At 38.8% G+C, this 72,089-nt stretch overlaps 1 protein-coding gene across 1 annotated transcript; it reads right to left on the reverse strand.

Moving 5' to 3' along the window:
• Positions 1-2,331: 2,331 nt before the first annotated feature.
• On the reverse strand, positions 2,332-51,720 carry Itgb1 (integrin subunit beta 1). Its single transcript, XM_052167208.1, has 16 exons — positions 51,635-51,720; positions 30,040-30,106; positions 28,232-28,317; positions 24,247-24,469; positions 21,671-21,841; positions 20,878-21,116; positions 18,694-18,849; positions 17,660-17,755; positions 17,276-17,365; positions 15,344-15,484; positions 14,994-15,193; positions 13,155-13,393; positions 12,716-12,938; positions 11,250-11,482; positions 9,497-9,663; positions 2,332-3,508 (listed from the first exon to the last, which is right to left on the reverse strand). The coding sequence occupies exons 2-16, from the start codon at positions 30,104-30,106 to the stop codon at positions 3,443-3,445; spliced, it is 2,397 nt and encodes a 798-aa protein (XP_052023168.1). The 5' UTR covers positions 51,635-51,720; the 3' UTR covers positions 2,332-3,442.
• Between the last annotated feature and the right edge of the window lie 20,369 nt (positions 51,721-72,089).

Raw genomic sequence — 72,089 nt, forward strand, 5'->3', positions numbered from 1 at the left:
TAAAGGCAGATACTGAGTCTTTAAGGGATATGGCAAAACGTCCAATAAATATTAAAAATGAATTGGCCAAGAGTTCTTTTTATTAAGGATTAAGACTATTAGGTTAAAAATGTATGAGGCCTTGGGCCTGTAATCTTAGAATTTGGGAGATTGAGGCTGAAGCATGAGGTCACCTACTGAATTACTTAAGACCTAATTCCAAAGAAAAAACCAACATCATCAACAATAACAAAAGTGGGGAGGGGGAGGAAGAAAGGAGAGGCAAAGAAGGAAGAGGAAATAAGGGAAAAGTGTTATTTTCAACTCAAGTTTCCATGAAGGGCATGCTGTGATATCAGACAAGTGAATATGTTTGTAGAGGCAGTGTAGCTCAAGCACATCCACAAAATAGAATCCCCCATAGGTGCTTTTAAAAACCTAGGTTCACTGTCCCCATTCCCAGAACAGTTAAACCAGATTCTTTGTATGTGATGTTAATATGTACTATGAAGCCACCTTGTCATAAGAACACTCTAAGAACTCAACCAAGCACACAAGCAAACAGCTGCTCCCCTTTGCTTTAATCCAGGTTCTGGAACTACTGGCAGATGGTGCTTAAATGGTCCTCTTCTCCAGCCACCTTTTTTCAGAATGATTATGAAAGAATTCCCTTCCATTAACACTCCTGTAGAATTTTGAGGAAGTGTGTCCTCCAATATGGAACAGATGAACTGGGCTCTCAACAGATAGCTACAGTGAGTGAAATTTTAGATGTTTAATTTTAATGTAAGTTTACTTAATAACCATAAGCACCTTATGGTGCTCACAATGGAAACCACAGTTCAATAATCAGAAATAGCTAAATAATTGGTTACATCATTGCAGAAGCAACTTCCCTACTAATTTGGAGAACAATTCTCAAATGTCTTCTTGTTTTGATCAACGAGAACTGGGGCAGCAGATACAGCTGGAATTTTTCATTGGGAATTATGGGATATAAACTTTGAAAAGATATAGTTGAGGTATTAACCAACAAATAAGGGACACTGTTCCTAGAGTTCAGAGAGCTTCATTATCCATAAGGCAGCTTGGAGTCTGTTTTGCCACTGAGAAAGAACAGTGACTTTAAAATCAAAGATATTTTGATAATAAAATGTAATTAGGTAATTAATATAAAATCTGTTTCAATTACCAAAGCTGTAGAAAATTGAAAGTTGTTAGAAGTGCCTATGTGTGTGTTAGGGTTGACAGTGACAATTGATGGTTTATTTTCAGAATTCCTCGTCACTCTTTGGAACAGCTTGAACCATAAGATCACTCTGTTGTTGCTGATGTTCCAGCTTTCTTTGACTAGATAAGATGCTTCCAGTACCTTCTGGTGTGGTGTAAAGGCAATTAAATGACATTTGTGCTATGTGTGTTTGAAATGAGTAGTTCTTTATGTGTAATTTGATCCTATAGGAAAAAAAACCCTACACTTTCAAGCAGGGACACTTAGAAAATAAAAATAAGTTGCTTTAATGTTTTTAATATTAAAATCATAAATTCAGGCTGAAGAGATACTTCATTCCGTAAAGTGTTTACCTTATAAGCATGAGGACCTCACTTTGATCCCTAGTACCCAAGGGAAATAAAATGAATGATTGTAAGCCTAGCACTAGAAAGGTGTAAAAACAATCTCTGAAGGTCACTAGCCAGCCACTCTGGTAAGTTCTAGGCCAATAAGAAACAACTTTGTGGAGTTGGTTCTCACTTTCCACCCAAGGTTGAGCACATGTAGGCATATCCACATGCGAACATGAAACACACACAAACCTATAGATAACTTTTAAAAGAGAAAACACAGAAGGCTGGTGAGATAAAGGTACTTGCACAAACCTGGAGACCTAAGTTCAATTTTCAGAATCCATATAAAAGTAGAAGAGAGAACCAACTCCACAAAGTTGTTTCTTGACCTCCAGGTACCTGTCATGTGAACACCAACAAAAACAAGTACAGATTGATTTCACCCTTCACAGTAAGAGATTTTACCCACTAAGCCATCTTGCCAACCCAAGTTCTTTTAAACCTTATACAAGAGTTTTCTAAAAATCAAACGAAAGTTAAAATTTCCTTAGTTCTTCCTAAGAATGAAAATACTACCCCTCTCTTAAATATTAGCTCTCCAGCATCTAGTAGTCTATAAAAAATTCTGCTAATGTAAGAATAAAACACCTACTAACTGAAATCTGTTCTACTCCCCACATGTCTAAAATAAATCATTTTAGCTTAAGTGGTTTGAGAGACATGTCTCCACCATATCTTTAACAAATAAAAATTAATGTATAAAAATACAGAGCCAAAACAAATCACTTAATGTATTTAGGCCTTTTTATTTTAATAAATAACTTCAGTTAATAGCACTGTCAAAATTAAAAGGCACTTAAAACAAGATTGTGACTAGTTTGAGACAGAGCAAGCACAGTAGGGAAGGCACGTGCAGAAGGTGCACAGTGGTTGAATTGCTGCTGAGGGGCCCTGCCCAGGCCCTGTAGTCCTGCAAGCAGCAGGACAGCTTACAGTATTTGTGAAAAAGGTAAATGTACAGCCAAGGAAAAGGTAATAATTAAAAGTCTTACCCCCAAATTGCAAACAGACACATTAAAAGATTAGAGAAGGTGATAAAGGAGCACCAGGAATTAAAGAAAAAAAAAAAAGTAAAATGAGCTCAACCCCAAAGTTCCCCACTCAGCAATGCTACTAAAATTATGGCCTTTATGTGAATAGTGCTAAGTCAGGGACTTCTTAGCAGAGAAGTTCCCAATACTTTTATCCAAGGTTGGATTTATAAGAAAAGGTGTTAGAGTTACCGGATCAAGTAACTCACAATGGCACTCAGGTTTTAAAGCTAAGTTTTCCTTCCCACCTCTCAGAATTTTTCCAATGGATTTGTAAATTAACTGTGTCAAATTTATTTTAATTGGAAACTGTCAATACACTTGTCTTCTGCATACATCATTGGGAATTGCCAGTGGGCAACCAGCAGGCTGAACAAAGCCCAGAGCCACTAGCAGGACTGTTCTTTGATTCTGTATAACTAGCCCTGGACACTCTGTAAAGTTGAGAATCAGTCATGGTTCAGATGCTGTGATGCTGCTATTTCAGCTCTGCCCTGTGTTCGCACTAGCAGGGTCATTCAATCTAGTAAGAGCTTGATTCCAATGGTCCAGGAGGAAGGGTTAAAAAGGCACACTGTGACCTCAGCTGACAAGGATAAAGATCCTTTCTCAAGTCTTCTGTCAAGTCCCTGGCATGGATTATAACATTATTTTCAAAATAATAAAAAATTAAAAATTATACATATTGTACATTTTCCAAACTTGCATGTGAATAAACCCCTGGCCACAGAGCCCCAAAGCTACCCTACTGTGACTAAGATGCTGCTGCTGTGAGCTTGGTGTTGCAAAATCCGCCTGAGTAGGATTCATTTTCCCTCATACTTCGGATTGACCACAGTTGTCACGGCACTCTTGTAAATAGGATTTTCACCCTAAAACAAACACAAATTACCAGTTACTCTAAAATCACATTGTTCCAAAACAAGATTAAAAGCTGCAGTTGTCTTAAGAAGTCTCTTCCAATGTCCAGTGTCAAATAGTGTTTAGAAGGCAAAGATTAAATCTGACACAGTGGTGAGGATAGCCCTGAACCAGGGGTCTCAGACTATTGTGCTCTGACTCCAGTCCATCATCCCTGGAGAGCTGCCTTACAAAAGGCTTCCACACAGAACCTGTACAGCTGACATCAGAGCCTCTGAAGATCTAGTACCAACTTATGGAAACAATAAAAACCTAACTTATATACTCTAATGCTTAGAAGTGCTTATTATAGAGTGGCTGGCTTCCATCCAGGGAAGGAGATGTGCTCCTGAAACCTTCTCAGTTCTATAGCCATATCTGATTTCTGGATATGTTTGCCGGTGTCACCCAAGGCACTGTGCCCATCAAGTCACAATCCAAAAATATGCTTACAGTGTTAACTAATATCCATACTTCATGAAACTGCTATTTTTCAATAGCCTAAGGGTAATATTGATCACAGTTCTACTCTTGAGTGAGAACTGCTGCAAACTCAGCAAGTGACTCAAAACAACAAACATTTCTCAGGACTGAAAAATATACTATGATACTTTAGGGAGAACAATAGCAATCATAACAGCAGCAATAATTATATAATCATAAATTTGCCCTTGAAGAGAGTACAGTATAAAGATATGAAATAAGGTGAGTTCAAATTAAAATTAGATACATAATATGAAGAGGGATTAACATGAGAAGTTTAAGAATACTTCCATAGGAAAACTGACTATAAAGAAATTACTAAAAAACAAATACAAAACCACATTATAGAACAAAGAATACCATATCAAGGTAGAATTTGAAATTGAAAATAAGTTCTGAGGTGCTGGGAATGAAGCAGAGATAAGAGGAAGGCAGTGTGGGCTCAGCCCTGAGGCCAAGGTCAGCATCTTCCAACATGGCAGCAGCTTTGTAAATACCAATCAGAACAAGTCCACACACCTGATCACTCACTTCCACTCCTCAAACATAACTTTTCTGTGCACAGAGGGTCTGTGGTGGAATGATGGTTAGTTTCTGTCATCTTAACACAAACTAAGGTCTCCTTGGAAGAGAGAATCTTAATTAAGGAATTGCCTCCAACAATACTGGCCTGTGGGCCTTTTCTTGATTGCTAATTAGTTAGGAGAGACCAGCCCGCAGTGTGGTACCAACCCTGGTCAGGTAGGCCTGGGCTGTATACAAAAGGTAGCTGAACATGCCAGGGAAAGTATGTTGTTACACAGCAGTAAGAACTTCTTTGGAGGTCTCTGCTTCAGTTCCTGTCTCCAAGTGCCTGCTCCATGTTCCTGTTTAGGCTTCCTCTGATGATGGGCTGTACCAGTAAACCAAATAAACCCTTTCATTTCTTCAAGTTGCTTTTAAGTCATGGTGTTTATCAAACAACATAATGCAAACTTAAATCTCAACATAAAATCATGTGGGGAACCAGCCTCTGGCATATCTTGATTACGTTAATTAAGGCAGGATGCCCACTGTGGGTAGAATCATTTCTTGAGCTTGAATACTATATAAAAGGAGAAAGTGAACTGAACCCCAGAATCTGTGAGTTTGGTTTGACCAGGTGCTCCAAGCTCCAACTGCTGTTGACTTCTCCACTATGGCAGACTGTACCCTCTAGTTATGAACTTGAGTAAATCTTTTCTCATTAGACTAATGGAAAACATAAGTAATACAAGATCCATCAATAAATATCCTATTATATTGACAACAAAACTGCTCAGAATCTCAAGATCTAAGCTCGCTGGCTGGGCTTACAGCATTCTTCCTTCAGGTAAGAGGTTTCCAACTTCCTGGGTGTGATGCTAGTACTGCCTGTGTTTTCAAATATATTAGGCTACTAAACTACTAATGCATTTAACAAAATCTAGTATTTACTGCTTAAGAATTATAAGGGGACAAAACATAAAACAAAATATAAAAGGGGAGAAGTTTAATATTTATTGTCATGGAGTCTAAAGCAGAATATATATGGAAAACACTTACCTTTGGAGAAGTTTGGTTTCCATACACACTAACATTTATATTCAGTATATCAAAGTCCAATCAAATAAAAATTTAACATGCAAGTTAGAGATAAACTCACTTTAATATGCATTAGATATCAGTTTAAAGAAAGGTAAGCTAAAGTAATTCGGATTAGTTCTATCACTCAGGGCACAGCCCCTGCCCCAAGAAGCCAAAGCATATTTGCATCTAAAGTGTAGGCTATCCTTTGGAGGGAGTCCCTTTTGTCTACTATGAATAGCTGACAATGGTGGCTGTAAATTACTTAGGTATATGAGGTATGCAATGAAAACTGGGAGGTTTGTAATTCAGAGCAGAGAAGGACAAACCTGATAATTTTGTCAGTGTCCCAACATGGCAGTCTCATATGCTCACATAATTAGTGTCTACTAATGGAGTAATTAATTGGTGAGCAGCCTTGGTCCCATGTTTTTATATGATTTTTTTCTGATAGTTTTATCCTCATTTTTATTGTTCATTTCTACTATAATATTCATTAAGATAACATCTTGGAATAATCTATAGCCAAAAATTTTCTTAGATTTCAATAATACATAAATACATTTTAAAAAATCCTTGCTTTTTAATTGAATGAAATGCTTATTCTAGCTGAAGAAGGTGTATGATAGCCAAAAATTAAATCAAGAATACAAACATTAAGAATTAAATAGTAACTATTGATTAATATTTCTCAAAGTATCATTAAATGTACAGGAAGGGCCAATAATTTACCTCAGGAAAAGAAGTGAAAATTCTGTGAGAACTAACTATATGAAATTGTTAATACCTGATTGTGTCCACAAAGAAAATAAATAAAATCACAGTAATTTCACTAGCTAATCAGGTTTTCTATAAAAATTAAGTTCTGTAAATTATCAGGTGAGAGTGAAAGAATGCATCAAGTTTCATACACACAAGTTTAGCAAAAACTTTCTACCAACAGACTAGCCTTAAATAAAAGCTTCTTAGCAGTAAAAGAGATACATGATTTCTAGTATTGCTACTACTTCCTGTGTCCATTAAAAATATAAAACATTCCCTTATTTGGGATTTTCTGCAAGTCTTTTCTTTTAATTGACTGATTCACAGATTAAGTGATTATATATCCTGCAGCCCTTCAATTTTGCTTTCCAAGTTCAATAATAGAATAAGTAATAACAGCAGTGCTGAGTTCTGTGTAATAGGAAAGTGATTCTCCCATTATGCTTGCCCAATGGAGTAGCCATGAGCTTTTCTCCCTAGGTGTATGTACCCAGAATTATGACTCAGAATTATTTATGAGTAAGGTCATACGCTTGGGCTTGTTCCCCAATTAACTCATATAACCCATTTATTCTAACCTTAGTCCAGCTACATGGCTAGTTTTTTCTCAGTTTCATGCATCTGACTTCCTCAAAGTTCAGGGTGAATCTCCTACTCTTTCCCAGAATCCGCCCCACCCCCCCCACCCCCCACGCCCCATCCCCCACCCCCCCACCCCCAGTCTCTCTGCTGAATGTCCCACCTTCTACTTCCTGCCTCAGCTAGCAGGCAAACAGCTTTTTATTCATAGGTGATGCTTCCACACAGTGTGTAAGAGATTCTCTCTATATAACAGCATTACCCCAAATCACAACACAGTGTCAAAATGGGCAGCTCTGTAAAGTGGTTCTATCTCTTCCTGACCAGGTATCTTTTGACTAAAGAATGTAATTGCTGCCAGGCAGTGGTGGTACATGCCTTTAATCCCAGCACTTGGGAGGCAGAGGCAGGCAGATTTCTGAGTTAGAGGCCAGCGTAGTCTACAGAGTGAGTTCCAGGACAGCCAGGGCTACACAGAGAAACTCTATCTCAAAAAACCAAGATAGATAGATAGATAGATAGATAGATAGATAGATAGATAGATAGATGGAAGAAAGAAGAGAAAAGAAAAGAAAAGAAAAGAAAAGAAAAGAAAAGATTGCTAGCTGGCTAATGGGTCCAGGGCAGAGGATAAGGACATAAGTGTTGGAATCCCACAGTCTGGACTTAAATCTCATTTAACTAATTAGCTGTGTGAACTTGGTTTCTCTGCCTCAGTCTTCTCTTCTATAAAACAAGAATAAAGATAGCCACTACTATTCTCACAAATAACAAAATATAGGGTATTGAGAACCATTCCTAAACCACAGGGGGACCCTGTAGCTATTGCCAACATTGCCAACATTGTCTCTGTTGACAGAAAGTAGAGATAAAAAAACATGAATTCTCCCAGGTTCTTCTAATCCACAAGAAAATAATTTGGTGCTAAATGTAATCAGCCTTTTTTTTATGGGAGTTCTAAGAGAGGCAAAAATCTCTGAGTTCAAAGTTAGCCTAGTCCAAAACAAGATTACACAGTGAGACCTCTCAAGAAAAAAAATAAAGCAACAAAAATTTCAGTTTTAAACTTGAAAGTTAGAACTAGTAACAAACACAACAGTATTCTGCCTCTCAGTGGAATTTCCACATAATCAAGAATGAAAAAGTCTCAGAATCTTTCTAGAATGAGTAAAATGAATTGTAATTGTGAACAGTACAAACTGTACTACAGCCATTTACCCTTGGTTTTACCATTTTGATTTCACATTCAATTTCACTATTCAATTCAGAAAGTAATTTATTATGTACCATGACATCCTGGAACAGGACTACAGCCCAGCTGTCAGTTAAAAGTCTTCCCTGCTGAAGACTTATGAGGAGCCTCAGGGAGGTATCAAAGTCAGGGCTGCTCTACTTACTAAGCAGGTCTAGGATAGACTGGGGCTGCCTGAACGCAAAGCATTCTTTTCTCTCCAACACACGGGTAGCTCCTATACCTTATATTTGGTAAAGTCCTTCTAAGCACTAAGCTAACATATGAGAAAAGCCACACATAGCCATAAAAATAAAGCCAAACAAACAAAAAACAGCAGTAGTATTGAGAGACACACATGGTGCAATAAAAAGAGACAGAAATTCACATGCAAGGATAGAAACTGAAAAGAAATACGAACGGAAACTCAGAGACCAGCTTTACGTCCATAGTTTGGATTCTTGAAATTATTAATAGGACTCTTGTAAATCGGATTTTCTTGCTAAAGTGAAAGAAATAGTTTCTAGTGATTTCATCAGAAAGAAAATTGATATGTGTAGTGTATCAACAGTATAAATTAGAATTCTATTTCTATACTTCTGAAATGTCTAAATTAAAAACAAACAAACCAATAACAACAACAACAACAACAAAAAAAAAACCCTAACTGTAGTTGTGTCAAAATGTGAATCTATAAAGGGCCAACATTTATCCAACCACCTGACTATATACGGAAACCAATGATCAGCACATACCAGTCAAAGCCTGTGTTTCTACTAAGCAAGTTTTTACAGAGATACAATCTGAAGAGAGTAAAATATACTTTAAGTTCAGGCTGAGTATTTCCAAATGTGCAAACACACTTAGAACTCATCTAAGAAGGCCCGTTGTAACCCCACTGTCTAGTATTCTAGCCTTAGAAATTCTGATTTGGTTTTAATATTCCAAAAGTCATATGATGAAGAGAGTCATAATGTATGGAGGGGAAGAGGAGCTCTTTCTATAGTGTGGCCTGAGACACTGGTGATGTCATTTACGATTCTATTTTATTTTAGACAAATGTGCTGAGGAAAATATTTAAAATCTGACCTACTAAAGAACTAAAACTCAATGGCCACTATATACACAGAATATCATATCCTCCTAAATTATTAATTGAATAGGAGGCTTCTGGTTTTCAGTAAATGCAATTTGTTTGAATTTTGAACTTTGGAGGAAATAAAATATTTAAGGAGGACTTTAAAGGTCAGCCTCACCATTAATAAGTTACATTTACTTCAGGAACCAACCTACAGCTTTCAGTAGATGTTTCATAACTTACCGTGTCCCACTTGGCATTCATTTTCTCCTTTTCAAATTTAGCAAATTCCCTTCTGTCATGAATTATCATTAAAAGTTTCCAAATCAGCAACAAGGCAAGGCCAATAAGGACAATTCCAGCAACCACGCCTGCTACAATTGGTATGATGTCAGGACCAGTAGGACAGTCTACAAATGAAAAGGTTAATCATGAGCATAAAAAGACTGGTTATATACAAAGTTCACATGGCCATAAAGAGTTGGATGGGATCTTACAAAATTAATAGTGCTGAAAACTCAAGAGACTGCACTGTCCCAAAAACCTACTTAAAAGCTACTAAGTTCCAAGCTAGGTGTGGCGGCACATACCTTTAACCTCAAAACGGATCTCTATGAGTTTGAGGTCAACCTGATCTACAAAGTGAGTTCCTGCCCGGACAAGACCCTGTCTCAAACAAACAAAAGAAGCTACTAAGTTTTAACAAGGGAGCTTATAAGGCAATAGGACATATGATCAGTAGGTCATTTACTTGGGGATTATAGAATATATTTCTTTTCCTAAAGACTGAAAAATATTAAAAAAAAATCTTAACAGCATCAAAAATGATGAAATATAATTAAAAATATTCTGTTCAACAGTATAAAGTACTAAGCTATGATAATAGACAGTAGTAAGGATGATTGGCAGCCAGACATGGTAGTATAGGTTAGCATTTAAGCGGCAGAGGCAGCAAGATTGCCACAACTTTGAAGTCAGCCTAATCTAGGTTGTTAATTCCAGACTGGCCAAGTGCTACATGGCCTCAAGCAAATAAAAATGACTTGGGTAACTGGAGAAACCTGAAACCAGACCTTTTTTGGCACATGAAAAACCCTCTCTAGCTTCCCTTCCCCACATACTAAATTAATTTTTAAAAAGAAGACAGTATTTTATCAAGATGCATTTTCCTCTAATTTGATCTGTAATCTATTGCCATGTCAAACAAAGTCTCATCATTAACACTGTAAAAATAAACCAGGAAGCCATCATCTATTGCAATACTCTGGCTCACTGCACAATACCACAAAATGGTAACAATGGCCCTGTGTTCAAAAATTGCTAAGGCAGTGGAAAGACACAGAGGTACAAATGACAATATTCACAGAGCTCTTGTCTGGTGCTGCAGAACAATGCAGAGACCACAAGAGGGCTCAGTGGGAAAAGGCACTTGCTAACAAGTGTGACCATGTGTGTTTGATGCTCAGGAACCCACATGGCACGAGAGAAACAACTCCACAAAATTGTCCTCTCTTTTTAAAACAGTAAAAGTATTTGTAAATAAGTAAAAGTTGGAGCATTTCCTGTAATACTGAACAGATGTTTACCACGTGCTCTAAAAATGTGTTCATATCAAAAACCTGATATAGTGACAAAGAAGGCTACTAGGAAAACAAAGGTGAAATGTGCTTAATTTCTGGGAAATTGAACAAATTCAACATTAATAATATCTTTAAGATACCTTCTTCCAGTTCCTAAAGCTGGATCAAGCTTTTTATCTTTGTATAACCAACAATATAGCTTGGGTTACATTAACTTAAAATTTGATTACTTCCTTAGTTGTTATATAATTAGCCAAATTCTACTTTAAGCTTTGAGAAGAAAATATCCCAATATAAACCTAATATAAATAGTAAGATAAAAATACAGGCTGTTTCTGCCTCCAGAGCCCCAGCAATGACCCTAAATAGAAGCAAGGCATCATAAGAAACAATGCTAGGCATCTTCTGACTTCTACCTGGAGTCTCCACAACATGCACGATAGCTTCATTGTTGCCATTTACTGAATAGGTGAAATAGAACCAGCAGTCATCAATGTCCTTCTCCTTGCAGTGGGTCACAGGATCCACCTGCACCGGCTGGGGCAACTTCTCCCTGCTTTCTACTTTGGTGAGATTGAAGTGGGAGCACTCCTGTGCACACGTGTCTTTCTTTTCTCCTTTATTGAAGGCTCTGCACTGAACACATTCTCTAAGACAGAAATCATTACACTTAGCGTGTATTAAGATGAATTTTGCTTAGAATACTTCATGTGCTAAATTAATGGCCATACCAATCTAAGGGCAATATAAATTCAGAGGAAATAAAGAGACAATATGTTCCACATGAGATCCTGGTTTCCAGCAGCCTCAGCCACACCACTGCCACTAAGATCAGCAATACTTTGGCTAGCAAACCTAGCTAGTCAAAAAATAAAGGGGGTAGGTAATGAATTCTCCAGACCCACCTTGGACTAAGTCCATTGGTGGTGGCAAAGCACCCAGGAAGCCTCTGGCTACAGAAGCTGCCTGAAGCATGTGCCCTCCACTGGAGGAACAAGGAACTTGAGTAAAGGCCAGTGCCTCTGGGGCCTAGTAAAACCAGGCCTTATCAAGAGTTCACCCAACATCTGATTCACAAACCTTACTTCCTAGTCAGCCATGGGGAACTGCTCAGCCTCCGGTACAGACCCTGGCATCCACAGCACAGCTATGGGTGCTGCACAGATGCCAGTTAGGCCCACAGAGTGGATCCTTTTTGTAAAGACACCAGTATGTCCATGACAAACCTGTAGCATATATGCCCAGGACCAACAACTAGCACGCTGCAGACCTGGGGACATACATTAAAATCTAGTCTAAGTCCTTGGTGGGAGCCAATGTACATACATACATACATACATACATACATACATACATTCACATGCATACATATACATCTCCACAATACAAAATTATGATACAAGTAATAAAACTGGACCTATAACACATAAAATATGTAACATAAGCCCACATTAACTTAAGCAGTATTGGTGTAATAATTTACCAAGGAGAATAACTTTCCATTCTCCTGAAGCAAAAGATAAGCAACTGGACTAGAGTATATGCCTCTATGGTAGAGCTCAGAGTTCTATCTATACCACTAAACATTAAAAATAAAGGATAGTAGTGCCAATTAAATAAGGTAACAGAACAGACTTATTATACAGTGATTTCAGATTAAATACAAACAACAACAACAAAAAGCAGCACAATGCTCATGGTACACTTCATTCTTACACAATTATTAAGACTCTTTAGGACATAAGAACTGGTACATAAAAGGCAGCAAATATTCTCTGAAGTATACTCTCATCAGCACTCTCCTCTGGCTCTAGTGGTATAACATAGATACTGGGGTCAGTAAAGTGAATGTGACTATGTGAAGCACTTAGGCAGTACTTACTTATGCTCTGCACAGACACCAAGGCAGGTCTGACATGTCTCACAAGTTGGCCCTTGAAACTTGGGATCTGTGCACTTACAAGCGCCACACTCACAGATACCCCTGCCATTGCAGATCTGACCATTTGACGCTACACATGGAGTAGTGTCCAAAGAACAGTCACATGCACTGCCAGTGTAATTGGGATAGCATTCACAGACACGACACCTGCAGACACCATTTCCTGCAATGAAAAAGATCCTTTCTCAAAACAATGGTAAAATGTATCATCACAGCAATTATTCATAAGTTAAAAACAAGTCACAATATAGAAGAAAGCAGATCTAATGAAAAGCCTGCCCTGACCCCTCCCCCTTTCTGTGTGTTAACCGAAAGACTCTTCAGATATCTGATTTCATTAGAGGAACTGTGTGAGTAACTATTGCTGGTGCTTACCCACCTCCACAAATTAAGCCATTGGACCTATCACAGTTGAAGTTATCACACTCGCAGAATTTGCCAGAGTAAATTTCATTTGTATTATCTCTCTTCCTACACACACACTGTCCACAGACACATTCTCCATTGTTACTGCAGATTTCTGAACTGTTCTCTTTCCTGCAGTAAGCATCCATGTCTTCACTGTTCACTTCATCTGTACTACATTCACAGTGCCTCCCAACACGCCCCTCATTGCACCTGCAGAAAGATCCAAACACAGTCACATAAAACAAATAGTGTAACAATTTCCTCACTAGCAAAGTATAAGGTAGGGATGCTTAGTCCACGTATACAAACATGAGAGAAGTCCACTGTGTTTATACATATTTTTTGCATGCATGTTTATACACATGCAATAGCAACTCAAGTTTTTATAGAATATACAGGGACCTTGGGGGAAATTTTATCTTTAGCAAGAAACCATTCTAAGCAAAATAAAACATACTCCAACAACAAACAACAAAACTGGAAGAATAGACCAGGCTGACTTTGACCTTGGAAGTCTGTCTGCCTCTAGCTCCCAAGTGCAGGAGACTAAAGGTATGTATCGCTTTGCCAGGCTAGATTCTCAAATATATTCAATTACATTACTGTTACAGACTACCTGCCACTAAATTTGAAGCAAGGGTCTGTTAACATAAAAACTAGCAATAAATGCAATCCTAAAAGTTGAAAAATATATTGAGTACACATATTTGAACATAGTACTAGCCTTAGCTAAGAGTTAATTTCCTGCACAGGTCTAGACTTCTCAAATATCCTACATATCTTAGAGCATGTTCTTAGACACTGGATAAACTGATTTTGCATATAGCAAACAAAAAGTAGGCAGTTTTTCAAAGAAATCTTTTTTGTTAAAATGCTGTTTTACCAAAAAAAAAAAAAGTTATTGTAATGTCTCAAGTTAAATATAACATAGAAAAATACAATATTTAAATGATTACTTAAAATGGGCAATTAATGGTAAACATAGCTATCCATTTTTTTCTTTGGGCCAATAAACAAAACCACAGTGATATGAGATTGACATTTAGATTTAAAAGTTCTATTATCTTAAAGAAAAGGCTGTATTACACAACCTTAATTTTCAATATAGAAGGTAGCCAAGAAGGCTGGTGAGATGGCTGAGAGGGCAATACTTGTCACCAAACCTAACAACCTAAGTTCAATTCCTAGAACTCACATGGTAAACAGAAAACCAACTCTTGCAATTGTTCTCAGCACGAGTCTGCCAAGAAACTAGGGTACACACACACACACACACACACAGAGAGAGAGAGACAGAGAGAGACAGAGAAACAGAGAGTGAAATAAAAGTAAACTTTAAGTACTATTTTATCTTTATCCCAGAAATACAAAATTAATGCTGAATATGGTAAGCATTTTTCTTGTTAACTAAATCACAGATAAAACTGTCATTTAACACTGGGAGTAGTGGATTCTGCCTATAACCCAAGTACTGAGGCAGTAAGATCATAAATTTGGGGTCATCCAAAGTAAATCAAAATTTTAAAAGTCACCACTAACAGTTTGTACAAAACATGTTTCTATCTTTTTTTTTTCTTTTCAATGTATTTTGCTGTAGAGAACTGGAAGTGCCATTAAGAGAATAAGCCCAAAGGTTGCCCTGAGAGACTGTGGACACACTGCTTACCTAGCTAAAAGCTTAACAACAAAGAGATCCTTAAGAATAGGTGAGCGAGTGACTGGAGCAAAGGATTTGTGTCTTTATTTCATATAGGCTTCCCAGATAAAGTGACCTATACTGACTGTCCCACTGCAGCAAGGCAGCACTTACCTGCAGGCTCCACACTCAAATGTTCCATTTCCTTCATGGCACTTGGGACTGGCTGGGATGCCATGGCTTTGGCAATCGCACTTACAGATGAACTGAAGAACGACCTCTACTTCTTCAGTGAAGCCCAGAGGTTTAATTTTAATGGTTTCAGACTCCTTATTTGGACACTTATTAGCAGTTATGCTAATTTCAAATTGAACCTTAAAGGAAAAAGAATAATAAATTTAGCAATGAACATGAAAACATCTCAAATGCTAGCTAGTGCTTTTAACTGTTAAGCCATCTCTCCAGCCCCCAATTTTTTTTACGCATGCTTTTTCTTTTTCATAGAAAATGCTCACACAACATACCTCATCACCAATGGAAATGTTGGAACACTTTCGTCCATTTTCTCCTGTCCCATTCACCCCATTCTTGCAGTAGGATTTGTAATTTATTGTTACTCCATCTGGCAATTTGCTGTTTTCCAGAATGACTTCTGAAGAAAGGGACTAAAAAAGAAAAACTAACCATGAACAGAGAAGTAAAATAAAATACAACTTGAACACACTCATACAACATTGGATGAAAGGAGCTGTTATAAAAACACTATCATTTCAATGTAATGTAATCCAACTGGGTGTTAGAAAATCTAGAATAGCAAACTCGAAAAAAGGTCCAATCTTCAAAATAATGTATACAAAATGAAACCATTTGCTCTTTATTAATCAGCTAAAATGCTAATGATCTCACAACACAAAGGCCTAATTATGAGGAATCCTAAGAACACAAAATAGATGCTTGGTGCCCCCAATGTCACAACAGCTCTCCAAAACTGTCCTCTGGCTGGCCTCCTTCCTTCCAGCCAGAGACCAGAGCAACAGAGTAAACAAATTTACTTGGGATCACTATCATCTTGCTCACTTCCTAAACACCCTTCTAGAACCTGAAGAACTGGAGCTTAGCTCGATGATACAGTATTATTTAACAGCCATGAGTTCCTCAGCTTTTCTCAGCACCAACAAAAAATAAAACATGGGAGAGCTGACCAGGAAGAGTCCAGGCAGTGCTTATATAATAAAGTAGACATCTCTCAGGACAGTGAGGTAGTAAGTATAAGTTATCTCTTGTCATTCATACATGTGGTGGTTTGAATAAGCTTGGCTCATGGGAAATGGTACTATTAAGAGGTATGCCCTTGTTGGAGGAAGTATGTCATTGTGTAGGTAGGCTTTGAAATCCTATGCTCAGACTCAATCCTATACAGAAAAGACCCTCCTCTTAGTTGCCCATGAGACAGTCTCTCTTGGCTGCAGTCAGATCAAGATGCAGCACCATGTCTATCACACTGCCATGCTTCCTGCCATGATGATAATGGACTGAACCTCTGAAAGTGTAAACTAGCACCAATTAAATGTTGTCCTTTGTCTCTTCACAGCAACGGAAACTCTCACTAAAACAACACCCCTATAGGGACAGCAGTGAGGAAAACAATCTGTCAAGAGAGAGGCTAGAATGGGAGAATGAAAAACAAGTAGAATCTTGTCTTTAACCCCTCTAAATCTGTCTTGGAACCTTGAACATGTGTAGAAATCAATATGAAATTCAAAGCCAGGCATGACATAGCATACCTGGGTGATGGAGGCAAACACATCACATCACAGATCCTAGGAAATACTGAGAAGTCAAGGCAGCCTGGGCTATATGATATGATCTCAAAAACTACTACTGAAAACAGAAAAAGTGTGTCCTCTGAATCTATTTTGTGAAAAAGGAGAAAAGTAAAAACTGCCAGGCACCATTCATCAGGTAAAGCTAGCCAGATGTACACCTTTCATCCCAGTTACTTGAGAGTCATAAACAGGTAGATCTCTGTGCATTCAAAGCCACCTTGGTCTACATAGTGAATTCCAAGATTGTCAGGGCAACATAGAAAAGAAAAAAAAAATAAATAAAAATAAAAAACAAAACAAAAAAACATGGATCGATTAAGGTGACTTTTGGGGAAGATAAAGATTTAAAAAACCCTGTATATATCAAAAATGTCAGTTGTGTTCCAACCGGAAGATATATAGCCTAATGACACATAAACAAAAGCTTGGAAATTATACATATGCCTTTACCTAAATATTACTACTTTCCTTAAATTATGCTTTCAAAGACTAAAATGATATCAAGTCTTTCCTCCAGACATGGAATTTAAATTCACATTTTGCATTGCTTCTTCAGCTTGCTGAAGTATATATAAAGGGTGCTTTATTTAAGGCATGGGATGAAGCTGACAGCATTTAAAGCACACTCACATTGTAGGCATCAATGATCAGCTGGATCACATTACTAGAGTTTCCAGACAGTGTGCCCACTGCTGACTTAGGAATCAAATTCTTCAATTCCTGAAATTAAATATGTAAAACATAAATATTACATTTTCAACCAATTAAAATTCATTGAAAAGTAATAAGTATTCTGATACTTCATGTCCTAAGTATCTTTCAAAGGCAAACTTAAAATAACTATCCTAATAATGTACTAAATAATATCCTAATAATGCAACTAAAATGTACATAAATGACATTTGTCAAATTCAGTCTAATGCCTCATGGCATTTTCTTACATTCCAAATACAAAATTCAGCTACTAATGACTAAACAATAGGAAAGATACAGAGCTTTCATTCTTTTTATTACCTTGTAAACAGGCTGAAACTCTTCAGTAACTGCAAAAATCGTCTGAATATTATTTTCACTTAGTTTCTGAACAAGATGAGCAATTGAAGGATAATCCTAAGGAATCAAGTAATACAATTTAGTATATAAATACATTGTATAATCAATGATGAGGCTTTGTTTATTTTGTTTGGGTCTCACTCTATAGTCCAGGCTTATTCTCAATTGCTAAGATTACAGTATTTGAGTCAAATTTTCATAACCAGATCACTCACACAAGATTGCTTTGAAGAAAGAATATCAACTGCAAATACTTGCTAAGCTTGGTCATGTGTTTCTCTTTTACATGTTTAAGAACTTCCAAATTTTAAGGCATTTTATATTATTTATTTTTACGTTCACTGGTGTTTTGTCTGTGTGTATATCTATGTGAGAGTATCAGAGGTCCTGAAACTAGATAGTTTCAGAAAGGTGTGAGCAGCCATGTGGCTGTTGGGAATTGAACCCAGGTCCTCTGGAAGAGCTGCCAAATGCTCTTAACTACTGAACATCTCTGCAGTACCATTTTAAGAGGTTTAAATGGAAGACAATCTATACACTTTAAATGTGAGGACTGTGAAATTAAGGAATAAGAACTAAAGGCTCCTATTATCTAGCACTTAAGACTAAAAGTCACCAATACTGGATTTCTTCTACTACATGAGTGATTTGCCTATACTTGCTTTCAGTGAAAGCCAGAGTATATACTTTTAAGTCATAAGATATAGAGGGTAAACCTCGTTAAAAATTGCACATTTAGAAATATGACCAGCAAGGCTGACAAATGATGTATGCAAGAGAAGAACCAGATGGATCTCAGCATTCCCACCACTCAAACAAAAGAGCACACTGCCAGAGCTTTATAAGCAGCAATGCCACTCTCGCAGCCATCATCAGGACCCACACTTATCAAAAGAAGAAAGCTGCAATCCCTGCCCTCCTACATGCTCAGGATTACACACTAAAATCACCAAAACTCACTCACTAGTACTTACTTAGTATTACTAAGTACTTACATAGTAATGGCTCATTGTATATACATTATTTTCCAGGTGACATTGTCCATCATTGGGTAAAACAATACCACCAAGTTTCCCATCTCCAGCAAAGTGAAACCCAGCATCCGTGGAAAACACCAGCAGTCGTGTTACATTCCTCCAACCAATCAGCGACTTTAAAAGAAAAAGGTCAACTGCAGACACTGCCCATTATAACTCAACATAAATGCTTTCAGGTTCAAAAGTTGCAACTGCACTTTTAACCTAATTCTGTATCACTCTTTCATGTTGCTGTCAGTGCAGAGATGGTCCTCCAGAACTTTAGAGCTTCTTCTTGCTGGCCTCAATTCAGAGTCTGCTTTTTAGTAGGGGTACTGAGTATATGATGAATACATAAAGAGACTCAGTCTACACCTGCTATTACCCATATCCTGGCTCCTGTTCCTACCCACCCTTCTGTATACCCTGCTACCTACTGAACTTTCTTTATCCTCTCTCTTTCACACTAGGCTTTACTTTTATGAAGCAGCCTTTTATACAATCCATGCTAGCCTCAAACTTACTATGTAGTTAAGAATGGCCTTGAACTTTTAATTTCCCTGCTCCTAACTCCTAAATACTGGGATTTTAGACATGCACCACCATACCTAGTTTCATTTTCTTACTGTAGGAAAAATTGCCAAAGATCTTGCTGTACTTTAAATCCCTACATTTTAGCTCATGAAATCAGTTCATTTGTAATTTCACTAGCTTATTCAACAAATCAAATTTAATCAATGTGAAAATCCTCTTCTATTATGTAATTATATTTTCTTCTAAATTTAACAATACATATTTGTAAATTCTTTGAAGACAGAAATTAACTTTCTTAATTCAAATCATCTTTCAAAGGCAGGTTACTTGCTCTTGCCTCTAAAGTATAACAAATTCAGAAAGGCAGCATAGCCGAAAATGGGTGGGGGCTAGAGGGTCAGTTTGATCCAGCTGGTTAAAGCCAAGGCAGTCCAGAAAATGTTCTTCATACAGAGCCCAGAAGGAAAAAAAAAGGTTTTCATTAAATAAGGAAGGCTACGGCCAATAATACTGAAGTACTATTTTTTAAATTATGAACACCACAGTAGCAAGTCAAAAATAAGAACAGTGATTAGTATATGTTGAGTGTCTGTGTACTTCATACAGATCACTGAGATGGTTCTTACCACTGTCCTCTGAGCTGTCTGTTGTTAACTTTTCCAAAAGGCACAGCTCTAAAGACACCAAGTCAACTGCCTAGGAGCAAAAAAGGCAAGAAAATCCTCCCTCCACACTAAAACAATGCTTTATACTTACTCCAGACTAGCCTTATTGACCTAACAATGCTTTCTACTCTCAGCCTCATTTCTCGTTAAAAGATCATTGAGGGTATGGTATGGTGGAGCACACCTGAAATAACAGTACTCAGGAGGTAGAGGCAAAAACATCTCTAACAAGTTCAAGGATAGGCTGGGCCACACAGCAAGACTGTATCTCAAAAAAGGAAAAAAAAAAAATCAATCATAAATACCCATGTATCATAAACACTGGTCCCTAGTACAGCAGAACCAGGCTTACTATCCCTGAAAACCTTACAATTAAACCAAAAATATTGTATTACTACTTTTATTACAAATCTAAGTTGTCATATAGCTAATCAATCAGGCCTTTGAAAGTTATTTCCTTTTATTATTAAGACACAAGAGGAAGACATGTCTCAAAGGCAGTAACTAGAGCAGAAAACTGCCCTGAGGAACATGGTGTGAGACACTAATACATATGACATGTTCAGAGTTCCTGGAGACACCTCAGACAATATCAGTTACTTCTCTAGGACAGAGCCACGAAGTTTGAAAACCTTAGCCTCTCCCCAAAACCTAAACCAGGTAAAGTCTATGTTCCACTGTTTCAAATAAATAGCATTTTGGCCTTTCAAACTCCTTAGGTGTGAACTCCCTTTCAGGCTCAAACAGAGAGGCAATGATCAGAGATACCCGAGAAAGCAGCAGTGGGAACTTAAGAACTGACATCAGTGCTCCTCAGAGTTATCTTATAGTAGCTACGGTCATTTTGTTCTAACTTTTAGTAAAAATACACTTAAAATGTCATTTTGTTCTAACTTTTAGTAAAAATACACTTAAAATAAATCCCCGCAGACAATGCTAACAGTCCCCTGTAGAAATCACTTACTCCACAAACTGCAACCTGCATGATTGCGTCAAAACCACCTTCTGGAGAGTCCAAGTTTCCAGATATGCGCTGCTGACCAACAAGTTCATTGAAAAACTCTCCTCTGTCAGTAAGGCTAAGCACATTTTTGTAGCTAAATGGGCTGGTGCAGTTTTGTTCACTCGTACAAGGATTTCTTAGTTTTGCTGGGGTTGTACTAATATATGGCATCACAGTTTTCTCCACAAATGAGCCAAAGCCTAAAGAAAAGAATGCACTTGAATAGATGAGTGGGCAGAGACCAACAAACTTACATCACTTTTAAAAGGTTATTTATTTATTTGGGGGAAGGGTGCACACACATATACCACAATGCATGTCTGGAGGTCTAAGGACGAGCAGGAGCTGATTTTAGAGACTGAACTAAGTCATCACACAAAGGCAGGACCCTTAACCACTGAGCCATCTCTCACCAACTCTAAATGCACATCTTTTTCTAAAGCCCAGTACAGAGGCTGCAGAAATTGCACTGTGGACAAGAGTTCCTGTTGCATCAGCATAAGGATAAGTTCAGATCCTAGCACCCAGGTAAAAAATCAGGTGTGGTCATACACCCCAGCACCCCAGCAGCACTGTTACAGGAAAAGATAGGAAATTACAGGCCACAAGCCAAGGTAAGTGATAAACCATGTCTCACAGAAATGAGACAGAAAGTGATAAAGCAAAATACTCAACAGCATGTTCTGCACACATGCAGAAGACACACACACACACACACACACACACACACTCAAAATGTTTCCAACATTCCTACCAATGCGGAAGTCTGAAGTAATCCTCCTCATTTCATTCATCAAATCTGTCCCAAGACTCTTCACGTTCTCCAGATCATCTTTCATAGAGTAGGAGAGATCCATAAGGTAGTAGAGATCAATAGGGTAGTCTTCAGCTCTCTTGAATTTTAATGTAAACTTCTGTGGTTCTCCTAATTAAAGAGATTCAAAAATAAAATTAGATGGCCAGTAATCAAAATAAGAAAAATAATAAGTCCAATTTACATGTTCAGTAATATAGTAGTCTTAAGTGTATAATTTTTACAAAATCTAAGAATTTTGCTAGAGCCTCAATAGACACACACTTGATTTTGTTTAACCAACTACTTACAACACCAAGACTTAGGGAGGCAAAAATGATAAAGGCAATGCCCCCCTTACCAGTAACCCACAAGATACAAATAATTCTGCTACAGTTTGGATCTGCCCATGTGTTGGTACTATCAGGAGGCAGTGGGAAGTTAGAGAGGTGAGGACCAGCAGGAGGTTTGGGTTACCAGTGATGTGCCCTGGAGTCTACAGGACTCCAGATGCCTCACATTTCACATCACCACAAGTTCAGAGCAACAGGCCACTCCATCAGATGGAAACTTCTAGAACTATAGCCCAAAATAAACTTTTCTTTTTATGTTATTTCAAGCAGTTGTTATTATAATGACAAGGTGATTTACACAAAAGCTTGTAGGAAAATCAGAACACCCTAAGTTTTGGCAGAATGAAAGCAAGACACATTCTAGACAGGTAGAGCTTAAAGTTAGGAGTGAAATGTTCTCTGTGTAAAGGCACCGCTACATGTAAGTGAGTAACAATCTAGTTTTACGTTAGAGTTGTAAAAGGATGTTATAGAGGTGAAGTCAGAACTACAAAAAGATCGACAGAAAAAGATGAAGCCTGAATTGAAAATTGAGGAAGGTGAGAGAGGTAAAAGTTGTTACATGTTATTTCCTTACAAAGCACAGAGCTGGAAAGCAGCTTAGTGGTAGAGCTAAATCTCTCATGTGGCCAGCACATGAGAGATCCTAAATTCTATCTCCGGTACCACAAAATAAAACACAAACATGGAAGAAAATGGAAAGTATTAGATGAAAAATTATCTTTTCTCCATGATTTTCTGGCAGGCAGCTGGAGAATAGGAGCAGAGCTAACTGAAAAGCTTATGTCACTGCAGAATATGATTTCCAATAACTGTGAGAGGAAAACTAACTCTTAATCTAAACGCAAAGGGATGAAGGGAAGAAAACACAAAAGGAAACTGGAAGCAATGGAAGAGAATGAAGAAAACCAGCAGTGACGTGGGCTCCTAAGTTCAAGAAGAGAGCCTCTTACAAGCTTCCCACAGGGAGAATAATGACAAGGGGCTAGAGAGAGCACTTGCTGCTGCTCTTATGAGGACCCAGGTTTCCTACCATATGTTAGCTCATAACCATACATCAGTTCCAAGGGATCTAATAACTTCTGATCTCTGCAGGCACCAGGCACACACATGATGCACATATGTGTATATTCATACAGGCAAAATGTGCATATAAGTAAAGCTAAAATATATTTTTAAGTAATGATGATTAAAATAAAATGTGATTTAGGCAAATTTATAATGAATGTCCTCATCAGGATCCTGTAGGTCTGTAGCTCAAAGATAGTAGTATATTCTGCTAGAGTAGATATACAAGTCTGTACTAAGTACTTTTCCTGATACTGCAACTTAGGAGAAAGAAGATTTATTTTTGGCTCAGTTTCAAGAAGGCCATAGAAATTAGAGCAGGTTTGTCCTTAACAGCAGGACCAGGAAAGAGCAGCACTCTATATCTTGGCAACTCAGGAAACTAAATCCCACCCCCAGAGACACACACTCTGCCAGACAGGCCTCAGCAACTGAAGGCTCCACAGACTCCCAAAACAGCCCTACAAGCCAAAACCAAATGTTCGCATACATAAGCCTAAGTGAAACTTTTCATATTTGAACTATAAAATGTCTACTTCCTAGGCTGAAGTTTAGCCAGGCAGCAGTAACAGGATGGAAGGATGACAGGCAGAAAGAGGGCATGTTGTCTATTTCAGCGATGGGATGGTCATGAGCACTTATACAACGTTAGTATTTAAATGATACTAAACAAATGCATTGATTAAAAATTTGCTTTTATATTATGAGTTACACTAACAGATGGATGCTATTATTTTTAAAACTCAGTGAATTTAATTGGTATTTTCTGGACCTTTAACAGGACTTGCTTCTAACAAAAGGCAAGATTTTAAATTATTAAAAGTAATACATGTTACAAAAGTTGTGGCCGGGAATCAAAGGTATGGCACACACCTTTTGATCCCAGCACTTGGGAAGCAGAGACAAGCAGATCTCTGAGACTAAAGCCAGCCTGGTCTACATAGCAAGTTCCATGAGAGAAACCCTATCTCAAAAAACAACAAAAAAGAGGTTATGTCTGCTAAAATTTAACTTATGTCCTATCTTTGGGTACCAGTTTACCCAAATGAACCATCAAAGACTGGTAAAAGGCTTATATAAACTTGCTATGGAAAACTCAAATAGGGATAGAGGTACCTGATCGCAATTTTAAAAGCAGCTGTTGTGGCTGGATCTGAGTAATGTCTTCTGGCCGGAGCTTCTCTGCCATCCCTTTGCTGCGATTGGTGACATTTTTATTTTTCTTTATAGTTTGGGAGCCTCTTGGATTCTCTATGTCACTTGGCTGGCATCCCTTCTTTTTCAAAGCTTCTAAATCATCACATCGTGCAGAAGTAGGCATTCCTTCTTGTAAAAATGTCTAAATGAAATATAAAATACATCAACAAAAAAAGTATAACAAGCATTTTGGTATTTTTACTGCATGTAAACAAATTACAAAAATCAAATGACTTAACCTAAGGTAGTTCATTTCTAGCTTAACAAAATCCATATCATAACACAAAAAAACAAGTAAAACCAACTGAGACAGTACTATCTTTCTCTAGGCTTTAGGCATATTTTAGAAGTCCCACCTTTCAAATTCAGAGTGTGTCAATACTAGCTATATCCTACAGTTCTTGGCATAATTAGCAGCACCTAATTATGGATATGCCCACACATCAGAAAATATTTTTTTTTCTCTTAGAAAAGTCCTTTGAAGGACTTCCCAGCACAGCATTTTAAACAACTAGATGTTTAGGAAAAGCACATTAGCCTAAATACATGCCAATTAATATTGTGTGTGTGTGTGTGTGTGTAAGAGAGAGAGAGAGAGAGAGAGAGAGAGAGAGAGAGAGAGAGAGAGAGAGAGAGAGGAGAGAGAGAGAGAGAGAGAGAGAGAGAGAGAGAGAGAGAGAGAGAGAGAACATAGCATAAACTCTCCTGACTAAAAGCTTTTTTGAGACAAGGTTTCTGTGTAGCCCTGGAGCTCACTCTATATAGACTAGGCTATCCTCAAACTCAGATATCTGCCTACTTCTTTCTTTCCAGTGCTAAAATTGAGGCATGTGCCATCACTGGCTAAAAAATTTTTTAAATGCTTGCTACTAAATAAGATATTTTTATTGTTTTTCTTAAATTGTATTTGTTTAGGTGTCCTGCCTGCATGTACATCGCTATACCACAAGTGTGCAGTCCCCACAGAGGCCAGAAGAGGGTGTCAGATACCCTGGGACTGTAAACCACCATGTGGATGCTAAGAATAGACCCCTGGGTTTTCTGGAAGAGCAGACAATTCTTTTCTCACAGCTTTCTCCCCAGATTTTTTATATTTTACCTTAGTGATGGTTTAAATGTGTTTGGCCCAAGGAGTGGCACTATTAGGAAGTATGACCTTGTTGGAAGTACATATGGCCTTGTTGGAAGAAGTGTGTCATTGTGAGCATGGTTTTCTTTTTCCTGGTTTTTCATTAATTTATTTATTCATTAAACATCCTAATATCAGCATCCTCTCCTCCAATACCCTCCTCCACAGCTCCTGTCCTTCCCCTTTCATCTGAGAAGAGAAAATCACCCCACCCTGGGCACCACCCTACACTGGCACATCAAGTCATTGCAGAGTCATATGTGCCCTTTCCCACCAAGGCAAGACAATGTGGCCCAGCCAGGAGATACACATGTAGGTAACAGGTACAGGAACAGCCCCTGCTCCAGTTGTTGGGAAACCCACATGAAGACCAAGCTGCACATCTGCTACAGATGTGCAGGGAGCCCACTTCCAGCCCATGCTAGCTCTTTGGTTGATGTAGTTCAGTCTCTGGAAGCTCCCAAAGGTCCAGGTTAGTCAACTCTGTTGGTCTTCTTGTGGAGCCCCCATCCCCTTTGCATTTACCAATTCTTTCCCCATCTCTTCCATAAGACTCCCTGAACTCCACATGCGTGGCTGTGGATCTGTTTCCATTGGCTGCTAGGTAGAGCCTCTCAGAGGACAGTTATGCTAGGATCCTGCCTAGAAGCATAGTATAGTATTAATAGTGTCAGAGATTGGTTCCTGCTTATGGCGAACCAATCTCTCATGACTGGCCCAGGTGAGCATGGGTTTTAAAAGTCTCATCCCAGATCCCTGGGAGCCAATCTTCTCCTAGCAGCCTTCAGATGAAGATATAGACCTCTCAGCCTACCTGGACACTACCATGTTCCTGCCTTAATGATACTGGACTGAATCTCTGAACCTGGAAGCCAGCCCCAATTAAATGTTGTCCTTATAAGAGTTGCCTTAGTAATGGTGTCTGTTCACAGCAGTAAAACCCTAAGACAACATTGAACTTTTTTTAAAGGTCCTAATATTGTATGAATAAATATACAAAAAACAAGGTGGGGACTGGGAAGATGGCTTAACAGGTAAAGTGCTTGCTTTGCAAACATGAGGACCTTAGTTCTGATCCCTAGCACTGACATAAAAGCTGCACAAGGCAGTGAACATACTGGGCCCCCAGTAATGGAGGACAGAAACAGTAGGTCCTCAGACTGGGACCCAGTGGTCAGCCAATCTAGCTAAACAGCAAGCCCCAGGTTCAATGAGAGATCCTGTAACAAAATAATAATAATAGTAATAATAATAATAATAATAAGAAGAAGAAGAAGAAGAGGAGGAGGTTGGAAAGCAACAGGGGAAGATAATCTGTTGTTTGCTCACTTTCAATGCACACATATGAATGTGCACATATACAACACAAGACTAGGAACAGACAATGGTTGTTAAAAGCTATTCGGTTTTTTTTTTTTTTTTTAGGCTAAAGTAACATAGCAAGAATATGACTATTCACACAATTAAAGAGATACCTAGAAAGAATGACCAGGGTCAAAGATCAAAACTGAAATCTGTTTATTTTTAAATCTCAAAATCCAACAAAGCACAAGATCTGAGGGAATTCTCTTTTTCCTTTTGCTTGTTTAGGTTTTGGTTTTGTTGTTGTTCTTCTTCTTTCAAGACAGGGTTTCTGTGTAACCCTGGCTGTCCTGGAAATTGCTTTGTAGATTAGAATGGCATTGAACTCACAGAGATCACCTACCTCTGCCTCCCGTGTGCTGGGATGAAAGATGTGAGCCATGATGCCTGGTCCATTCCCAAATATTTAACCAATCAGAAGCCTCAAACACCCAAATAAAATCCCACTGAACACATCCCACAAGAACCTTTAGTAATTGAGAAGTTATGCCTCAGATTTCAGAAGCTATAGTATTCAGCTCTGACTAGGTAAGTCTCAACTATAAACTATAGGCCCATAAAATGAATGCTGTTAGTGTCCACAGCTGCCAGATAAATAGAACCTCTGAAGTAAACACCCCTCTTTTAATCCACCATTTCTAACTGCAACAACTGGTAAAGTATGAGCTATATTCCTCATTTTCCAAAGAAGGAAAGCAAGAACTTCCATTGGACTTTCCTAAATACTCCACTAATTCACTCCAGCATACCATTTGTAATATTAAAAAAAAAAAAAAAAAATCTGACAAAATAAGATAAAAACTTCTCATTTTATCTTTCACTTTGTCAGATCATGTTATGATGGGTTCCAAACACCTGAGTGAAGACATATACAATGAACCTTTGACCTAACATAACCTCAAATTAATTCACTGCAATTTAGTAAGCACTGTATACGGGACAAAGTACAGAAATCTTAAGCAAACTCTGAACTAAAATTTGCATACATTTCCTTTCACTAAGGTTAGGCTTTGAGCTTTCAAAATTCCACACCATTCCCAGTTAGCTTTCTCTACCTCATATTGTCGATCAGGATGTAAGCTTTTAACTACTGCCCCAGCTCCATAACTGTCTGTCTGCTGCCATGCTCAAAGCCATGATGGCCATGGACTGATATTCTGCTTTGAGCCCCCAAATTAAATGTTTTGTTTGTTTGTTTGTTTTATAAGTTGCCTTGATAATGGTGTTTGGTCACAATTCAAAATTAACTAAGGCACATATTTTGTCAAACAGCATAATTCTGACACTATTATTCTATACACTATTTAATAAACATTAATTAAAATGGTATATCTTATCTGGTACTTCCCAAGGACAAGGCTCTGAATAAGGCTAAAAATCAGAGAATAATTAGAACAGAATCAGAAATCTTACCGTATTTGTACACCACCCACAATTTGGCCCTGCTTGTATACATTCTCCACAAGATTTGGCATTTGCTTTTAAACATCTATTTTTATCTGTTAAAAAGGAAACAAAAAAAAAACTGTACTTTTCAGTAACTTTAGAATTTCAAAGAAAAAATGAATAGATCACAATAAAGACAGAGACCAGGAATATGCAAATAAACATACATGTTAAAAATGCACATATGCAGCCTAGTTACTAAGCTAGGCTACTCCAAAGAAAACCTAATGGAATAGGATCCCCCTGACACTGAGAACCACAAAGGGCAGTCATCTTGTCTGTTGCAAGACACACTAAGTACCATTAGTCTAGCTACACACCAGCAGAAAGTGTTGTAATCACAGCACCTATTGTTCTGCAAGGTTATAAATGTCCTTGTACTCTTATACCAAGGCCAGCTTTTGCCTTTTCCTATGACTTACAATCTCATGACCATACTACATACGTGTCTTCAGGGCTTCCATTCCACTTTTAGTATGTTAAATAACTGCCAAGTCCATATTCATCCAACCTGTAACCAACTGAGTTTTTGTTTCTTTGACTCAATCTAGACTGACACATTTTTTTCTTGTAGTAAATACTAGTAAAGTCTCCAGTTTTCTGATTAGAATATAAACTATGCTTGAAGTAAAAAATTTAGAGATCGCCCACAATCTACTCACTAAAAGATAACCACCCTACCAATTTTAGGTGTGGTCCTCAGGATACAGTTTCTGGGGACGGTAGATTTTATTTATCGTTTCCTACTCAGTATCTTTCATCATTTTCACATGTCCATCCTGAGGTCAGATAATTCTAATTATTTTATATACTTTGCATTTTTAAGATTTAGACAGTAGAACCATGTATCCATTATTCCAGTATAAATGGTCATGGTTGCCAGAGAAATTTAAACCATCTTCAGCTTGCTCCCTGCTCTTATAGATATGCTGATATAAGACTTCTTGATCACAGAACAAGAGCTTCTTCTAGAAAGTAAACTCTTGGGTTGTTGTTCTTCTTCGTCGTCGTCTTCTTCCTCCTCCTCATTTTTCCCCCCTCTCTCTCCCCTCTCCCCTCTCCCCTCTCCCCTCTCCCCTCTCCCCTCTCCCCTCTCCCCTCTCCCCTCTCCCCTCTCCCCTCTCTGGATTTTTGTTGTTTTTGGTTTTGGGGTTGTTTTTTGTTTTGTTTTGTTTTGCCTGCTCAGGACAGAGATCTTTGATTGAACTATATGCCAACCCTCTAGAATTTTTTTAAATTGGAGGGTGGGAGAAAGGGGAGTTGTATCTAGCATGGGCTAGCCTAAAATTCATGATCCTCCTGTCTATTTCTGCCTCCCAAGTGCTGGGATTACAGGCATGTACCATCATGCCCAGCCTATTTTCACTTTTTAGATACTAATGGACACACTTTTGTTGTAATCCACCAAGGTACGTGTTTACTTTATTTGCTTCTAAATGTATTACATGTCTCTGTCTTTGTTCTGGTCCCTCTCCAGCACTCTCACATTCTCCAAGAACTTTTTGTGTGGTCTATGACATACTGTCATCTGGGATCTCACAATCCTCACACTGAAGTCAGGGATGATGAGGACCCCTGCAGGCTCCTTGGAAACCTCTGCTTTTCACTCACAGTGAGATGGGTGCTACAATTTTTCAGTAGTACTGTGATCTAATGGAGGGTTGCACTCCCCTCCAGAATCTAGCTGACCAACAACTATTGATACAAGATGCTGAAATAAAAAAACAAAAAAACAAAAAAACAAAAAAACAAAACCAACAACTTTTTTTTTTTACCTGTTTGGCCAAATACAGAACAAATCAAGCTGATCAATCCAATCCAGAAAACCAGTTGCAAATTCATCTATAACAGAAAATGTGTATTATTATTGACAGAGAAAATATTATGTCCCACCTTCCCTTCTTTTTCCTCTCAATCTATTTCTCCCCAAACTTCTCTGCACTGTCATCTGCCTTTCTTATAGATGGTTACTTTTCACCCACACTACTCCAACACTTTATACCACACTTGTAGAATGTGTTTGTCGTCTCTAAATAAAATGTCTTAGCATTCAATTAAACATTTCAAAATTATACACATCCTAAAGAAACTGACGTTAGCATTCCTACAGCAGAAAGCTGTGGTAGCTTGTCCTATAGAATGTCCATCTACACAGTCTCCTGGGGCTCTCATCCTAATAGGCACATCCAGAGGCCCAGTTACCTCAGAACCTCAGAGTTTTTATTACTCCTCAGGCTAAAACACAACATCATTTGCAAGGCTCTGACTCAGTGGTTCTGTGTGCTTTCCTGGTTTTTTTTTTTCTTTTGTAAGAAAATTACGCATAGAATTGGCAAAATACACAGCTTGATCCCATCAACTTTCCACAAAAAAATGCCTTACTAAGCCAAGAGTCTGTAGTGTCCTTCAGAATCTCAGGGATGGAAAGTGGGGAAGGGGGAGTTCAGGTAATACTCTGTATGCTAAACAGGCAATTTCTAATCACTCTCTCTACTTCTATTCAAGCAATGTTTTCATTCCTAACCAAATATGTTCAGAGATGGCTAAGATTGCAGACTAGTCAGGTAACATGTCAATTGCCTTATGTTCATTGACACTTCTAGTCTAGTGCACACGCATATACATCTGACTCACCCACAGAATGAAAGGAGAGCAAGGAATGCTGCAGGGGCATATAATCCCAGAATTTAAGAGGCAGAGGCAGGAGGATTACCGTAAGTTTAAGGCAAGTCTGATCTATATAGCAAAATTCTGCCTTGAGACCCAGGAAAAGAATGAACATTGGGAAAGTAGAGGCAGAAGAATCAGAAGTCATCATTCTTCTCTACATGGTAAGTTCAAGACCTATCTTTAAAAAAAAAAAAAAAAAAAAAAAAAAAAAAAAAAGCTCTTTAAATTCTATATTAACCCTGAATATTTCTTTTAAAGAAACAGTTCTTCCTAAAGCACAGAAAACTTTGTTTTGGTCTCAGGCCCCTTTCATATGAGAAATAAAGGCAGACATGCTACTGTGCAGTGAGACATGGTCCTAATCTTGAGATAAACACTTCTGTTCCACTGCTCATGCAGACTTCCCAGAGACAAGATAGGTAGCTCTAGGAGTCATCCACCCTCAATAACGCTTATTCCAGGAAATGAGTCTCTCCTGGGGCTAACGGCTGATGCAGATGGCTTGGGACTGCATCCAAGAGGTGAATAAAACCTGAGTGTCACAAAAGTATGATGTTCTAAGGTCTACCTAAAGCCAATGTAGTAAATCAATACAGGTTAAAATTCTCAACAATTTAAATATAGCCACTGATGACTAAGGACAGAGAAAATGCCATTCCTGTGGAAGTAGATGATCAAAGTATGAGAATGGATATACTACTTCAGGTTACTTTACTACTTGCTGATCAGCCTTGAGAAATCTTCCAAAATACCTACAAGTCAGAGAGACAAACTATGATAGAATGAAAAAGATAATGTTCCCCAATATTCTGAGGTACATTACTTTAAACCATTACTCTAAGTGCCAGAGACCTCTGCTTCTACGTATCCTGATAGGCCAAAGAAGCTACTAAGGCCCTCATGCTTCTGGAAGTGTGCCAAGCTCAGAAGTCAACAAAACACAGTTCTAGTTCAAGAACAGCTTAGAGAATAGGACTGTCTCCAAACATCTTAGAGACAGTCATCAACTCTTCTGTAAGGGTCTGTAAGCCAACAGGAAACAGAGGAGCTATTGCTTGGTGGCTTTCATAAACTCTGGGTTTTAGGGACAGGAAGAAGTAAGAATTCAGCAGAACTCTAAGGACAAAGACAGTAACAAGAGAAAGCAAAAGCTGGGAGTATGAGACTGAGACCATAAGAGTGGCCCTGAGGGAGGCAGCACAACTAGAATCTGACCATGAGGCAGAGTGGGGGAAGGCTTGAGAAAGACTACATCACAGTTCACATGGATATCCTTCTCAAACCTAAAGCTATAACCTATAACCTTGGGTTACGCCTGTCAGCAAATGACTCGTATGCAGAGAAAAGGTGCGTAATGGCATCCCTAGCAATGGCATCTCACTGAAAGCAACTCATCAGAGGAGGAGGACAACACAGAAAACACCATGACAAATGGTCCTAATTTTTTATTTGCTTTTCATAACCAGTTGTTAACTGGTCTAGTCTGCATTTCATCTCCCCAAACTACTACAGCTAATACATTCAGATACTCCTTATTATGCATGGACTAATCCTGAAAAAGAAATCTTCTCAGGCCTGACCTTACAGCCTTCATCTGTTCACTTATAAACTTGACTATAAAATAAACCCTTCCCCAGGTTGCTTTGGGTCAGAGTGTTTTATCACAGCAGAAAAATGGAAAATAGGTCAATTCTTCCCAGCCTTCTTTCTAACTGTCCCCTGTTCTCTACTGGCTTGCTCTCTTAACCTCTGAAGGTCCTTCTTCAGGCTGTCATGCCAGGTTGTTTATCTAGGAATATTTATATCTCTAGAAATACAAATACTGCCTCAAGAAACTATCAATTCATAGATTAAAAAAATGTAAACAATTACAATACAATATAATCATTTCTGTGAAGGGGATGAGTATAAAGTCTTCAGAAAGAAACTGCATTTCAAACTGATCTTCTGCAATGCTGATTTGAAATGCAGTGACTGAAGAGTTTGCAATGTTCCAAGTTCAGAGCCAAACTATCTTGAGCCATCATCCTTCTTAACAGTCATTTATTGCCAGCTATCCTACTTAGATTTCTACTGCTATGTTAAAGACCAAAGTAACTTAAGGAGAAAAGGGTTTTTTTTCGCTTCTAGGTCACAGTCCATCATCATGAACTCAGGGCAGGAACCTGAAACCAGGAACTGCAGCAGAGACCATGAAAAACTGCTGCTTACTGGCCTGGTCATTGCAGCTGGCTCAGCCTGGTTTCTTATATACTCCTGGACCTGCCCAGGGGTGATACAGCACACACAGTAGGCTAAGTCCACCCACTTCAATCACTAATCAACAAATATCCCCCAGATGAGGATCAATCTAATAGGGGCATTCATCCCATTGAGATTCCCTCTTCCTAGGTATGTCTAGATTTGTGTCAAATTGACAAAAACAACCAAAACACCTTCCTCTATACATGACCTATTATTAGTTTGGGGACCATTAGGTAAATCCTTCCAAATGGAGAAACAGAGCACTAATTATCCTTTGGAGTATACTTAGCAGTCTACTTCAATCTGCCCAAAAGCTAAGAATCTATGTTATTTTTCTATTGTTGTGATAAGATACCATGACCAAGGCAACTTTTCGAAGAAAGAGTTTGTTTTGGGCTTATGGTTTCAGAGTTATAGTTCATGATGGCAAAGCAGAAGCTGCCTACTCTTGCTCCAAGCTCTAATTTTTCCTATCAGATAATTGCCCTCCTTTGAGATGCTAAACCCTTTATTCAAAGGATTAAGAGGATGACTTACCTGTGTACTTTAGATCTAATGTTTGTATATATGTGTGAATATATGCATGGAAACCCAATCACACTTCCCAGTCCTCCCAGACTTACTCCCAACCCTTGTAACCCTCCTGCAAAAAAAGAACAACAAAAAAACCTACACCAAGTCCATATACATTTGTATTGTCCATATACTTAATGGAGCACAACCAAATGCCCAGTAACTAGTCCCTTAAAGAAAACTTCTTCACGTTGCTAGAAGCTATCAACTGTAAAGAGTATACTTCAGCATCTCTATAACAATTTTTAAGAGTTATCATTAATGGCTTCCTGTCTAGGCTGTTTCTTTTTAGGGGTGGGGTGAGGTAAGGGAAGGAGCCTTGTCACAGAAACCTTCTATGTCTCTCATTCTCAAATGTGAATCTGCAGTTGTCAATACCACTGCAAAAGAGGCTTCCTTGCCTTTAATACTCAGCAGAAGCACAGATCATGGATAGATATCCACATGGCCTCTGATGTCAACATGGACCACAGATCTCACTCAGCATGGTCTCCGGTGAAAGTACAGACTATCAACACAGCTCTCAGCTGCAACAAGGACCATGGGCACTGTCATGGCTCTCAGCAGCAGTACAGACTACAGACATCAACATGGCTTCAGGTTTCAGTACAGGCCCAACATGGCCCTGAGCGGTAGCATAGCAGACAGACATCAACAGACAGTTTACAGATAATCTGTTTTTTAAAGATGTTATTTATTTTATGTATATGGATATTTTGCCTGTATGTATCTGTACCACATGCCTGAAGTGCCCATTGAAGCCAGAAGGTGGTGCAAACACCTGAAACTGGAGTCCCAAATGGTAATTAACCATCATATAGGGATATGGAAACCAAACCCAGGTCCTCTGCAAGAGCTTCAAGTGCTCTTAACCACTGGGGCCTCTCTCTGGCCCTATATAAATAAATTTAATGTGTTATATCATACTAATATACTCGACACCATTTTTCATCTGTTTTTAATTTTAAAGAAATATAAAGGTTTAGATAAAACCCGTGTTAAATAATAACATTTAATACAAAGATAAAAGGTGGTCTGAAAAGAAATAAGACAAAAATACCAAACCCTAATAAGAATTTTTTTCAACAAAAACAGTTCAAAGTGCCTGTTACACTCAAATCTTTAACAAATAATTAAATTGGTTAAGAAAACAAGACTATGTTTTTTGGTTTGATTTGGTTTGTCAAGACAAGGTTTCTCTATGTAAGTTTGGCTGTCCTGGAACTCACTTTGTAGACTTGGCTGGCCTCAAACTCAGAGATCTGTCTCTGCCTCCCAAATGCTGGGATTAAAGATATATACCACCATTGCCTGACCTATAAATGCTTAACCTGTATTTATAACTATTGGGAATTTAAAATAACATATGTTTTGTATGCTTTAGATGCACCCTCTTTGTGAGTTTTCATTTAAAAATATCTTATTAAAAAATGTTTTCTAAGCCATGAGTGATGGCATATGCCTTTGATCCTAGCACTGAGGAGGCAAAGGCAGATGGATCTCTTGAGTTTTAGGACAACCTGGTATGGAAGTTCCAAGACCCTATCTCAAAATTAATTAATTAATATAGAAAAGCTGTGTGTGTGTGTGTGTGTGTGTGAGAGAGAGAGAGAGAGAGAGAGAGAGAGAGACAGACAGACAGACAGACAGACTGACTGACTGACTCACACATTTTTGGTTAAATAAAGTGAAAGAAAAAATGCTTTGGGGTATGAAAGAACTTTAGTAAGATAAAGATTGTTCCAAAGTAAAAATAGATGAAAATTAAAGCTTAAAGTATGTTGTATAGTCAAAATGAACCTTACAGAAAGTGAATATGGTCTTGGGTGTGTGTGTTTGCCTTATCAAATTTTTAAAGTCAAAATTCAATAACCTTAGATAAAACAGGGGGGGGGGCTTGATTCTGTTTATAACAATAAGTATTAATCTATTCTGATTAATTAAGAATTGATCTATTCTGATACACTCTTTAAAACATTAACAAAAGATCGCTTACAAAAACAAATACTTTTAATTGCGATAACTAAAATGCAGAACTAGTTACAAGCTTTTTCAGAGTAAAAAAAAAAAAAACAGATATTTATTTCATAAACAACTCCATTCTGACTGAACAAAAAGATTCTATCCAGATACATCTCACCTACCCCTAGATTACAAATAAATCAGCTTTCTGATTCACATTTCTTACATTAAATATGTAACACCGTTCATAATTTTATTCAGAAATTCTGGTTGATACTCAAGTGTCCCATGTAATTAAATATTTCTCTAACTTTTTATGTTTCTCAAAATCCTTTTAGAATTAGGTATCTTTGTTTGTGGTATTTAGTATTTTACTTCGTATACTCCTAAGTGATAAATCGATGCTAATCTTAGTTTTAATGAATTTATGAAAATATCCTTCCTTTCATAATCATTTTTGTATGACTGTTTACTTATCCTAAACATCTACCTTATTTAAATCTTGTTTTCATGTTTAGAACATTCAAGAGTCTTCTTTGTGTTTTTAAGAAAAAAACTCATTGTTTGGTTTTATTTGGACTAAAGAAATCTAGTTTTTCAATTGAAAAAAACATTTCAACAACAACAAAAAACAAAAACCCACCCTCCAGTTTGAGAGTAGCATATTTTAAATCCAAATTATTACTGCCAAAAAAAAAAAAAAAACCACCTATAATGAAGCCTTTCCTAAGGGAAAATTAACTAGATCCAACCAATTAGACTACTACAAGGTTGTTGTTGTTGCTGCTGCTGCTGCTGTTGCTGCTGCTATTAACTTCACTCCATTAGTCCAGACAATATTCTTGATTATTTTAAAATTTATATATTACTCTAATATAGATCCCATGTCATGTCAAATATAGACAGTTAAAAATTAGATCTGGGGCTGGAGAGATAGCTCAGCAGTTAAGAGCACTGGCTGCTCTTCCAGAGGTCCTGAGTTCAATTCCCAGCATCCACATGATAGCTCACAACCATCTATCGTGAGATCCACATGATAGCTCACAACCATCTATCGTGAGATCTTCTGGTGTGTCTGAAGACAACTACAGTGTACTCATATCCATAAAATAAATAAATCTTTAAAAAAAAAGATCTAGATCTTAATGGCTATTAGATTTTAATGATATAATCTAGGATTTTTTTTTCTCCCCTTAATAGCTTTGACCATATGTTCTAGTTTGCTTTATGTTGCTGTGATAAAACACCTGACAAAAACCAACATGGGGAGAAAAGGAAGTGTAAAGGTTTTATACTTCCAGGTCCATCACTGAAGGAAGTCAGCACAGGAGCTTACTCATAGAGGAACACTGTTTGCTGAGCTGCTTCCTCTGGTTTGCCCAGGTAACTATATCAGCCCAGGTCTACCAGTCTAGGGTCAGCACAGCTGGTAGTGGGATGAGTCCACCTATATCAATTAGCAATCAATAAAATGCCCCCAGAAAAACACCCGCAAGCCAATCCAATGAAGTATACTCTTCCACTGAAGTTCCCCTCTTTCCAGATGACTCTAGGTTTGTGTCAGGTTTATAGATGAAGCTATAATACCAGCTATTATTCTTCTTCCCTTAAAGACTGCTCACTTGCCTACTAATCAACTTAATTTACATCAGATCTTAATAAGCCTTTCCTAAAAATGGGAGACATGAATGATATTTAATAAGTAAAATGTGGCTACCACATATATAAAATGTGATGCTTGCCCAAGAGTAGAAACTGTAAGTCAAAGTCTCCAAAAGAAGCTGCATTTCAAACTGAACCATCTGTGAAGCTGATTGACTGATTAATCTTCAATGACTGGTGAATTTGGAATGTTGCAAGTTCAGAGCTAAAAGAAATCTTGTGCCATCTTTACCCTCTTAATAGCCATCTATTGTCCTTATGGTGGCTTGCATTAGAAATGTCCCCCATGGGCTCAGGTATCTGAACACTTGATCCCTATGTGGGATCCCTATTAAGAAAATTTAGTATGGCTAGAGAAAACATATCACTGGGAACGGGCTTTGAAATTAAAAGACTTGTACCACTTCCAGTTTGTTCTCAGCTTCATGTTTGTGGTTGAAGATGTGATCTCTCAGCTTCTTATTAAAGCTGTCATTCTACTCTAGCATGATGGATTCCTACTCTTCTGAAACCATAAACCAAAACAAACTCTTCCTTAAATTATCTTGGTCATGGCATTTTATCACTGCGACAGCAAAGTAACCAATACAGGCCTCCATTTGGAATGTAGAAACAGAGTTCTAGTTATCTTTTGGAATGTATTAACTTAGTAGACAAGCAGCTTCCACCAGCTAGCATCTGAAGCCAGATTTCCCTACTTTGTTTTAACCCATCTCTCTAACATTTCTTTCCATCACTATACTTGGAAAGTATCTTGATTTATGGTTTTCTTTGTTCTGTTACATAAAACTACATATCAAACTGGAACATGGAATCCAGGGTAACCTAAATCTGTGTTCTCAGGTCAGTCATATTTGGCTCTAGAATGCACTATCCCTTTTGAGGTACAAGTTGTATTTTCCATCAACACAGGAGATGGTGTATAAAGACACCCAACTGTCTAACTATAGGGAGATGGCAGAATAGAAGCATGGTAGCACAGGTACACGTGGTGTTGGAGAGGTAGCTGAGAGTTTTACATCAGGATCAGCAAGCAGCAGGAAGAGAGAATGACACTGGGGCTGGCTTGAGCACTTGAAACCTCAAAACCCACCCCAAGTGACATAATTCCTCCAACAAGGCCACACCTACTCCAACAAAGGCACTACTCCATAGTGCCACTTCCTATGAGCCTATGGGGGCCATTTTCATTCAAGCAACCACAAAAATCTTTATCATAAATATACATTATATTTTTAAAATCTTAAAAGTAGTTCTAAGATTTGCATTATGCACTGAAAACAGCAGGAACTGAGTTAAGCGCAAACATGCAGGCAGGAGCCAGATTACAAGAGGTTAAATTTTGCTTATTGTCATAGTTGAGAAACAGAAAAGCCTGTGGCAAGATAGAACATGATTATATAAACACAGCAGAAAATTAGTGGAGACCAGGATAGGGACAAGGCTAACGCCTTACAGGCAGGCAGAGTGTTATCACATATGTCAGACGTATTGTCTCATGTCTATAATCCAAACACTCATGAAAAAAAGTAAAGCAAGAATGACAATCAAAGGCCAGCATGAAATTAATGGTGAGAGGATGAGACTGTATCTTAAAAAAAAAAAAAAAGTCCACTGTGTCAAAATGTACACAACACCAATGAGGAAATGCAAGCAAGTCTACAGTTAGGTGATTAAGGTGATTACTTACAAGCTCCGGTATTTGTTTAATTAAGGAAAGTGGGGACACAGATGTGGATCTCAGGTGATAGCTGGACTTAAGATATATGCACAGAAGAGATCATTATTCAAATGGACATGCATGTTATTATGAAGAAATGAAAACTCAGGAAGAGAAGAAAGCTGAGAGCTGACTAAAAGTAGCAAAGACCTGGAAAGGAAAAAGACAAATGATAAAGACAGGTCACTCTGGAGCAGAGCAGTCACTCAGACTACTGGGAATGTATCACTCTGAATATGGGCAGCACTAGTTTTTGACACAACAAAGACACTCCCCTATCAATTCCTCAAGTTGGAAACCAGGATAAATGAGGACACAGGAAATGGGCAATAGCACTATGGAGAAGAGATGTGGGCCCAGCAACTACTGTACATACTAATTTATGGAGGTATACTCTAATATTTTACTCATCTGTAACTACTTTTAATATTGGTCTTTCCCACCAATGGATCAGGCAGGGTGGGAGTGGGGCAAGAGAACAAGATTTTAATGTCTTATTCACAGATATTGTACTAAGTACTTGGCTCAAAGATAATATTCAACCTGAATGCCCTTTCCTTGAGGGACAAGCTGTCATGGTACCAAAAAGGACCATGCAAGTTTCCAAAAGCGGGAAGAAAACAATAGTCCTACCTACAGTAGGACTGTGGTTTGATGTCTACAAACCACAACAACAAACAGCATGGCATCATGGAGGTAACCTGGTTGGTTACTGTCTAACTGACAATAATTATTAAGTCTAATTGAACGTAACACTTTCTCAACAACAGAGAAACCATGCTTGCTACTGAAAATCTAGCTAACTACTCAGTTCTTGTGAAGTCATAGTTACTGGAGGAGAATCTACCACCTCTAGTTTACCAAACTACCATAATCACTAAGAAAAATCTATAAATGTATGCCCTTATGCGCACAGATAAGTTGCAAAACTTCCCTTTCCCAAGACTACTACAGAAAGCCACAAAAACTCAAAATACAGATTTGTGGAGCCCAGTTCCAATGGATACATCTACAAAACACCCCCAAAGTTCAGGGAACATTCAAGAGGCAGCAGAAAGACAGTAGAGTCAGAAGATCAGAACATTTGCTGTTAGCTCGTATTTCCTAATAACATCAGAAGCTACATTCATGAAGCTTCTCCAATATGAATGCCCAAACATCAGCTAAACAAAGATGACGCCAATGAACATGCCAAACTGGACTAAGAAAAGCCCAGAACTATAGGCAACTAAGGAAAGCTGGGACAGGGAAAGTTAGTCCTCTCTGCAGAGAAGAACATATCCATTGGCTTTCCAGCGCCAAACAATCAGCCCTGAAATAAATAAATAAATAAATATATATATATATATATATATATATATATATATATATATATATATATATATATATATATAGCACATATATGCATGCAGTAACAATCAGTATAAAAAGAGGCTATGAAAAAAAAGAGGCTATGAATCTAAAGGAGAGCAGAAGAGTATATGGGAAGGTTTGAGGCAGGAAAGGAAAGGGAAAAAGATAATGCTCAAAATGTTATGCTGGAATATATTAAATTATACGACCTTGTCCTTTGACATTACTCAGGAGTTCAGAAAGGAAACTATCTCTGCTTTATAGATGAAGAATCTGAAGGGCTTTATAGATGAACAGATGTCACCTGAAACTGTCACCTGAGTTTCAGAAGCTATAGCCTAATTTTGAGCTTCATCAAGTATATTTTTTGAAGGCCTACCTAGCTACTATTTTGTAAGGATGAACTTTATGTAGAGTTAGAATTACCTCAGACCACATGGAAAAAAAAGCTTATAATGTCTTATGAGTTATTTAATAAACATTCAAATTGAATGGAGGCCAACAAGTTATCTTAATTTCTAAATGAATACCGGTTTTGTGTCTTGTTCCCACAAAAGCATCTCATTCATATTTTTAAAAGCATATTCAATTTTTATCTAAGGTGGCATAATTCATCCCTGAGCAAAATATTCTTAGGATAGCTACAAATTTAGGAAGAAACAGCCCCACATTTATACAACTATTTTAATCTTCAGAGTAAAGTTCTCTTTATCCATACTTAAGCCCTTCTAAACTTTTAAGCACTTAATTTTTTAATAAAATATAAATAACTTATCTGGTATTTCCTTTTACTAAGACAGGGTTTCATTACAAAGCCCTGACTGACCTGGAACTCTTAATGTAGATCAGGCTGGCCTCAGACCCACAAAGATCTGCTTTCCTCTGCCTCACAAGTGCTGGGATTAAAGATGTGCACTCCCTTTACAAATGAAATCTTTTAAAGCTTGATATATACAGATTAAGTATCCCTTATTCAAACTGCATAGGGCCAAAAGTATAGGACTTTTTTTTCAGATTTTGAAATAGCTACATGTAGTGAAATATCTTAGACCTGGGTCTAAAACCCCCTTATGTTTAATATGTAACTTACATACATGCCTGTATTGAGTATTAAGTATTCAACTGAATACCTGCATACCACTGACCCCTGAAGGGACAACTAGGTGCAGAATTTTTTGAGCCATGTTGACATTCAGAGATTTATATCTAGACCATTTAAATTTTTCAGACAAAGGATGATCAACCTATACTATTTTTGTAGAAATCAGTTACTCTTAAGAAGAAAAGGACTTTAAAATTAGGGAGATTTCTCAGTCTGCAAAGTTACTTGCAACAGAGAAGTAGAGGACCTCAATTCAAAGCCCTAGCACCTGTGTTAAAAGCTGGGTATCAATGGTGTGTGTCCATAATCCTAACATGGGGAGTGGGCAGGCAAAAGCAAGAGGATCCCAGGGGGTTGCTGTTCAGACAACACAGCCAAATCTGATCTCCAATTCAGTGAGTGAGTTCCAAAGAATATGTTAGAGAACAATTGAAGAGCACATCCTGTCAACTTCTGGCCTCTACAAGGAATGTGGAAGCCAGTTCACACAAAATGAAGTACTCAAGAGCTAGAGATGAAGCTTAGTGGTAAAACACTAGCTTAGTGCGTGCAAGACTCTGTGTTCAGTCCCCACCCCCCAATTCCCCCAATGCCACATCTAGATTGAAACCAGATAATGGTATAGAGGAATCAACATTTGAATAATACAAGGATAATCTTTACACACTACACAAAAACATGCCTACACACAAGGAAGAAGAAAACAAGGTTAGTGTCTTAGGGTTTCTATTACTGCCAGGAAAACACCTTGACCAAAAAGCAAACTAGGAAGGAAAGGATTTATTCAGTTTACACTTTCAGATCCATAGTCCATCATTAGAGGAAGTGAGGACAGGAATTTAAGCAGGGCAGGAGCCTAGAGGCAGGAACTGATAGAGAGGTCATGGTATGGTGCTACTTACTGGCTTGCTTCCCATGGCTTGTTCGGCTTGCTTTGTTATAAAACCTAGGACCACCAGCCTAACGATGGTACCACCCACCACAGAAGTGATCTTGAACTATCACCACTGAGCCCTCCACCACTCATCACTAGTTGAGAAAATGCCTTACTGCTGGATCTCATTGAGGCATTTTCTTAGCTGAGGCTCCTTCCTCTCTGATAACTTTAACTTATGTCAAGTTGAAACAAACAAATAAAAAACAGTGGAAACAGAAAAAAGAGGCTAAGTAATCTAAGATGGGAATGTTAGTAGCACCTCACTGCAGTCTACCATCCTGTAAATACACAACAGTCTCCCTAGACAGCTTTCTAAATGCCAAAACTCTACACTGATTGCAAACAAAAGGCTTTTGAAGAACTCAATGAAAACCCTTTCTAACCAATAAAACATTTGCCTGAGCGTAATAACCTCCTACAATGAAGGTTTTTATTTGAAGCTGAGTACAAGTGGTTCATGCTGTAATCCTAGTACTTTTGAGGCTGAAGTAAGAGAATTTCTCTAAGTTTGTGGCTAGCCTGTTCCATACAGTGAGTTCTAGGTTGGTTATGCTACGGTAAAATAATAAAAATAACGACAGCAATAATAATAGTAATAAGTTTGATCCAAAGATCACAAAAAAAAATCTGATCTCTGAAAACAGTTCACTCACAACACACATACACAAATAGATGCCTTAAAAAATACATGATGATACATCAAACTTACAATTCATGACTACTGATGATTCTACCATTCCAAGGAAAATGAGAATATCAATGTCCTCTTCAAAACTCATAAACTCCAGGAATATAATCAACAAAACAAGATCAAACCTGAGATGCCACATAAAATACAAACTACAAAAGGAAAGGAACAGCCAGCATGACAGAATGCGTAGTGACAGACAACTGACATCTACCTCCACTACCCTCACGTAAAAGAAGGGCAGTCCATGGGCAAGTGTCAAGTCAAATTGGACACTACAGAGTTAACCTAATGTCTGTCAATAGATGAATAGAGAATTTTGGTTTCTTTTAAAACCCTGTAATGTTATGTGAATATGTTTTTGTTTTAATCCCAGGTGTGGGATATGGGGCTGCTTCAGAATATTCATAGCCACTAACTATGATTTCTCTCTTGCTCTAGAAGTGTGATTTTTGCCAGCTGCAAATAGTCTACGTTTGGAATTCTGGGGACTCTTAAGAAAGTGTAAATGTGAGTGTCCCAAGAGCCTGTGGTGGCAGCTGCTGGTTCTGCTGCTGCTTTTGCTGGATTGCTGGTGTTCCTGGATCCTGGATTGCCAGTTGCTGGCTAGAGATATTCTAACCATGAAGGCTGGGCTTGTCCTGAGGAACTCAATGCCCCTAATCAGCAGGAAGTAGTTTAAAGAGGTCTATGCCCCGTTTCCCCTCTTACCTTCTTTCTAGTGACTTTTTCTAGACTAACTAGTGGGGGGTGGAGGGGGAAATTAGGGTGGAGAAGGGTGGTAGATATAAGAACCCAATAAAGTAGCCCAGAAAGTATGACTACTGATGGATTTTGAAAATCAAACATTTAAGAAAAGCTATATAAGCAAAATATAGTCAGTCTACAGTGAGAGAAGAAAAACTGCTTCCCAGCACTATCTGCTATCATCCTGATTACCTAGCAAATGAGATTTTATAAACTAATCTAGTAAGCTATCCCTTTATACTTTCTTTATATGCAAATTTTATCTTCCTTTCTTTCCTGTTTTTTGTTTGTTTTTCCCCTATGAATGGGCAAAGTGTGAATTATCAAATGTTTCAGTTGACAAAATTTACTTTGTTCCCAAATGTAAGAGGTCTTGGAAAAGTTAACTACCTGAGCGCAAGAGATAAAGATGGCTCAGTGCTTAAAGAGCACTTGCTGCTCTTGCAGAGGAATTAGGTCCTAATCCCAGCATTCACACCTGGCAGCTTGCAATCATCTGAAATTCTAGCTCCAGGAAATTTCAACAGCCTCTTCTAGCCTCTGCTGGCAGCAACACACACACACACACACACACACACACACACACAGTTCACATGCATACATGCAGGCACGTACACATAATAAATAAATCTTTTAAAAAAAATTTTATTAATAGTATCAAAAGCATTTTCTCTACACGTAACTTCAATTAGGAGGAATTTTAAGTCACATTTCTATATTGCATAATCTTATCTACTGGCTTCCAAAAAATTTTTCCTGATAAAGTTCATTTTGACCACCACCTTTTTTTTTGTTTGTTTGTTTGTTTTGTTTTTTCGAGACAGGGTTTCTCTGTGTGGCCCTGGCTGTCCTGGAACTCACTCTGTAGACCAGGCTGGCCTCGAACTCAGAAATCCTGCCTGCCTCTGCCTCCCAAGTGCTGGGATTACAGGCATGCGCCACCACACCCGGGCGACCACCACCTTTTATCTTATCTCCCTTCTCTCAGTCTGGTGTGGATGGAACAAGCATAACCCAGGCATACTTTATACAACAAATGTTTTAAAATCAAACTACAGGGCTAGAGAGATGGCTCAGTGGTTAAAAGCACTGACTGCTCTTCCAAAGGTCCTGAGTTCAATTCCCAGCAACCTCATAGTGGCTCACAATCATCTATAAGAGGATCAGATGTTCTCTTCTGCTGTGTCTCAAGACAGGAACAGTGTACTCATACATAAAATAAGTATGTTAATTTAAAGAAAATCAAAATACAGAGAAGTCACTTCATTTTTCATTTGACTCAAGACTAGGCTAGGAGTAACACCTATTTCAGAATTTGGGGAAGGATAAAAATATGACCCTGATGGAAAAGTTTTAGCAACAAATATTTCTGTACTGATTTTCTTATCACTGGGGATGGGGTCTGAATAACTCTTTAATATGAGTTTCTCAACTTGTATTGTTGTTCTGTGCTAGAGATTGAACCCAGGGCCTTGCAAGTATGAACACAGACTCTACCCCAAGAGACACCTCCAATTCTTTTAAAGTCATGCTTCCATACTTCTTTAATAAAAATAACTCAAGCCGGGCGATGGTGGTGCACGCCTGCAATCCCAGCACTCTGGGAGGCAGAGGCAGACAGATTTCTGAGCTCGAGGCCAGCCTGGTCTACAGAGTGAGTTCCAGGACAGCCAGGGCTATACAGAAACCCTGTTTGGGGGGGGGGGGGGGAAGAGAGAGAGAACAAATCCAAAAACCAAAAAAAAAAAAAAAAAAAAAAACAACTCGTGACTATTGTATTTTATTACATTTTCCAAATGTAACATTAGACTACTAAATGTAGTTTCAAACTTCAATATCGGAGCTAGAGAGCACTGACTACTTCCAGATGTCCTGAGTTCAATTCCCAGATTGTGGTTCACAACCATCTGTAATGGGATCTGATACCCTCTTCTGGTGTCTGACAAGAGCAATGGTGTACTCATATACATAAATAAATAAATCTTTTTTTAAAACTTCAATATCTAAATAATCAAATAGTAAAATATTCCACAACTGACCTCTAAGAAGGGTCAAAAACCATAGGAAAATAAATCATTTATAATCTATAAAATACTGGAGGCATTAGAAAGCTATTTGTATCCTAATTTCAGAGTATAAAATTAAATATTCAATAAGCATGTAGACTGTGAATATGTTCTGTGCTCCTAATGGCAAATACCAGATTTTGCATGTAAATATTTTCACCTTTCCACTTGAAACTACATTCCTTAAGCAAAATGCAATGCAAATTTTCTTCTACCTTTAAGACTTTTACTTGTTTCTTTTCTTTTGCTCTCTTTTAAATAAATACATCTTTCATGTCATCCACACCTTAGGTCAGCCCATTCCTCACTCAGAACTCATCTCTACCAAACCTTCCAAAACCACTTAATCCACTGCTGACCTTTTCTTCAAAAAACTGAGAGTATCATATGGCATGGTACACTGTATAAACTATTCTTTGTCATGTTTTCCTAAGTGGAACACAAGTGACCCAACTAGGAAATTCACTCAAAACCAAAGACCCCTGCCGACCCCTGGATTACACTCACTGAGCAAGTCTTTTCAATGACAACCACTCAGTACACTGATGAGCTACAATGCAATGCACAACTAAAGACACCCTGACAAAGAGCAGCCAGTAATAGATGTGACTAATCAGCCCTGGCACAGATTCTTCCCAGTGTCAATTGCACTGCAGCTATATTTTCTTAATGGTTGCTCAGAGCAAAAGAGAGGGCTCAACAGTCAAGAGCACTTGCTGCTCCTCTTTTTGTTTGGTTTGGTTTGGTTTTTCAAGACAGGGTTTCTCTGTATAGCCTTGGCTGTCCTGGAACTCACTCTGTAGACCAGGCTGGCCTCGAACTCAGAAATCCGCCTGTCTCTGCCTCCCAAGTGCTGGGATTACAGGCATGCACCACCACGACCGGCTCTTGCTGCTCTTCTAAATAACCCAAGTTCCTAGAGCTCCTATAGGTGGCTCACAACCTTCTATGCCAGCTCTAGGAAATCTAAAGCCTCTGGCCTCTAAAGGAACTTGCATGCATGTGTACAAAATCATATAAAGATACACACACCTACACATAAAGTTGTTTTTTTAATTTAAAGAAAATGGTTTCTCATGAAAAAAAAAACAAAATTTGGCTGGGTGGTGGTGGCACACCACCTTTAATCCCTTTATTCCCACTACTTGGGAGGCAGAGGCAGGCGGATTTCTGAGTTCGAGACCAGCCGGATCTACAGAGTGAGCGCCAGGACAGTCAGGGCTACACAGAGAAACCCTGTCTCGGAAAAAAGAAAAAGAAAAAGAAAAAACAAAAAACAAAAATTGTACTCTGCGGTACTTAGATCAGGCAGCCACTACCTCTCTCAAGCAACAGTGCAGATGTGAAACCAGAGCCCTAGGGAGTGGTACACCAAAGTCATACAGTAATCCAGGGTCAGCACCTGCACTGAAACCCAGGTTTCCCATGTGAAGCCTCTCCTCAATCAAACTGGGGCTCTGATCACTGCTCTGGAGAATGTGTGTGAAAATAAACTAGTCTTTAAGCATGCTAACTGCTGGAAACCCCCACAAATTCCTATACTCTCTAAAATGGCAGGCAAAGGAACCAAAAGAAAGTTCAAAGAAACTGGGAAAATGAACAGCTTTTCCTACTCCTCTCAAGAGCCTTCTCTACTCCACACTCTGGTGCTTTTATTTGCAGCCTACACTATCAACCAGCATTGATAGATGAAAAATTCCTAAACCCTAGGCCCCATGGTCACCTTAAAAACACTCAGCATGGTAGATCCTACCCTCTTGTAGTAGCACTGCCTCCCTAGATAAATGCACCTCCTGGCCATTCACCTTTCTACTTCCCTCAATATGAACCCCAGCTCACCAATTCTCCCTAAAAAGCATAAATCTTGTTTCCCCACTGGCTACCACTTGGGATCTATAAGCTTTTTGAGTTTCATCTCTGTCAACAGAAAAAAATTAGATTATTCATGTGCCCATTATATATAAATTAAAATACACATTTTATAGCAATACAGTAACATTATCCATGATAAATACATTGAACTTTTAAAAGCTATAAACAGAATGCTCTTATAAAATGCTTACATTCTTCCTTACAGTCAATTGAGTTATTTTACATATCCTTGGGGTTAGAAACCTGTTATTTTCTAAAAAGAGATCTCTCCTACAAGTAAGAGATACATATGTATACATATATATGCATAAATACATATGTGCTTCTATTTATAAAAATTTTTATTTGTAATATTTAATATGTGTATGCATTTTGTGCATACAGATATGTGCACATGTATGTATGCTCTCATATGATATAAATTTGAAGGAGCCTCTTTTCTCATGTATACGGTTTATGATGATATATATGCTAGACATATTGGTGAAGATATTCTTATCTTCTAAAGCCACACACTAAAAATAACGTTTTCAAACTCTGAGAAATTTACAATATACATGCTAGACATATTGGTAAAAATAATTATCCCTATCTTCTAAAGACACACACACAAAAATAAAGTTTTCAAACTATGAGAAATTTACAAAGTACAGTTTTATTCTTTTTCATAAACCTCCTGAAAGTGAGGTACACTGCTCTCACCTACATACCTCAATTTCTAACCCGTCAGAATTGTGTGGACTGTCCTTTAACCTCAGTACACTTCTGATTTCTGAGACTGTATACTGCTACTACTTTAGATCTGATCCAGAAATCTCAATTACTCTTTTCTCCCTTTATCCTCACATTCCTGATTACCAACTATTTGACATATGATAAACAAAAAATTATGAAAACCTATAACCAAAGTCCCAACAGTAATATAATAGAAAACACTAATCAACTCTGAAACTCGCTAATTTGCAAACAAATGGTAAAAGCTTATTTTAACATATTCACAGAATATAACCTTGGATTCCATCCATAATGAATCTTCAAATCAGCTGGGCTTATTACACATCAAAAGTTTTACATTCTGAGAAAAAACAATCCTCTGAAACTTTATGAGTTTCAACATGTTTATCTCATCACTCTGGTAACATAGTTAAGAATACTAATACTCATACATTCACAGAACACTAATAAAATTAATTTCTCCAGACAACATACACCTCCCTCTCTACCTATAAACCAGGGAGTGGGGCTCTGTTAAAAAAAAAAAAAAGTCAAACAGTAAAGGAACTACATTAGGCAGAAAGCATTCTGGACAAACATCCATCAAACTAATTAATTTTCCTAGTAATAAACAGTGAGGAGAGGTGAGCTGTGTTCATGTTGTTAATCAATACAGAACTAGATTTTCATTTAATTCAGAACAAATTCAAATCAGGCTGACCAGAAAATTAAAGGCAACTGGTGCTAAAAATACTAAATCCAATTATTTTTCAACTTTGTTGATTCTGTACTTTTCCTGTACAGAATACTGAAGATTAAAAACAACCTGGCCGTTGTAGGAAAACAGATGCTCAGTGATCAAGCACTACCTGCTCTTCCAGAGGACCTGGGATCTATTGCTAGTGCCCACATACCAGCTGAGAGCCACCTGTGGGTCTTGTTTCAGGGGATCTGATTCCCTCTTCTGGCCTCCACAGGTGCTGCATGCAGAGGGCAAACTTAGAAGCAGGCAAATAAGCATCCACCTAAGATAAACAAATCAAAGCCTTTAAAATAAAAAGGAAACAGCCTGTAATCCCAGCTCTCTCGGAGGCAGCGGCAGGCAGATTTCTGAGTTCAAGGCCAGCCTAGTCTACAGAGTGAGCTCCAGGACAGCCAGTGCTATACAGAGAAACCCTGTCTCAGAAAAATAAATAAATAAAAAGGAAACAACCTCAAACAGTGAGATGGCTCAGCACCCGAAAATGCTTACCCAAGCTGAGCAACCTGAATTCAATCCCTGGAATACGCATGATCAAATAAGCACCCACATAAAATAAACAAATCAAAGCCTTAAAAAGGGAAACAATTTCAAACAGCTCATGAGATGGCTCAGCACATGAAAATGCTTACCCAAGCTGGGCAACCTGAATTCAATCCTGAAATCCACAGGATAGTGAAAGAAAAGAAGACACTTCACAAATGTATCCTCTGACCTCCACACATGCATGTCATGGCCCACATCCCCACACGCAAATAATTATAAATTGAAATTAAAGAAACCATCTTAATACAGAACTTCATATCCTCAACAGATTCAACTGTAGGCCTATAAATTCAACAGATAAGCTACAAATTGCTTTCTACTCACATAAGAACTAGCATTCTAGGATCTCCTTCTCTCCCCAAGTGCCTATATACAACTTACCAGTGTTTCATCTGTTTGCTATTTGTCATTCAATCATCTTTGGTCATTAACCATGGCTGAATAAATCAAAATTCCTCATAAACGTGGATATCCTATCAAACTGAGATTCTTATGTCAGTCCTTCCCTTCCGGCCTTGATGTCCATCAGTATGCAAGAGAGAAATTTCAACTAAAATTTCTCAAGTCCATTCTATAGGTTATCTAGAATATGACCTACTGTAATGGCTGTGTGTGATTTATGAAAAAAATCTAAACAGAATTCATCTAACATTTATTTCTGTCCTATGCAAGCAACAACAGCCAAAACAAAAAAACAAACAAAAAACAAAAAACAAAAAAAAAAACCAAAAAACTTAGTTATACTACCCTTTTCATACCCAAGTGGAATGGCATATCCAGGAAACCTTCCTAATGTTCCCAAAATATCCTGAGAAGTTTGTAGATCTTTTTAATGTAGCAAGAAGCAATGAAAAGTAATTAATGTATATGAAACATTGTTGTCTAAGTTGTGGTTTTACATTTCACTGTTTACTGTGTCCTTTTATTTGAGACAAGATCTTACTACAAAGTCTAGACTGGCATTGCTCTGGATTCCTCTTGCCCTATACAATGCCTTCTTTATTTTACATTAGCAAGGTTACTTAAAAGTTTAAGCATAGGCTCTGGAGGTGAGCCCATGAACTCTCCAAATTAAACTCCTGCACCTCGGTTTCTTCATTTGTAAAATGAGATAAACAGTCCCAATACCACCATGGATCAGGGTTCTGCTGTGAAGTCAATACATGTAAACACAAGCTGGGAGTATTACTATAATTAGTGTAGGAACCCCTTTTCTCTTTTAAAGATGAGGAAACTGAAATAGCCTAATTTATTGCTGGTTTTCCCACTGAATACTAAGTATCAAATTAAAAGTTCAAGTTCGCTGTGGCATTCGGGACCAGGGCGGTCATTGACCCAGCCAGTCACTAGGAGGCATGAGAGAGGGTAGGCAGCCACACTACACGAGGCCCCCCGGGGGGGGGGGGGGGAAGAACACCGCCTCGCGGACCACGGGCGCCGGGGCCTGGTTCCCAAGGTCCCGCGCCGCGTTGGGGAAAGGCGCCCGCTGGGCACAGACGAACCGAACCCCTCTGAGGTCAGCGGCGCTGCGTTCCCTGTAGTACCCACCCTTGTCACGCCACGCCCCGGTGTGACAGGCCGGGCTCGCGACCCTCCCTTAGACAAGGCCGGGCGGGGCGGGGAGCTGCAGCCGAACGAGGCCGTGTGCCACGGTCCGTAAAACCGGACTCCGCCCGGCCCAGGCCGCAGAGACGCCTGGTTAGCCCTAGTTGCCCGGAGCCCACGCCCGCACGTCCACACGCCAGCGGCCTTACCTTTTCGCAGAGTCCGCCCGACACGCGGGCGGCCCGGGCTCCGCCGTGTTCCGCCTCTCGGAGGTTCTCGGGTGAGTGTCGGCGGACCTCGGCCCTTCGGAGGGTCTCGGGCGGGCGTCGGCTTCTCGGACTGTCTCGGGTAGTGTCGGCGGGCCTCGACCGCTCCGCAGGTCTCAGCGGCTCCTCAGTGAGTGGGCGGAGACTCGGCCCGCCTGTCCTTCAGGAAGCCGCCCAGCCCCGCCCCCGCCGCGAAGATATTTCTCCCGGGCTGCTCGGCTTTTCTCTCCCTCCGGAAACGCATTCCTCTGCGCCGCGTCAGCCGCGCCTGAAATGTAGGGGGAGGCGGCAGGAAGAAGGAAGGTGGGGCAGGGTGCAGACAAAGGAGCTCGGTCATACCGCCCTTTCTGCTGAGAGTACAGCGCAGAACCACCGAGAGCGCCAGCCGCCAGGCGGGAAAGCCCGACTGCAGTCTATTCGGTCCCTGGGATCCCGAACCAGACCTCTCTGTGGGCTGAAGGGCGAGAAGAATGGGGTGTTCTGCAGGCAGCACTCGGACCCGCCCTGACACCCTAAGACTCCCGCTCTACCCCTGCTGTGCCACCCTGCCCGTCTGAGCGTTGCTTTTGTTCAGTTTTCTATCTGGATGGCCAAGTAAAAAAAGGAAAAATGTTATGTTTGCGGACTTATTTCTCTTTTCTGGGAAAAGAATTGAAAAGAAGCTAGCCAGTCTCAAAATCTAAATGAGAAGCTTGAAAGTTGGATTTACATCATCATACTGAAAGCTTGTATGACAGCAGGTGCCATCAGCTTACCCGAAAAGTGTAGGCTGCCAGGAAGAGAAGGGAGCCCTGCCGTAAAAATTGCAGGGTTTATGAAGATGAGATGTAGTGTTTCTGTTTTGGAAGAGTAAAACTGGGAAAGAAACAAAACAAAAACAAAAACCTTGATTAATCATCAAATGTATTGTTTACCTAAAATTTTAATAAGTGACCATCGTTTTTCTAATTAGTAAATGATGGAGCTTAAGAGACTAGCAACCCAGCGGTAAGGCCTTTAAAGGTACTGATCTTACCACTTCAGAGTTAAACCATTAGCCCAGTCTCTGCACAAGAAACAACTTTATAAACATACTTTATCCAAGCTTGCCCTGCGCTGTGTGAGCTTTTATGCGTGTGATTTGAACCTGTAACAATCTACCACAAGATCCTGATTGAGCTTACTGGTTAGGCAGCTCTGAAAATCAGTTCAAGAATATCTATCAAGCAGTTGAGAGAACCAAAAGTAAATAGTGTTTGCCCTGCTCTCCTAGGACTCAAACTAAGCTGACAGAGGAATACCAATTTACATGTAGAAGTCATGAACTCTGAATAGAAATTAATAAGTTCCATAATTGCTCAGAAACATAGCTATAGTACATAAAGATGTTAAGAGAGGGACTTAACTATGTAAAATGCATGAACATTGTTCTAATTACTTGTCTCACGACTGGGACACAATAACTGACAAAACAACTTAAAGAACTTATTTTTGCTCACAGTTCCATGGTACAGTCCATTTCCACAAGAAAGTTGTAGTGGCAGAAACTTGAGGTCATATTACACCCACGTCCATTTACCCTGTGCCAGGGGGGTTGAAGTTCTGCCTGGGCAGAGAATATAAACTGCCTCTTGCTTTTTCAAAATGTAAGCCTTTCTTCACTGTAGCATTACTGTGTTGTTGGTTATTCTCCCCAGCAATAGCTATTATAGTTATTTAGTAACAACCCAAGGGTAAAGATAGAATTCTTTCTGTAAAAAAGAGTGATGTACAAGAAACAGTCAAGTGGGCGGGCTATCAAAGGCCCCTGTCCTACATTTTAATCCCAGCATTTGGGAGGAGTCAGAGGCAGGAGAATCTCTCAGTTTGAAGCCAGGTTCATCTACAGAACAAATTCAAGGAAGGAAAGGGAGGAAGGAAGAAGGAAAGAAGGAGGGAAAAATCCCTGTCTTGCCCAGGATCCTTCATTGTTTGCATTTCTCTTGGTCCTAGAGCATTTTCTTTCAATCATCAGGATTTCCACTGCCAGCCACAGACAGCCTGAGTCTATGAAGGTGACCTAGTTCAAGCTTGGATATATATTTCACCCTGAGTGGTCTCTCAGCCGTTTTGCTTCTCCTCAAAATCTTTGCTATCTTTCTATCCAGCTCATGTATTACAATGTTTGAGCAGTAGTGGAATTTGGAATGTCAGACAGTTCATATTTGAGGCAGTTAGAGATGAGATGTGCCAGTTTTTCCAAACCACAGGTTTTCTTCCTTATTAAACTCTAGTCATAAACAATCATTATCTACATTATTCTTGTTCTCCATGTACCAGATAGGAAATAATCTTCCTTTAGTCACTATACACACTGTTGGGATCAGCAGCGGCAGCAGCTCCAGAAAGACCACACTAGTCCAAACAGTTCCACCGTGAGGTTTTTTGAGAGAGGAAAGGGCAAGATGGCCGCAGAAAGAGAAAAGGGGTAAGAGAAAGGGAGGGGCCTTCCCCTTATATATAGATGGTGACATGGTCACAGATAAAGGTAGGAGGTGAACCAAGAGGATTCTGGGATTATGGTGGCCATTGCCTTGGCAACAGGTTTCAGAGGTTCTGGTACCAACACACACAATCTTGGGGATCCATTATTTGTTCTAGCACCAGAATCTCAAATACAACCATCATGGTAGACTAATCCTCTTAGACTAATCCTCTTAGACCAAGGTATAGGGGAAATGGAAACGTGATCTTCCATGTCTTCATCTTTATTAAGAGAATATTAAAAATTATTAAGAGATCTATTTTCTTATAAGGAAAACAAATTTTCCACTTGGTCTGTGCATCCAAATTAGCAAAATAAAATTAGGTTGCTGAGTCTGACATGACCTTGGTGGGGGTGGAATGACATGGCTCCTGCCCCTGGTACTGGGCCAACAGGGATGCTTATTTGTGTAATAATGTACATATTTTTATGTTCTTTCTTTGAGGAATGTCCTCCCTGTTAACATTAAGGACTCTGATATTCAGAGACAGCAGGAATCTGGGAAGTGAAGGTGTAGTTAATGTCTTAGCAAAATGGTAAATGCTGGGACCTTCAGGAGAGTCCTTAAAGCTGTGGAAAAGAACTCTAAAAACATTAGTTTGAAAATATATAATTTCTCAACTATGCAAAAAATAAAGATGCAATATGAATTATATAAGGAACTTTAAGAATGTAAAGGAAAAAAGGCAGCTGCATTATTGAGCCAGCTTGTCAGAAAAATATGAAGACAAAGACAAGCAGATTCCTGAGTTCAGGGTCGGACCTAGGACAGAGCAAGGTTAGGCCCAGACATGATAGAAATTTCATGGTAGGGTCCCACCCAGCTAACTTATTGTCTGTGCTCAACAGAGGTAGGCAGATCTCTGGATTCTTTCACAATGTTAAAAGAAAATGTGTGCTTGCTATCTTCTAAGAATTAAGGGGCTGGGATCTCAGAATGTTGATTCATAGGATAATTGAAAGGAAACTTGGGGGTAAACGACTGGATTGATATGTAAAATAAAAGAGTGGGCTTATGGTCTGCAAGAGATAAACTATCCAGAAAAACTTTTTTTTTAAAGATTTATTTATTTATTATATGTAAGTACACTGTAGCTGTCTTCAGACACTCCAGAAGAGGGAGTCAGATTTCATTAGGGATGGTTGTGAGCCACCATGTGGTTGCTGGGATTTGAACTCAAGACCTTCAGAGTGGTTAAGTCAGTGCTCTTAACCACTGAGCCATCTCTCCAGCCCCCCCAGAGAAACTTTTAGAATAGCAAGAGAAAAGTCCTTGGAGAACTGTCTCCAGCAGAAAATAGAGAGAGCTGTCTAGAGATATCCAGAAAGAGCAGAACACAGAGAGAAATCTAGAAAGCTGTCTTGAGCAGAACATAGGCCACTAGGTTGGATCCAGGGTTTGACTTCAAGTTGTTTGTTTGCACAGCTCCCAGATACACCTTTCCTCAGAACCCCTCTCCAAGCCAGAGTTGGCCCTTGGAAATAGGTTACTTTGTTCTAAGAATGGCACTTTTTTATTTTAAAAAGATTAAGTGTATGAATATCTTACCTGCATGTGTGTATGTGTCATATGTATGCCTTATGCCTGGGGTCTCTAGAAGGATGTGTCAGATCCTCTGGAACTAGAGTTATAGCAAGTGCCATTTGAGTGCAGGTTCTTCAAATGAGCAGCAACTCTTAAACACTGAACGATCTCTCCAGGCCCCACCACCATTTTTTTCTCTTCTCTTCTCTTCTCTTCTCTTCTCTTCTCTTCTCTTTTTTCTATCTTTCTTTCTTTTTATTTTGTTTTGTTGGTTTTTGAGACAAGTTTTCTCAGTGTAGCCCTAGTTGTCCTAGAACTCACTCCATAGACCAGGCTGGCCTTGAACTCAAAGATCTTCCTGCCTCTGCCTCCCAAATGCTGGTATTAAACAACAACAACAACAAATCCTACTTTAAAAATGTGAATCTGGGAATTGAGCATAGCTTTATAAAATAGCACTACAGAGAGAATCTCTTGTGTACAACAACAACAAAAACAACAAATCCCACTTTAAAATTGTGAATCTGGGAATTGAGCATAGCTTTATAAAATAGCACTATAGAGAGAATCTCTTGTGTACGGTATAAAAGCATTCACCTAAGCCTATGACCAATGAGCTGAGGGAGGAAATAGGAGGTAGGACATCTGGCAGAGAGAGGAGAGGAGGGGAAGGGAAGGAGGAAAGGAGAGAGGTGGGAGAATTCTGGGAAATAGTCAGATCCTCCCAGAACTCTGAGGTGAAGAGGTAACTAAGCAGTGGAAGAACATAGTCTAGAATAAATTGGATTATTGAGATATAAGCTAGATGGAGAACAGAGCTGAAGCTTTTGAGCATTTATTCATGGAAATATTAAGTCTCAAAGTTACTATTTCGGGAAACTTGGGGGGAGGGCTGCATTTAAAAGCCTTCAACTACATAACATCACAGGATCCGTTCCCAGCACTTAGGAGAAATGAAAGCACAACTACAAAGCCAAACACACAATAGGTACGTGTGTGTGTGTGTGTGTGTGTGTGTGTGTGTGTGTGTGTGTGTGTGTAGCTGTGGAAATTACTGACCTTTTACAAAACTCAAAAAGGTGAAACCATCCTCCCAGTTCCTACTTTCTCTGTTTCCAAATAAGGAAATAATGTGTAGATTCATATAATGCAGAGAAACTGGAAGTTTCTTGATTTAGTAAGTTTTTGGCTCGGGCTTGAGAGCTTCCATTAAGTGATGGCCCTCAACAGTCCACAAGAACAACTGTGAAAAGCTTATCTGCTGTACAGCCACTTGCTGGGCATACATCCTGTGTGTCAGGGTATTTGGCTAGCTTTTTTAACTTCCCATTTATTTATTTGATGATTGTTGCTTTGTTTTTCTGTTTTGTGTTTGTCGGTTTGTTTGTTTTCCATCATAGAGATAGAACCCACCCAGGGCCTTTACTCTGAACCACACTTCAGCTGACTAGGTTGTCTTAAGGCATTAGGCAGCCCTTCATTTCTCTGCACATGTAAGAGCATGCTGGGAAGTGGCAGAATACTGGCCCATTCTTGCAGTTTCAGATAGCCAATAAGTCTTTTACTTGCAGTTTCAGTAAGCCAGGTAAGTTGGTAGTGCCTGGCTTTGTACATGGGTGGTAAGGCTGTCAGCTCTGGCCCTGCTTCCTGTACTCCATATATAGCATCCCTCCTTTCCTTGGCTCAGGCCAAAGAGTTTTGTCTCCACTGGTTGTAAGCATTCCTTACCAGCAATCAGATGCTGAACATTTTTAATGGCCTAGAGGGAACAGTGTTTGGGGGCAGCTCTGTGCAAACACTGAGTTTGTCCAGCTGTAGAAGGGAATGTGCTTTCCTAAATAAGAAGGAGTATGTCAAACATGAGCAGTTGAACAGCACTGAAGTTATTTTTGGGAACCAGGGTCATTCCTTACAGGAAATAGAACTACAGAAAGGGCTAGTGACTATGAAACAACATTGTCTCTTCATTAACCTTCTCGAGTAGCTGGAGAAAAAGTACCAGTTACAATCTTGAATTAGAAACAGCTTTTTAGGCTATATTAAGTGAGAAATAGGAAGGATTGCTTTCCCTAAAGGGGGGAATATATATATATATATCCCCAAATTAATCCTCATATCTTACATTAGTAGAAATTCTTGCCCAACTAAGTTCTTGCTTCAGGCTGATAAATGAGATACCATTGAGGCCTCAAAATTTGTAAGCAGAATTTCATGCATATATACCTATCTGCCTTATTGTGATTTCAGTTTTATCTTAGTGGAAAATATTAAGAATCATTATTTTAAGCACATTATATAAATAGTCCCTTTAATAAACAAGGTTCTTAAATAAACAGCTTTGGTGTTGCTCTGGGATTTTGAACTTTGTATATCCATTAATCTTACCTGAAACAAATTTCAAAATTTGTTTCTTCTAAATACTTTTTTAATAATAAGGTTTCCATTGTATATTATTTATATGTACAAATAAAACTGAACACAAGATCAAAGTACACAACTGAGGAGCTGGTTGTGCTTGCTTTTTAAAGTTAAAAGTGAAAGAAAAACTTTAAAGGGAAACTAGAGCTTTTTATTTCAGATTTTCAGTTTAAGGACTGTGGGTGTGGGTCAATGATAGAGCACCAAGGTCCAGGGTACAAGCTCCAGCACTGAAAAGAGAGTTATTATTTTTAGACAGTAGAACTGAAATGCCTTCAAGTTATATCTGAAACTGATCCAGATTGAGGGCTGAAGTGCATAACTCTGTAGAGCACTTGCCTAGTAAGTGAAAGATCCCAAGTTCAAGTTGAGCACCAGAGAAGAAGAAATAACAAGGAAAAAAAAAGAGTAAGAGCTGGAGAGATGGCTTGATAGGGAAGAGCACTTGCTATATAAATATAAGGTCCTAGGTTCAGATCCTAGCAACCAAATAAAGTGCTGGACCTGGCCACTGACCTGTCACCCCAGGACTGTGGAGGATGGAAGCAGGAGGACAACTGCAGATTGCTGGCTGCTAGCTTAGCTCCAGGTTCAGTGGAAGAGTCTGTCTCTCAAAGAAACAATGTCAAGACTGATAGAGCAGGACATATCCTACTCTAGCCTCTACACTCATATGCACAGGTATGTATACACACACACATGAATTCACCATGCACACTAATATATACATACAAAAAGTTAAATTGTTTTTATAAAAAGAATAAAAGTGGGCCTTATTAGATTTTTAAGGATAAATGTAAATTCCATGTCCTAGCACTTTCACTTGGTTCTTGGCACTATAGGCTCTAAGATATTCTGCTTTAAGATTTCTGAATGTCATTGGCAGATGTCACAGACTTCTTCCTCTGCATTTACTGGAACTTCCTAGTTAGTACTTCTACAGCAGACAGCTAATAAAGTTTTCAATGGAGAGAATTTGGATCTTTGGGTGATTTTACTGAAGTAGAGTGAAATGGTTTCAGTCTGGAAATGTTGATAGTTCTGTTTATCTCCTTAGTATTTTCATAAACCTGACTCATCCTCATTTAAGTACATTTATACTAAAATCCTCTATTACTGTTCTCCACTTCCAATATATATAATTCCCCTGTGTGACTAAAATGCCAATTAAACTATTTTTTATTTTTATATTGATGTTTGACTACTGAAATAAAAGCACTTACAATCGAAATTGAAATACCTGCTTTATGTAATTGAAGGAACTGAAGTTTACACTATTTTTTTTAATTTTATGTATTATTGTTTGTATGGGATATGGGGATGGCATGTGGGTGCCATGGTACACATGTTGAACAGTGGACAACCTTATGGAATTAGTTTCCTTCTACATTTACATGGGTCCCAGGAATCAAACTTAGGTCTTCAGGGCTGCATATCAAGTGCCTTTGCACATTAGGCATGCTCACAATCCTGATGCATATATAAAAATGATTTGTTACTTTTATTTAAGTGTATGGCTATTTGCCTGCAGTGTGTGTGTGTGTGTGTGTGTGTGTGTGTGTGTGTCTTTTGCCCTTGGTGGCCAGAAAAGGGCATAGTTACCTTGAGATTAGCACTGCAAATTGTTGTAAGCATTTATAACTGTTGAGCTATCTCTTCACCCTGAATCTCCTACATTTAAAACAAGCTCTTATAACTGATTGAACAGATCCAATACCATCAATGGTTAAGTGCTTTTTGTGTTGTTGTTTTGTTTGACACAGGGTCTCAGGTAATGTAGTCTGGTGTCAAAGTTGCTGTGTAGTTGAGGATGACCTTGAATCTCTGATCCTATCTTACCAGATGCCCATCTTATAAAGTGCTTGGGATCCCAGGACATCATTCAGGCTAGTCAAGCATTATGTAACTGAGCCATATCTTCAACCTGTGTTTTGGCTTTTGATGGTAAGACTAACTCTGTAGCACAGATTGGTTTCCAACTCACAATCCTCCTGCCTCAGCCTCCTACATTCTAGAATTTCAGACCTGCACCATCATGCTGGGTGCAAATTTAAAAATGAAGTTATTAAAGTATAGAAAGATAGAGAAAATGCCCTGCAGTGACATAGAACTAAAATGACCTGTATTTTATCAGCCAGGGAAAAGAAAAGACAAGAGAGCAATACTAAGTCACTGAGATTAGAACCCAGACAGCCTGACTCCAGAGTTCACATGCTTATCAAGGTGATTGTCTCTTCTGATCCCCTGAATAACTTTGTAGAAACAGTGTCTGCTCTGCTCCTGCACCACTGTGGAGGCCAGCCTGGACATTCTCCAGGGAGGAAGAATGAAAAGGCAGTTTATCTGTATGAGTAAGCCCAGTTTCCAGGATCAGCACTTGCTGTAAAAATGAGTTAACATCTTCTTCCCTGTGTTTCTCTTTTAACTGAAGAACTGGACATGAATATGTTGTTAAGACTTGGCCCTTAAACAATATGGAAAGGACAATGTAATAAGTGTTAAATATCACTGTAAAAACCATGATGAAGAATATCTAACCTAATCATTCCTGATTTTATAATTATGCATTTTTATTAGAGACCTCACATATACACCAACTTTCTCAAGGACAGTGACCATCCTATATGTGTCTAACGATTTTATGAGTAAAATTATATTAGTTTTCTCTACACTCAATATAAATTCACAAACTCTTTTTCATTAGGATGAGGCTATCAAGAAAAAACAAAATAACCCCCAGAACATAACAAATAAGATAAAGATACAAAGAACTTGGAATTCTTGTGTATGGTTGGTGGGCAAGAAGATGATGAGACTGCTATGAAAAACAGTTTCTCTTCAAATAATTGAAAATAGAAGTAGCATAGGACCATGGATTCCACTTTTATTATACTTTGATGAAGAGAATTTAATCTATTTGTCCATCTATCTGCCTATGTAAGACAGGGTCCCATGTAGCCCAGGCTAGCCTTAAACTTGCTATGTATCTGAGGCTGGAATTACAGCTGTGTACCATCTTTATTCATAACAGCATTACATGTCTTGGTTGAATGGTGGAAGCAGCCTATTTGCCTATAGTATATGGATACATAAACAAATCATGGTCCATGGCAACTTTAGTTGAATGGTATTCCATCATGATGGAAAAAGAAATCTTGATACACACAACATGAATGAATGTGAAGACATCATATTTTGTGTTGTTTTGCCTTTTATATGTGTTGTAATGTTAAATACTGACACTCAAGGCCTGGCTACCACCACAAGGACGAGAGAATCTGCACATACCTTGCTCCTTAACTTAAAACTATTGGGTTAATAAAGATGCCAACAGCCTATAGCTGGGCTGAGGAGAGATAAGTGAATTTTGGTTCCTGAGTGTGTGGTCTGAGGCAGGATCACAAGGGAGATAGGGGAGTAGATGACACCATGGGGTAGGTGAATCATGAAAATATTATCATGAAGGCTGGTCAGTTGGAGTTAAGAGTGGCCAGATAGAACGTGGCAAGTTATAACTCCGGGTTATTGATAGGGAAGTAGACATAATAGCATAGAGTGTAGATATCTGCCCAGCTCTAGTTCTTTAAGGCTTGTTATAAACATAAAAGTTTTGTGTCTTTTATCTAGGAACTGAATGCTCAAAGGTGGGTTAGAAACCTCTGACTGAGGTTAAATAATTACTACAACAGCTTTGTAAACAAATATTTAAAAGCTAATTATAAATAAATTAAGCTAGTCATAAAACACATAAATATTGCAAAATTTATTTATATGAAGAAGGAGTGAAAAAATTCATAGAGACAGACAATAGTAGTGTAGTTGATATGGATTGAGTCTGTAAGGAATGGGAAATGGGAAATCATTGCTTTTTTATGGGCAGGGCATCAGCTTTGCAGATGAGAAGCATTCTGAAGACTGGTCACACAACAATGTGAAAATCCTTAACACTTTTGAACCATATTCTGTTAAGATGGTGAGTTTTATGTTAAATTTACTATATTTTTAAAAGACATATTTCCTAGTTTGATGTGCTAAAGAACTTAGAAATAATAGGGTGCACTCTAGTGCTGAAAACGTGGCCCAGTGGAAAGAAACACTACCCTTGCCAACCAGAGGCTGTTTCCAACCTCAAATAGGAAACATACAAGATGGTGTGAGGTGGGGTGAGGTTGGTGTGTGCCAGAAAACATAGAAACAACCTAGGTACTTTAATTATAGTGAAAAGAAATGGAGACACCTTAAAAAGTCTTTTGTGAATGTAAGAGATATTTTCATAAAATACATTGCCAAGAGCAGATATTAGTATTCTCTCAGGAATAAATAAAAAGAGAGACCCTTCAAAGTACTTCCTGTTTCCTGTGTCATGTCCTTCCAGGCATGGATCCTGACCATATTTCTCCAGAACGTTGTCAATTATACTGCATACATGCCTTGAGGACACTTGCAAAGGCTGTTCTTATTCATTGTTACGCCTAAGTCTAAGAAATATACTGAATGATTCTCATTTCTCCTTAGAGTTTTTTTTTTTTTTTTTTTTTTTTTTTACTAGAAAGATGGGTGTTCTTTTCCTTTGGTTATTAAAGAGAGATGTTTTAGCTGGTGCTGCACTGGCAAAGCAGAACAAAGCCATTGCCAAACAGTACAAGAAAAATGGAATAAAGTCTATATTTGAGGCCATTTCTCTTTTCTTTCTTTTTTCTTTTTCCATTCTGTTTTTTCTTTTTTACCAGAATAACTGATCTAAGACAGTTTTGCCATGTAAATCAGAGTCACCAACTCAAGCAGATGAAATGTCATGCAGCTGGGCAGCCAGGGTGTTATGCAAAAATAGGTGGAAGGAAACAGCTTTTACTACTAACCTGGTTTTGTGTAATTTGATGTTGCTGGTGTTGGGTTGAATACCTATTCTCATCATCTGAAAATCTGAACTTAAAAGTCACTCAAAATAACTTAGTTTCTTTCTTTTTGTCTGTAAATTTAAATTTTCATCTTTAAAAACAAGAAATATTGCCACTGTATCAAGTCAGTTTTCAGTTTGGCTTTGAGATTTCCATACGGCTGTGGAGCTTTAGAAGACTGATTTTGGGAAGGGGCAGGGTCTTAGGTAGCCTAGACTAGCTTCTAACTTGCTATGTAGCTGAGGGTAGCTTTTAACTACTGATCCTCCTTACCTCCTTTTCCCAAGTGCTAAAATTACAGAAATGCTCAACCACACCCAGCTAAAAGAGTTCCTTCTCCTTTCTGTATGGTCCTGGAGACCAACCCACACCCTGGCATGTACTTGGCAAAGTGCTCTACAACTGAGCTACATCACCAGACTCAGTAATGGGCTTTTCAAGAGTTACCTAGACTCAAAAGTGTGAATCTATGATTTCAAAACTATTCAAAGGTTTAAACATCACAGAGGTGCTAAAAGATACAACTGGACCAGATTCTGATTATAACCAAATATCACACATTAATACACATACAGACACTGAGGCATAATTGTAATTATTTAATATGGCCTTGGTATTTTATTTATGCCCCTAAGAAAGAACACTAGGAGCTGGAGAAATAGTTCATCAGTTAAGAGTGTTTACTGCTATTACAGAGGACCCAGGTCCAATTTCCAGCACCTACACGGGCAGTTCACAGCCTCTAGTAATTTCAGTTCCAGGGGATCCAATACCTTCTTTTGGCCTGTTTGGGCAACTACATGTACATGTGTATACAGACTCACCCATACACCCATGTGTACACACATATACACAGATAAAATAAATAAGTGTAAAACAAAACCTACACACTAACAATAAAACCATTAAAATAAAGTCTAGGTATGTGGTTTAGTAGATAGAGTGTTTGCCCAGCATGCACAAGGCTCTGAGTTACAGCCCAGCAATGCAAAAACAAGTTCGGTGACTCAGATGTGTGATTCTCACACTTGGAAGGTGGAGCCAGAGGACCAGAAGCTCAGTGTTATTTTCAGCTATATAGAAAGTTTGCGATCATGCTGGACTTCACAAAGACCTTGTCTTAAAAAGATGGTGACACAATCTTTTTTGTTTTATTTAGCCTTCAGCAGTTAAGAACAACTTTCAACCAATAACACTGAAACAGAAATTAATGTAGCCCTGTATGTCAATAGTATTGTAGAAGTTGGAGGTAGGTAAGTCAGTCTACAGCTGAACACCCTAATATTGATAGTGTCATCTAAATACCTACCATGAAATTTGTAACATCACATTACCCTGAAGAGAAGAAAACCAGGAGACCTTGTTACTTTCACTTCTGTTAAGGACACACCATAGTACTGAGAGGATACAGTCTGGGTACTCTGTTATATCTTACAGCTCCTCTGTACATTCCAGATTCTCACAAGCAGCAAAAGCTAATTCTCCCCTTCCAAATTCTTGAAGTGAATGCCTAGACTAGCACAACACTCACACTGGACAGCTCACAGCTACCTGTATTGAGCTTACACTTCCACGTTGCAGTTTATCACCAAAGGAAGTCAGGACTGGAATTCAAGCAGGTCAGGAAGCAGGAGCTGATGCAGAGGCCATGGAGGGATGTTTCTTACTGGCTTGCTCAGCCTGCTCTCTTATAGAACCCAAGACTACCAGCCCAAAGGTAGTACCACCCACAAGGGGCCCTCCCCACTTGATCACTAATTGAGAAAATGCCCCACAGCTGGATCTCATGGAGGCACTTCCCCAACTAAAGCTCCTTTCTCTGTGATAACTCCAGCTGTGTCAAGTTGACACACAAAACTAGCCAGTACACACATACACATAAATAAAAATACATCTTTTATTTAAAAAAAAGATAGAAAGGTGGTGATGGTGCATGACTTTAATCCCAGCACTCAGCAAATGGATCTCTGAGAGTTCAAGGCCAGCCTGGTCTACAAAATTATTTCTAAGCCAAGCAGAACTACAAGTGAGATCCTGTCTTAAGAAAAAGAAGGAAAAGAAAAAAAAGAGGGAAAAGGAGAGAAGGGGAGGGGAGGGGACAGGAGAGGAGGGGAGGGGAGGAGAGGAGAGGAGAGAAAGAAGAGAAGAGAAGCAAGAGTGGTGGTTTGAAGAATAGCTCCCATATGCTCATATGTTTACATAATTTGTCTATTTGATGAATTGTTTTGGGAGGATTAGGAGGTGTGGCCTTGTTGAAGAAGGTGTGACCTTATTAGAGGAGGTGTTTCATGTGTTGCTAGGGGTGTACTTTGAGGTTTCAAAAACATACATAAGGCCCAATGTCTCTCTGCCTACTGCCTGTGGGTCAGGATGTAAAACTCTTAGCTACTGTTCCAGCACCGTGCCTGAGTGCCTCCTGCCATGATGGTATGGACTAACCCTCTGAAAATGTAAGCAAGCCCCCAGTTAAATGATTTCTTTCATGAGCTGAATTGGACATAGTGCCTCTTCATATCAATAGTACACTAAGACAGAAATATTTAAAGTAAAAGCATTTCGGAACTGGAGAAACATGTTAGTGGTAGAACACTTGCTTAGCATGTGTGAAGTCCTGAGTTTGGTCCACAGTACTGAAAAAAAAAAAAAAAAAGCAAGAAGGGGGAATGTAGAGAAGTTTACCCTCAGGACGAGGAGAAAACAAATCTCCAGGTTCTTGGTACAAAATAAAGGGTTTTATTGCGACATTTTTAGTTCTTATATAATATACCTGGATTACACTATTACCACCACCCCCCATTAAATTTTTCTATCCTTGATCTCCACATCTGAAAATCAAAAGTAATATTTAGCATCGTGGCTTTTAATTTATTGGCATTTTATAAGCATTCATGAATGAATTTAATTTAAAAAGTAGATTACAGTCTGTGTTTATTGTATTTGAAACAAACAATAAAAAATACATTTATCAACCACTCATATCAAAAATCTTAGTAGATCATCTCAGAGTCCAACTTTCATTCTTTCAAAATAATATCAAAGGCCTCAGAAACCATGGAAACTACAGAGGTTCTAGTTCTACACTATGTTCAAACTATGAAATCACATGTTAGCTCCTGTGAAAACACAGTGTGGTCTAACATTATGGGGGAAAGCACAAATATGAATGTATCAAGTTTTCCTTTTCAAGAATCATTTTTAAGTTTGGGGCAAAACTGACTGATTGTTGTTTGGGAGCTTTTTCTTTAGCTTTTCATTTGTGAGTGGTGTCCACTGCAGAGAGCAGAGCATAGAATCTTCCAGTCTTCCTACACTTAATCCTCACCAGGCTTCACCGTCCTTCTTCACTCAGTCCTCTTAGAAGTATCTGGAGCCGGGCGCACGCCTGTAATACCAGCACTCTGGGAGGCAGAGGCAGGCAGATTTCTGAGTTCAAGGCCAGCCTGGTCTACAGAGTGAGTTCCTGGACAGCCAGGGCTATACAGAGAAACTCTGTCTTGAAAAAAAAAAAAAAAAACCAAATCCAAAAAACAAAAAAAAACCCAAAAAACAAACAAACAAAAACCCAAAAAACAAAAAAACAAGAAGTATCTGGAAGCCAAACCTAATGACTGAGCCTCCTTTCCTCACATTCTTTACAATGCATAATTTTTCAAAACAGGTTTTCTTTTCCTCAACCATGCTGTCTTCTGCCAGCACAACTATCAGAAGCAATGTTTCTCTCACTATCTTTTTATTTCATTTTATTATTTTTCTAAGATAAAATCTCATAGACCCACACTGGCCTCAAACTCCCTATGTAGCTGACAATGAGTTACCAGCTGAGCAGCAAGCCCCAAATTCTGCGTGTGTGTGTGTGTGTGTGTCTGTGTGTGTGTAAATACATGCACAAATTATATATATAATATACATATAATTATATATTTTTATATATTATATAATATTTGTATTACATATACTATTATTGTTTATATATTATAATTTTATACATTATATATATTAATTATATATATAATGATTGGTCTGCTCAAATCAGAGCCTAAATAAATAAAAACCCTATCTAAATCTGCCTCGACTGTGGTTTTATATGCAGTGATTCTTCTTAACTAAACCCTTTCCATTTCTTTTTTATTTTGAGTTACAAGGTTGTTGATAGGCCAAGTCAGTTACCCTGTAGAAATATTTTTCTACTTGAAAACTAAATAAACTATTAGTTTTCTACTAGAAAACTAAAACTTGAAGGCTAAATAGGAATATAGTCACATAGTCGGAAACATTTGAAACATTGCCAAGTAAATAATTGAAATCCTAAAGGATTTTATTAACTCCCATGAAATTAGTCCTTAGGGTACTTATTTCCAATTTTCAAATGAAATCAAATCAAATAGGCCCCTTGTGAATTTGCTGAATGTATCTTACTTTCTCATGTAATAAGATTTGCCTATTGAGAGAATCTTGCCCAAATGCTTTTTTTTTAAACTGATGTACTATTATTACTGGAGCTCATTTAATGTTCAGATTTTAGTGAACTGGCCATTTAAGCTTGGGTGACCTGGCTCTGAATCCTCTCCCTTTATTTTTCTTTTCTTATAATTTGTTTGAGGTAGAATATGGAAGTATCACTTGTCAGTAAAAAGCTGATGGCCTATTAGCTAAGACAGGAATAGGAGGTGGGAGTTCTGGTAGAGAGAGAATTGTGGGATAGAATCAGGCTCCAAAACAGATTTGACCCAAACTTTGAGGAGACATGAAACTAAGAGATAACCAGCAACAACCTACTTCTGAAAATTGACTTCTGCCCTCCACACACAATATTGTGGTATTCTGATATGTGTGTGAGCACACACAATTATTAAATAAATAAATAAACAAATAAATATGATTAAAAGTGTAAATGTTCCAACATATATCTGTATAACTGAATTTTGTTTATTTATCTATTCTGAAACAGAGTCTCAGGTTTCCCAAGCTAACCTTGAACTCACTACAGGAGCATGAACTTCAACTTGTTTGTTTGTGTTAGGTCTCAGAAAAACTCAGTACAAATGGTTAACTGAGGTTTTTATTTAACACCAGGCTCTCAACATTGCAAGTACTTGTTACAGAGTCATCCAGTCTGGCATACCCCATTCCTTACCCTAAACCTCTCTAGCCCCGGAGATTCACTTACCTTCTCCCAGTTTCTCTGATTCCTATATAATCCAGTCATTTTGGCTATATGCCCTCTTAGTCTTAGTGCTCTTGATATCTGTGAACTCTCTTGGTCTCCTTGCTAGCTTCTGGCCTCTTGGTGCCTCTCCTCTTCTCTCTCCTCTTTCACTGCCCGCCACCCCCGGTCTAGTTCAGTTTTCTGGCCATGTTCAGCCTGGACCTTTCCCAGATGCCTCTGGCTGTGTTTTCCCTGATATCTAAAACAAACTTCTTCAACCTTGGATCCTTCATGTCCTCATTTTTTCATTCAGTGTGTTTGTCCTAGAACTGGCTTTGTAGACCAATATGGCCTTGAACCCAGAGATATCTGCTTGTCTCTGCTTCCCTAGTGCAGGGATTGTGCTACCAAGCCCAGCCTAACCTTCAACTTCTTACCCTCCTGTCAGGCACCCATCTTCACTAGCATCATGCGCTAACTTAATATTGTTTCTTTAATGTTCTCTTCTTCTGTTGAAGCTGGTTAAGAAACTAGAATCCTTTCTATCCTCACAATTGCAGCTCTTCATGCACTGAAGATGTAGTGGCCTGAGACCTTAGACATTAGTGGGCATGTGCTATACTAGGCTGCTTTTCACTGTTTTGGACCACAGTACACTCACTATGTTGATCCCCAGTCTCATTAAGTCAACCAATATGAGATCTTTGTTTTACTTTAATATCTGTTTTCTCCATCTTATTTCCCTACAGAATGTCAGTTGGGGGATTGTTTTACTGCTTTAGATTTGACAAAGCTATTACTCCTTCCTCCTTCCTCCCCCTCCCCTTCCTGCTCCAGCTGAAATGTTGCCTGCCTGCCCTGACCTTGAGGTCACTAGGCAGCAAAGGATGACTTGAAACCTCTTCTGTCTCTGCCTCCAAAGTGCTAGGATTATTAATGTTCACCTCTGTACTTAGCTCAATTTTTGTTTTTGCTTTTATTTTTGTTTTTGAAGACAGTTTCTTTGTGTAGCCTTGGCTGTCCTGGAACTAGCACTGTAGACCAAGCTGGCTTCAAACTAAAAGACATGCTCCTGCCATTGCTTCCCAAGTGCTTGTTTTAAAGGCATGTGTTAAAATGTTTTTAATGGTTAAACTGAACACTGTTTGATACAAGCTCAGATCTATACAAACCCAACTTTGAACTTTCGACGTGACAGTTCCAGTGGGTGATGCTGGTACCAAGTCATCTCATTCAGAGCTCCAGTCATCAGACAAACTTTGCTGTTTAATTGGTACCTCCCTTGTAGTTTGTGAATACGATATAAGAGAATGTCCCCTGGGGATACCAGGATTTAGACACCCAGATTTAGAGATAGCTGGATCTTATGAAATTTTGATTGAAGCTGTAATTCAGCAGCATGTCCAGACAATCTCATCACTACTCATGAATAATCTAGGGTCATTCATCATTCCTAGGCATTCCCTTTCCAGTCCCGATCTCATCCCTGAAGGTCAATGGGCAACACCCCAAGGAGTGGTATAACAGCGTTATACATAGGTGGCTTCAGCCAAGCTTTCTCTGTTTAATTTGGCTGGGTAATAAAGGGAGTGTTAGATGGAAATCTGATCATAGCACACTCACTTCTTTTAGACAGGCATGTTCATGACTATTTGGCTTATTTTTAGAGAGGTGCTGGGGTCATGCTTATGCAGAGGGAATGAGAGCAGCAGACTGAGTCAAGAATGGACAGACCTTTGGTGTGAGTCACAGTTCTGCTCATGCTACTCATTCAACTTTCAAAACTGCATTTAAAAACTGGAGTATTAGCCAAGCAATGGTGGTGCATACCTTTAATCCCAGCACTCAGGAGGCAGAGACAGGAAGATCTCTGACTTGAAGACCTGCCTGGTCTACAGAGTGAATTCCAGGACTCCCAAAGCTACAAAGACAAACCCTGTCTCAAAAACAAAAAGACTACCACTCCCAACAACAACAACAACAAAGCACTTGATTTCTGGGATTTGCACCCAGGAGACATTTGTGAGACAGGGATCAGAATGGAAGTGAACCCAGATGAGGTGTCTGTGTCTTCCCATTTCATTGTCCCTGGCTTAGACATCTTGAGTACACAACATACAGAATTCACTGACTGATTTTTTTATTATTATTCCTGAGGTAGACTCTCATGGTTTGGGTACTCTAGTAAATGAGCTACATCCATAGTCCCCAAGATGTTTTGTTATTTTCAGTCTACCCATAAGAATGTAAATTAAAAAGTGTAAGACTGGCTGTCTTTTTTTTCCAGTCCCAAATATCCAGAGAAATACACAGTAGAATATCTTTAAAATTAATTTTTTATTAGTGTGCAAATGTATGCAAACATGGTGCATGTGTGTGGTTTTGTGTACCACAGTGTGCAAGTAAAGATCGGAGGACAATTTGTGGTTTTCTGTATTCACCTTTATGAGTACCAAGTTCAGTTTGCTGGTCTTTCACGGCAAGTAAATACCTTCTCATGGTTGCATCTGATTGTGTCTGGGCCATTTGGCCTCCTGTCACGTATATTAAAAGTTGTGTTTTTTTTAATTGATATATTTTTTAATTTACATTTCAAATGATTTCCCCTTTTCTGGGTCCCCACTCCCCGCAAGTCCCATAAGCCCTCTTCCCTCCCCCTGTTCCTCTATCTACCCCTTCCCACTTCCCTGTTCTGGAATTCCCCTATACTCTTGCACTGAGTCTTTCCAGGACCAGGGGCCACTCCTCCATTCTTTTTGGACATCATTTAATTTGTGGATTATGTCTTGGGTATTCAAAGTTTCTAGGCTAATATCCACTTATCAGTGAGTGCATACCATGATTGATCTTTTGAGACTGGGTTACCTCACTTAGTATGATGTTCTCCAGCTCCATCTATTTGTCTAAGAATTTCATGAATTTATTGTTTCTAATGGCTGAATAGTTCTCCATTGTGTAAATATACCACATTTTTTTGTATCCATTCCTCCGTTGAAGGACACCTAGGTTCTTTCCAGCTTCTGGCTACTACAAATAGAGCTGCTATGAACATAGTGGAGCATGTGTCCTTATTACATGCTGGGGAATCCTCTGGGTATATGCCCAGGAGTGGTATAACAGGGTCCTCAGGAAGTGTCATGCCCAGTTTTCTAAGGAACCGCCAGACTGATTTCCAAAGTGGTTGCACCATCTTGCAATCCCACCAGCAGTCCAGGCCAATTGTACACAAACTTGTCCAGAGGCCCTAGATACTTCCCCAGAGACATAAATACCCCTTTTTCTTCCTCCTCTTCCATTAAACTGAACCAATGTTCCAAAGCTGTTCCCCAGTGTGTGTTCTTTGCCTAAGCACCCACCTGTGCCCTGCTAAGCTTCTTTCCACCCAGTTCAGCCTGGCACACAATCGACTTGGGAGAAGCAAACATGGTCAGCACCCAACTCATCTAACCCACCCAATACATGATTTTGTGGTACAGCAGTGAATGCTATTTTTGCTTTTGCTTTTGCTTTTGGTGCTGGGAAGAAAGTCTAGAACCTTGCTGGATAAACACAGTAGTCTATCTACCAATGAACTGCACCGTAGCCCTGATCATGTCTGTAAAAAGAAACTATTACCTTTCCTCTTGCCTCCCTCTTCCCTCTCCTCCTCAATATCTTCCTTCCTTCTCTTCTTCCGTCATCTCTTCCTTCTCCTCACCCTTCTTCTTCCTCCTCATTTTCCCCTCCCCTCTTCTTTTTCCCCTCCTGCTCCTTCTTTCTCCTTCCTTCCCTTGCTTCTTCCCTTTCTTCTCTCCTTTACCCTCCATAGAGTCTTACTGTCAACCCTACTATTATCTAATTTGTGAAGGGGTCATGTTTTCCCTCATGCGATCCTAAATTCTAAATATTGGCCCCTGGTACACACCCAA

Source organism: Apodemus sylvaticus, chromosome 21, assembly GCF_947179515.1.
Source record: "Apodemus sylvaticus chromosome 21, mApoSyl1.1, whole genome shotgun sequence".
Classification (NCBI taxonomy): domain Eukaryota; kingdom Metazoa; phylum Chordata; class Mammalia; order Rodentia; family Muridae; genus Apodemus; species Apodemus sylvaticus.

Excerpts from the sequence above, each read along its gene's own strand:
- Itgb1 (XM_052167208.1), bottom strand. The coding sequence starts at position 30,106 with ATGAATTTGCAACTGGTTTTCTGGATTGGATTGATCAGCTTGATTTGT. Across the intron at positions 28,318-30,039 it reads TTCTGTATTTGGCCAAACAG|ATAAAAATAGATGTTTAAAA; the intron begins GTAAAAAAAAAA and ends CCTTTTTAACAG. Across the intron at positions 21,842-24,246 it reads GCTTTTAAAATTGCGATCAG|GAGAACCACAGAAGTTTACA; the intron begins GTACCTCTATCC and ends CTCTTTAATTAG.